The following is a 60948-nucleotide window of genomic DNA, read 5'->3' as shown; positions in this document are numbered from 1 at the left end:
GCATAACAGAATTACTATATCCCGAGCTCGGTAGAGGGCAGAACATTATAAAATGTTATTGAAAATGAATAGTAAAACGCAATGCAATTTAACAATAATATCTACGGTTTATATTTAGGATTGACAATATAAACTACAGATATTGATGTCTAATTGCATTACGTTTTACTATTTATTTTGAATGACATTTCATAATGTTTTGCCCTCTGCCGAGTCATTTTAGAAAACCTGTTTGCAGTTTTTTATTAGTATCACAAGTATGATTATCATTAGATTGACTAATATCAGACGGCTTCTTAAATCTACTTGTTACTAAGTATTTCTCGTAAAAGTACGTAATCGTTATTTGTCTTTAAAATTATAAGATATTGCATAGTTGTATATAAATTAATGCACAGTCGTAATACACTAGTAAATTTTTTCCCATACCTTCCAACCATTTTTGTAAAAGTACAGGACTGCGTAGAGGAAATCTGAAAGCAAACAAAATTTGAAATAATATGTTCTTATTCGATTAGAACTATTACAATATATATCTAGAGTACTGATGACAATAAATCCATATCGTCTGATCTGTATAGTACTTAATGGAATTAATGTAAAATGAGAATTACTTGTGAAAAGAACGATGATCTCCGTGTCTTCTTTTGACGGAACAATAGGCACATGCTGTTTTGTAACTTCCAAAGAGAGTTGGAACACTTCCGTCAACTAATGTTACATTAACTCCCGCTTTTCGTAAGCATTCGTTCGAAAAATGATCAGAGCACAGTTTCATGCTTTTTGTGGGTCTGAAGTTGTAGCCCATATCCATATTTTGCAACCAAGATTGCAGCAATTCTGGTTGATTTATTGGAAATCTATAGTGAAAACTTTATATAAGCAACTATCATAATTTTGTCACGAAGAAGGTGGGCTCTTAACCTGCACATTTAATTTCTGCATCATGTTATACCATAATATGAAAAGATTGAATGCATATATCTTGGTATTTTTAAACAAATCTCGAGCAGTATAATTCGATACAAGCTAGTTTGACATAATCTATTTTTACCAAAAATGACAGAAGCAAGATAATTACACGAATAATATATTATTTCAGTTAAATACTTACACATGAAATGTTCTGTCGGTTGCATCTTCGTTTGCCTGTTTTCCAAAATAGCAACATTTGTTCACCATTTTATTGAAAGATAATCATTATATTCTTCAGTGAACGGTTAAGTCTACTATATGCTCTAAGCTGTTTACGTACCCGTTTAAATTTTGCGCCAGAAGGTGTCACTCAAACCTCAAACAAATGGCTTCTAATGCTCACACGAAATTCGGCCGGGCTACGGCATAGACTTATAAGATAGACCGAGCGCTTCTATAAGAGGCACTGACGCTTACATATGAAGGACAGAGATATCCGGGAGTACTGCTCTCTCTTTTCAATCGGCTTCATGGTGGGAGACAACGGAGCAGTGGAAGTGGAACAGCTTTGCGCCTGTCATATGCGTATTTCTCCTCGTTACTGTATATGCTCCAAGGTCCCCGCCACTAATATCGCCAGACAGAGAGAGAAATCTCCGGACATATCTCTGTCCTTCATATCCTTGCTTCAAGCGACTCATAAGAGCGCTCAGTCTATCTATGGTCTACGGTAGAGAGTGCCGAAGGGGATGTGCCAAAAAGAGATAGCTCGCTGATAGTATCCTTATATTTTTCTTACTGAGTCGCGCATGCGCACTTTAAATACCGTACAGCATCACCAAAAAGTTAAGTCGTGCTACGTATGTATGTACAACGTAACGCCCAGTCAATTCTACCTCTATCACTGCATTCCGTGAATGCAATCACTTATTGTTGAATTAACATATTGGGTGCGGTATTTTTTCTTCCTCAGTCACTGCATTCCGTGAATTCGATCACTTATTGTTGAACTAACATATTGGTCGGGACTGTATCGACAGAGGACGGAGAGTATAGGATAGAGTGGAAGGTCCCATAAGAGCCAATGTATAAAAGCGTACCTCGATTTTCAGCACGCTCTGGTAGCTCTGAGGAAAAGTAAAGTACCCCCACTACGATTTTGGCGCTCCCTTTAAACCGGGGAATACAGTGAAGAATTCTTAAAACTTCTGATAATAAATTTTTTGCAATGAATTCTTCAGTCAACGCTGTTATTACAGAACGATCTCATATTTTTCTCCATATCTGGCAGCCTATAAATATGTTTGCATGGATACAGAACATAACGTAAGCATCGTACATACACATTTCTTCTATGAATGTGATGTGAATTTAGTATAAGACAAAATTAATGAAATAAATGGCAACAAATCAAACACATTGTATCGAAATTATATATTTAAATAGGTAATCTTCAATATATAACATCAAAAAAGTACTTATATTTAAAAAACGTAAACAGTAATGTCAAATTTTAATAAAAAGATATATCCGTACATAATATTGTATCATAAAGAATGGTTACATAAAATATTATATCAACTCAAAAACCTCTTGTATTTTTTATTAGTTTCTACCAAAACAACCACACACGAAAATCATTACATTTATTTTCACAGTATATGAAGATACGTGAGGAGCCACAGCATTCCCGCGAAAGTGAGGTTACATATTCATATTTACTTACAGTTGCTGTTTATTTGGTAACGAGAAAAACGTCACTTGTTTCCCGTTATTTATGCTTTGATTTTTTACATATTTGTTATTGTCACATAATTTGATGTCACAAGAAATTGGCATCTTTGGAAAAAGTTCGTTTGTTACTCAATTCTTACCATGTATTCTTACCACTGATTCTTACTCAAAGAATATGGTGACCGCGTCATCACACCAACAAATAACACGACATCGCATGTTCACTGACGCTACGCATACACGTTATACTTTTCTTCAGAGCTGCTAGGGGCGCTGTAATAGGGCTATACGGGTACCTTCCACTCTATCCCATACTCTTTGGCGAAGTCTAGCTAAACATCAGCGATAATCTCTAGCGGCAGCTTTGGGGAATTTTTGTGGAGTGCCGCTCTGACGTCACAGCCTTGCGATTGAATCTGGTGACTTTCGATATGAAGAGGTGTCTTTTTGAACCTGTGTCTGGTGACCGTTGCTGATCCCTGAGCTGACACACTGGTGCGGCGTAAACCATGCAAACATACACTTTGGTTTTAATAAATGTAGTACGAATCACAAGTTTTGAGAAGGTCAATTCTTTATTCAGTCATACTACAATTAACTGACCTGTCGCATGATTCATATCCACTAAATCTAACACTTCACACTGGATTATAAAATGCTAAATCAGAACAATCAACCTGTTTGGAATTCTGTAGATAAACACATTGAACCATTGTTGAAACGCGTTTTACAAACGCAAAGAATTGGTAAGAATTCGGTTACAACTCAGTTAAAACGTGAAACTATATTCTCATTTGTGCCCGTTAATATTTCAGTTTAAACTTGCAGGTGTATCGTGTGGTAAAGTTGAAGTAAACAATATCACATCTAGTTGTGGAAAGGACCGAGGTGATCGTTTCTACCTTTCTATACCTTATGCTGGAAAGACAATCAGTTGGAATGTGTTGTTCAATTCACTGTGCCCAGAGCTGAGCCCAGATTTTTTATTTGATGATGACAGTTTCCTTGCTGACCCAGACCTGAATTCTATTGTAACCCATGTCCCAAGCCTAGCCAGTTGGGATGTGACAAATGACGATGCCTTGCTCATGGTTATCGTTGAACTTCTCTTATATTACAAGGAACATCAGGTTAATAATTCTTATACATGATATGATAGCAAAGCTCAAGCTACTGGCCAAAGTTAGCTACAAAATGTGGTGACAATAGTTAAAATAAGCCAGGGAAGCCTATCAATCTGAATTCTTGCTATTATCAAGAAAAAGTTATATTTATTACATTTGAGGTGTAAGTCTGTAATGCAGTGTCGTATGTGAAAAAAGTTTTGAACATTCGATAGACAGTTTTGGTTTCTAGCTCACTTTCATGATGCAGATGTAAAGGCCTTTTATCAAAGCATCATATTTTTTGAATTCTAATATATGTACCACAATTTTTTGCGATACATTCTACATTTCGTATAGGAATGTCGGAAACTTTAAACAATTCAAAAACTCCATACTGTACTCCAGCTGAAATCAATGTTTTTTAACCAGTAATTCTCATAATTAGGAGACATCAAAACAAAAATTACTATCATAAATGCAAACTACATGTGTATGAAAATGTTTTAAAAATTGTCTGGAATATTTCACAATAATATTCTTGTTCTGGCAAATATGCTCAGTACCTTCCATTTTGAGTATAATAGTTAGAAACAGCTTCTTATTTTTACACATTTTTTAACCAATATTCCATATATCAAGAAAGCTGATGCGGTCACTACCTTACAAATACCTAACTTCAATCTCAGTTTACTTAGAGAGCAAAATCGCATGAACTCTAACTTGATATCAATAAAGGCCGTTAGAGTCTATTTCCTGTTTTTCATTTGTACTTCTTTGCGCAAAGATATTAATCAACTTATTACTCGACTTTTCTAATGTGAGGATTCATACCTAAAAATTTGCGAAGTATTTAAAAATTATTAGACAATTTTGTTTTATATGCAATTGCTTAAAGTCATAAACCTAAAGAAATACGCTTTTAAAATTTGAAATTTTCCCGAATGTAATAAATATAAATTACAAAACTTATTATGAGATATCTCAGTCTTTGCACAAAAATCTTTGTTATTGAAAAATGTTATTCTATCGACAGATTAACCTTCTTGAAAAACAAGGAGAACGGTTGAAATTTGAGTACAGCACTTTAGTCGGCGAGACCGAAATATGTGCCGAAGACCTAGAAGTAATATCATTGCCAATAGGTGCGAGGCACGTTGAAACTCGATTCCTAATACGTATGGCAATGGATTTTTCAAAATTACCAGAACGCATTTCTCATCCTCAAGACGATGAAGCTATGCTGCTTGTAACCTTCAATGGACCAGATTGTAATCGTATAACACCAGAACTATATCTTTCTAAGAGTTTAGAAGATGCTTTTGGAGGCCCAGCAGCTCTTCATATACCGCCGTTCCAGTCATCAAAATACCTGATGGATTATGTACCAGAAGTGAAAGGATATATAAATGAAAAAGTAAGTTTACATCCTATATAGACATTATCATAAATACGAACACTTCAGCATCTCGTAGTTAACTATCTGGGACTACATCTTGCAAATCTGATAAGTTTCAGAAATTTGAAATTAAGTGGTCTTCAGTTGTACTGTTAAGCTTATCCCACATTGCCTCAGTTTTCAGGCAAATACATGAATATTGATGCATTCAACAAACAGTGCACTTATTATTCGTCTGACCTTTTATACGGATATTTATATTTGCATATATTTTTTAGAATCTTCTCCTGGTTGTGCTTCACGGCTTCTGAATAGAAATATTTATCAAATGTATACGACTGGTGTGAGACCAGCTTTATATTGAATTAAGTTTTGCATCCAAAGAACTAGAAATGTACAAAATTTGCAATTTCCCATTCGGAGTGTTCATCTTTTGATATGACCATTTGAGATAGTCACATTAATTATATACGTCATACATAAATCGCTTCAAAATGGGTATAATTTAACACCAAAACTGTCAAATTTGTAGGGTCAGATAAAAATAATCTACCATTTAATCTTCACCAGATAATAGATTAATGCATTATATAAACACAGATCCCAGTATACCGCATCTGCTGAAATTCGAATGTAAATTTGAGAAACCAAGAGTGATACAGGTCTTAGATGTACAGATTTTCAGTTTTTAGTATGTATCACACAGATAAGGAATACGATCTGATGCTCAATATTTACCAAAGATCGTTGGAAATATCGACATTAATTATATTCCCTACATTTCAGAATAAAGGTGTGTGAATAGCATTTGAATCATCGAATAATTTGGTTATTCATAGAATTATTTCAGTAATTCAAATAATTCAAATGATTTCGGTAATTTAGATAGTTTGACTTACTCAAATTATTCACTTCAAATCTCAAATTCTCCATGTTTTATTTCTTAATTTAAAAATACCTACTTGGTTCAATGAAACTTGTGCCACTGAAATTATTTCTGACAAGAAATAAAATTGAAGATTCTCAGTTCCGCTTGAATAATTCTAGAAATTGGAATTATCCGAACTTGAATCAAGTTATTCCATTTGAATCGCATTACTCGTGATTTCGAATTATTCATATACTCCCATTTTAAAGTTTATAATATAACTATTCACCACTGATAAATAATTTGGTTTCTTCCTACAGATCAATTTACTAGCAATGTGCTTCGAGAAGAGGAAGAGTTTCATAGCAGCACTACTTCTGTTAAAGCGTGGTAGCATCATAGAATACGATGCTGTGGAAGCCAGTAATGCGACGTTGCTGGTTGAACACCGAGACTTTTATTGCATGATTCATTTCAAATTGCCAACAACATTTCCAAAGGAACCTCCACAAGTCACTTTGCGGTCTATATATCACATGACTTCACTAGGGACACTCTTCAGTCAAAATGTAGAAGATCTTCCATACAGCCCCCGATGGGCGCCATTTGAGATGGTTACGAAAGCACTGAATCATATTGCAGAAAAGGAAATTCAAAAATTTCAGACCAACTCTGTAAAGAATAGTCACTTCTGAATTAGTAAATACAAAAGTCTGATACACGAAAACAGTTATTTGGTAACAGCCCAACATCATTGCATACCGTTTACCGAATAGTAACATATTTTTCATGTACTGTAATTAATAAGTCTATTAACAAAAAGTTTATATAAATTGTATAATAACTGCTTTGAAATATTACCTAAATTAGAAAAACATTTCATTAGTCTTACTTTATCATCTGTGATGCGTCGATTGAATCTCTGTGATTCGACAGTAAATGAGGCCAAGTGCCATGTTTATTAAGTTAGGATTGGGAAATCAAAACTAGGATTAAAACTACGGCGAATTCTACGAAAGAATGCATACTGACTTCGAATTTACATATTCGCAAATTACATTAGTTTCATTTCAATTTTCAGTGCTTGTAAAAAGTTGGTTTAGACTAAGAGGTAAACTCGGCGGTGACTTCCAGGAGCAGATTTTAGAGACGAAATCTTTTAGAATTGGTTTTCAAATTTTTTGTTCAATGTATGGAAAAATCTACATCATTTTGTCAAACGGATCAGATGTTTCCACTAGCAGCAATATTTTTTTTTTCAGCTTCCACCTGAAAAACTTGAATTTGCAAAAAAAAAATTGAGAATCCGTTTGGAAAGGTAGCTTTTATATTCAAATTTCAGACAATAATAATATTACAGAATTTACCCACCTACGAATTTGTCAGGCGCTAAAGACTCCTAAGGGTAAATTATTAGACACAATTGACTTTCAAATGAGAGCTCATGCATACGTCTTGAATTGTTTGGGCTACGAGATTTGCTCGCCAACTCTTTTGCTAATGCCCTAAAAAATAATTGCGGCATCAATCCTGTATCATTAAATGCGGCTGAGTGGTGGTAATTTCACAGAAAATAATACTTTCCCCATATCGTTTAAAAAGTAAGCTTTTTTTTACCATCTACAGCAAGTCTTTGTAGCTTGGAGTAAGAAAAAATTTTGAGTCGCACGACTTAATTTTTTGGTGATGCTGTACGGTATTTGATGTGCGCATGCGCATGCGACTCGGTTAGAAAAGGACAAGGATACTACTAGCGAGCTATCTCACTCTATACGGTCTGTCTAGTGCAAGAGAATGGTTGGTGCGCGTTCTAGTTCTATTATACTTCAGCGGCATGGACATGGCCATGATACGGCGTGCCTAGAACCTTAGAAACCCTAAAACTCCTACGACACGCGTTGACTGAGGATATGTAAAGACTGATAGCCTTATGGGACTTTTCGTAACCGAATATGAACGAGAAAAATTCATCGTCAAGCGGCGCCCTCTGCGTCTACCCTGCACCCGCAACTCAAGTCGGCAGGCGGTCGGTACGCAGAGGCGACAAGAACTGATGTTACCATCGCTCACCGCGTGTACCCGGATAATGCAGAGTCGAATATTAATATGCTTATGGAATGACGAACGAGAACGGACTGAAATTTTAATATAACCCCGTATGGACGCCCCATGCTTTTCATCTATGCAAATTCATTTGAGCCAAATTCAGCAATGATAATCCAACTCCATCGGAACGATAAAAATAATATTATCCAAGTAGATGCACAATAAACATACACCTGGTTTAATAGGAATAGAGTTAGAAACCTTTTCTTCATGCAAATAATGGGAGAATTAGTCGATGAAGTTAATCAAAGGATAAATATATATATGGTTGTTCCTTATGTCCCTTATGTAATTTGTGTACATATGTTTATTACGTAATCCATACCGTTGACTGAATATATAGTCTTCAGTCAAGGCTAATAACTTCATTGCGAACGAAGATGCAGCTGACGTATAAAAGTAATTTTTTAACTTACGCTAGATTTACATGGTTTTTCAAAAATATAGATTATTTGCAGCGGAAAACGCAGACCTTTCTACACAAAAAAACTACTGGTAAATATTTTTTCGAATCAGTGAAATTGATAAATTATTATGAATAAAAGTTAATGAAAATCATTCATTGACCAATTCGGTAGACAATTGCTAGTTGCATGTTGAAAGTTTGATTGTGAGAGAAAGAAATTACAGCATCAATCCAATTGCTGGAACATACAATCCAAGTATGCACAGACAAAAGGTGATAATGATAAATAGTATTCAAATATATAAGGTTTTGCCGAAGTAGAGTCAAGCAATTGAACGTAATTTAATGTTCGTCAATCCCTCTTTTCACTCATAAAACTTTTTTGAAACGTCATATAAATTAATTACAATTTTAAATTGGACATGAAAAACTAAAGGACTGATATTACCTAGAGATGGTTTTTCCTGATTATTTATAATCGAATTCTCATCAATTATCGCCAATTACATACGGATGGTTTCATGCTCAACAGTTTATCGCTCGAATGAATGCGTCAAAAGTCGATGCAAAAAGTTTGGACACGTGCAGTCTTTGAATTACGATATCTCTGTCAAAAAAGGATACAGAAAATGTCGTAAGACCTTTTGGAAGCTTCAGGAGTCTTTTACTTTCAACAAATCATTGACCTTGTCTAAGATAGGATTCCGACGTAAGCATATCACCAGCAATAGGTTGAAAATTGTGGTTCTCAATTTTTTCATTTTATTCTGTAGACCGTTACCGTAGGTAGAAATTGTTTCGTCGCCACTCGTTGGAGTATACATGGAAACCCAAATAAGAATCAGAGACTTGACCTTGAAAATACTCATTTTTAAAATGATATTGATACTGAAAGGGTACGATCTTAGGATCGAATGAAGCCATCAGACGAAGCTCAATATTTAAAAGAATAAAACAAAAATCAACACCATTTAGTTCATACCGATTTCACAGAAAAACACTGCGCATGTAAAATACTTATCTCCTTCGGATAATATGTTCATATCGAATAACCGGGGAGCGCTCGAGTGCAAGTATGACGAAAATCTATTCAAAAATAAGGCATTTGGTCTCCGTTCAAAAGAAATTGAATCGGGCTGGTATAATATACCGTATAACTGTTACTTTGTGCACACTCGGCCGCTCTCCCCAATCTGATACGCGTTCGCTCGAGATGCACCTCACAGAAAAGGCGAAGAGACGCGTAGCACCCATCGCTGTGCCGCTCACCCCTTCACTCATAATCAGTCTGGCCCCTGCCGTGTAGTATTTTCGCCCAGTCGCTGCCTCAAACCACTCACTATACTTGGGCCGATAAATGCATCGACTTGCTGCTCGTTACCCACTACCTGTACGTTTTTGACATAACTACATAATAAGACGTAACAGGGACGGGTTATTCTTTAGTTTCAAACTAGAAGTTACGGTCAACACCGTTCATTTTTAATTACTCTAATAAAATCAAAATCTTCGAAAAAAAATTCCTACTTAGAGTTTTTGAAAAAAAATAAGTAGTATCAACGGACAAAACTACTTTAAATTGATATCAAGCACTGTTGAGTGTGGAATTCTCATTCGTAGAAAGTTGATTCGGACGATTGATAAATGTTGGAATCGATACTTCCAGAGTAATTAGAACTTAGAGAATAAAAGGACTAGAACCCGATGAAGAGGAAGTTATAAACTGGATTGTCGGAGTATGGAATAAAAGCATATTTTTGACAGGTGGAATAGATTTACATACTTGTCGAGAACGTTGATGAAGATATATGTATATCTTCATTCAGGAATTTATGCCCATTGTGTAAATACATACATTGTATGTAACGATACCGTGGTGACAGCTGATGCGCCCGCCGGCACGACTTTACTGGGTGCAGGAGCTAATTACATAGTTTCAATTTCATTGCAAATTTTGGGCTATAGTTTTTGTCTTGCTTAACCCGTTTCCAAAATCATGTATTTGCACATCTAAACTCCTGAAAGTTAAGTCTTTCGAGATTTATCAAAATTTTAAACTGCATTAGTTTGAGTTGAGGTTTGAGTAATATCTAGGGTACAGGTTTCTGATGTTTCTCAGATTTTTCGGATAGTTCTACGAACAAAAATACGTCTCCGACATAGCGATGGTAATAGCTAGCATTGATAATTTTTCTCAAAGATGCAGAGCAAGGAATCATTGGACGCAGAAGACTTAAAGCTTTCGGAAGATTTTGCAACCAATCATCAACTTTTTTTGACATGTAAATCAAATTCCAAAGCCACGTATCTGTACTTTTTGGGCTGACACGCTTTTCACTTAACAATAATAAAAACTTATCACGCGCACTTGTAACTCTTAATATTCCAGAAAAAATATTTTCATATGAGAAGGAAGATTATGGTCTGCGACGAAGTGATCTTTATGTTCAATTATGAATACGTACAAACAAATTCTTGGGTTATGCTCTTGCTATACTACTTTTGATTACCGTTTTCGGTATTCTTCTTATTCTAGGCACCTACAAACCTGGTATTTCCTTTTGAACAGCCTCTTCAACTTTTTCAACTTCACCTATCAAACAGGTAACAATATAGTTAGATTTCACTTCTTGAAATCAAATAAATTTGCAACAGTGCAAGGTGTAACTATACTCGCTTCAACTTCCTTTGATGCGGAATAGCAGATCTCAACTATGAGTAACTTTTGGTAACGGTAGTACGTACAGCCGACAGGATAAAATTGACTTTACGGATAATGTTGCGTTGGAAATAGAATTTGATGATTTGAGAGCCATCGGATTACCCCCTTGAAAATCAGTTAATGAAAAACAACCGTTGATATTTCAGTAATGTTATATATGTAATTCTGAACATTTCAAAATTTTCCCTTTGAGGAAAAGATTTTTTCGCGTCTCTTTTTAGTACTTTACGAATTAATCAATATTTAGCATCTCAACAATTGAGAGGAAAAAGATGGTTTGATACGTACTTGAATACTATGCAGAAGGTAAAATAATTTTTTTTAGCTATTCTCCATATTATTCCCAAAAGTTGTATAACTGAAAGACAGTGTTAACATTTTTTTTAAATTTTCAATAAATACACAAGACTTTTGTTCTAGATTTCCGTTAGTTTGCAACGAACCTCATGGTAGATCCATTTTCATTATTGATTTTCATATTTGTTGAAGAACTTGCGTAATTTTTCTCAATTGAAACCTAATGAGCGCTTCTAAATTTTGGGAAAAAACCCACAAACTAGGTTCAGCCTTCGAGATATCTTCGTAAAGCTTCTGGCAAAGAGAGAGAGAGTCTTTCAGAATTTTTTGGATGTTTTCAAATCTTGAAACATTGAATTTGTTCAATTCACAATTTTAGAAGTGCACAACAAAGCCAAAAAATTCTTCGTAAGGACATTCTTGAAACGATTGGAATTAAAAATAACGTAGTGTCAAATATTTCCAAAATGTTTGTATCTCAAAGTTGACTTCCTAAAAAAACTTAGAAAAAGTAAATTGAACATCTTAGAGATGCCACTGTCGCCTATAAAATATTTGATATATTCAGGTACATACATATGAACGATACTCGTTCATGCAAGATTGACTTTTATTTCTCCGTTGCATAATTCCGCCGTACATATTTCTCGTACAGGACTTTCTCAACTTAACAATTTCACGATGACGACGGTATGTTACCAACGTTTTGCACGTGATAGTTGTTGATTATGAAGAACTTCTTTTACCGGCCTGGTCAGTTACTTGGTCGATAATACGTGAAACTGCTAAGATCCCCGGGCCCACCCAGGCCCGCTGAACTGTTACGAAAATTAACCCAGGGTTATAAGTCTTTATATATCCTCAGTCAACGAAATAAGCATGTAAAGCGAGACCGTCAGGTCCGTCAGGTCAACACAACCTCGGGCGTACAGAACAGCTAGCGCCGCAGTGCGGCAAGCACATTTCGCGTGCCACTTTTATCTACCAGTGTCATCCCCCTGGCCCTACAGAATCATCCCGTGAGTTAGTTTACCCAAAGTTTACCTTTCGTGGTTTTGTTATTATGTTACTGATACTCTCCTCAGGTGACGTTCTGTACGGTTCTGCAATAGAGGTCTACGTTACCTCCAAAGTTTGGGCGCGTTGCCTACAATATGGCGTTTCGGAAAGGATTCTATAATTCATGTTGGATAATTTGTATTTACGTTTTTGGAGGTATCGCAGTCCTTGGCCTTTTCAGGTTATTTCTGTAATGTTATGAATTTTATATTATGTTGATTATTATCTTTTGCGTAATAGTCTTATCTATCTCCCGAACTGCAGGGTGTAGCGTAGGTTGCCTATAATGTGGCTCTAAACTCCGTGTTTGCAACTAGGTATTGTATAGTATTTGAATATAGTAGTATTAGTAAACTGTGATAATAAAATAATAATATCATAGTCTCCTGTAATGTGAGGATCGTGTAATACGGTTTCTGGACTCTTGATTAATGATAATTGTTGTTATACTTCATCTAGGGGCATTCGGATGGTTAGGCAGTTTCCTTGAATGATTTTCTTACAGAGTTCTCAAATTTAGAGTTTTGTTTAGTTGGTACTAATGTTAGGGAATAGTCATAAGCAATAAAACACCAATAAAACATATGTCTGGCCCTGCGCAAGGGAGAGAAGCTTTTTTAGAGAAGGAAGCTGCATTCCTAGGCACACCATGTGATGCGCCGGCGTATTTTTACCGCATTATTTAGAAATAAGGTACTTTACTCAAGCTCAACAGACTACGGAAATGTAAATTTCCGAACATGGGCTGGAATAAATTAAATTCGTGAAATCGTTGACAAATGGGCGTTTGCATGTTTGTTTTGCGGAAGCACACAAAAAGTCGCGGAGTCGATTCCATGTCCGTTTTGCTGACACATTTATCACATTATTTTTCAGAGTATGCTTTCATATCAGCGTAATTCATCAAGTAATAAGGGGGATCACATGCGTCCGTAATTATTGGTGAATAGAGTAACAATTGCAAATTTATCGTAAAGGGCCTAGCCGGGGTTGCACATGAAATATGCCCCTGAACCGATGTGGATTTGCTATACGCCACATTTTAGAGCTACCTGAAAAACCTGGTTCGCCCAAGTTTGAAACCTCTATCTATATTATTACGCTGGAAACTTCGAATAACGCGGATTTCCGTTTTTTTAGCGATTTCTAAGCCATTTTTACTTTATACCAAAAATGAATTTGTTCATTCATTCAGTAAATAATGCAGTATTTTTAACTACGTCAAAGAATCATTAGATCACGGAAATGTGTCCCCCCGATGATTGAGTTGACATTGAGTTACTTTGCGCAAAAAAAAAAAAATATTGAAAAATTAGTTTTTGATTTTTTTAACAATGGCGCACCTTTCCGAAAAATTTGAAAAAATTACAGAAAATCAAGAATGACGCAATGAACATACTGTGAAAAAAATAAGCTAGTCACTCTTCAAACTCAATAAGAGATCGACAATTTAAACCTCAAAAGATTTTTCACAGCTCGAATTTGGTCCGAAAAAATTCGAAAAAATTCTCGATCATGTACATCAACATCCGCAATATATCTGATTTTTTCATATTTTTCAAAGTAAAAATGGCTCAGGAATCGCGAAAAAACGGAAATCCGCGTTATTCGAAGTTTCCAGTGTAATACTATAGATAGAGGTTTCAAACATGGGCGAACCAGGTTTTTGAGGTAGCTCTAAAATGTGGCGTATAGCAAATCCACATCGGTTCAGGGGCATATTTCATATGCAACCCCGGCTAGGCCCTTTGAGTGAAAAATTGCAATTACAGCGGCTTCCGGAATATAGATGATTCTGTTATATCCTGTATGCTAATCTCCCTCTAAAAATGGCGCGGCTAAATTTGAATGGCCGAGGACGAGAAAAGCGTTTATTTCACCCCTGCTGTCTATGAGATAAAGCGGCACATTCACGCGGCTGGATTATTTGAATAAGAATTTCTTTAAACGAATTGACAGGTTTTGTGAATACAGTACATTACCTCATCTGGATACTGTGTAGGAGTGCCTTCATGTTCGTTACATTTTTGAAATTTTCCTTGATATGTAAGTGTATTTAAAAATGTGTAGGCATCAAACTGAAAGGTGTATAAACTATGTACGATTCTTGTCAAATTGAATAAGTAGATCAAATTTTGTACTTATGATTGACAGTGTTAAATAACTTGATAACCCGTAGTAGTCTATTGTATGTTACAGCAAAAAGGTTTTTTTCCCAACCATAACTAATCTTACGAATGGATATAAAATGGAATGAGACTTAATTACATAAATAATTTTCAGTACGGTGAAAACTTTTATTACTTACCTACTGTCTTTGAAATAATTGTGAGTAAAATTAAGTTTCTGGGATAAATATTATTCTCTGTTCCACATAAATGGGAGTAAAAAAAGTTGGTATAAACGGGTACGTTTCTAGATTGGGCCAAAATAACTGATTCTAATATGTAAATGTAAGATACTATTATAATTTATAAATTTACATTTACAAGGCTTATAACAGTATAATTTTAATAATAAAATAAACTTACTCGGCATAACACTATTGAATATTTAATCACTCATATCCAACTCTTGCAGTGTAAGTAAAGTTTCGAACGAATGTCGTCTAATTGTTGAACATCTTTTTATAGTTACCATATAGGCATACAATATTATTATTAAGATCATCTCTTGAGCCCGTCTCTCGTAATGGAGAAATGAAAGTACAGCAACAAGAAAAATGTCGAAAAATTAACTCGTCAAATATCAACAAGCCAAAATTCTTTCTCTTAAAAGTCGAAAAAAGAAACGGCAAATAACTATGTTGGATGCAAATGTTGAATATACCTGCTATTTAGGTTGGCTCTGTCAATCGACAACCCATCAGTGCAATTATAACATGGCTCGGACAGTTATTTCTGATTGATTCCCGCCCGGACCCAAACACCAAATGTTTGCTTCTGTGGCCATACATACATTGTGTTATACTGCTATACTGAAGTAATTACTAACTCCAATTATATAGGTATAATAATAACCATTCTGGTGCAATTCAGAACAGAAATAAATTCAGTAATGATGTAAAATACGGTAATAAATATGTCGATGAATAAATATACATATATCAAAATATATGGTCAATATGAAGCAGGTTCGCCTACAGAGTTATAATGATCAACATATTAATGTCTCATTATCAGATAATCGAAGCTTTGGTTCGGTTTCTGCACCTGTGGAACGTGAATGGCTCTTAAGAAGAGGATGTTAGGCTAGTAGATCAAGAAGGGGTCAAATCTAGAAGAATGCTTGAATCTTCCAATGCTGGTAATGGTAATTCGTTTTTCTCTTCCTCCACCCTGGCATCAGACATTTTTAGGAACTTGATCACCTTCTCTGTAGCCGCTATGCCACAGCTACTTACTTCGTTCTGAAATAATTACAAATTCGATATAACATTTCATATCCGACATGAGCATCGGTTCTACCAAACTCAGTGAATCTTGTCTTGTTAATCCCAATGTATGCTGTTATAGAAGTATATTTATGTAAACTTAAGAGCATAATCAAGGTGTTGAGTACCTTTCAAACCTAGCATACACCACTCAAAAATTTGGTGAACTTGTTCGAACTTACTAAAATTTCGTAATGATACTGAAATTTTATTGAATTGAAATACTATTAAATGCTGTGAAATTTCATAAGACCTGAATCTCTGAAATTTCTGAGATTATATGAAATTGCACTATGCTGAAATCTGGTGTGTATACAAACTTAAGATTGGTTAACCCATTAGGTGTAATTAGGTATTTGATAATCATATTATAAATGCGTAATTACCGATGCGGTCAAATTCATGAAATTGAAAAATTTCTGAAGTACTGTCACCATTGTTGAAAAATTGCAGTCTGGAAGCCTGCTGCGTACCAACATTTCATAATCCTGAAAAAAAACTTGTATTATGGACTTGTATCTCTTTTTCGGCCAGATATATATAAATATAATTGAACAAATACAGTAACCAATTGGCGTGGACAAAATCTTTACATATTATTATGTTATCTCTTGACTGTTCTCATAGCTTGAAGCTGTACAGTTTAGTAACCACGGTTGACATTTTTTACTCGAGAAGCAAGGAACGGCATTGAGCACAAAATAATAAAAAATAGAAAAGTTCTCGAACTTGAACCGGTATTTTGCAGCAATATAATCAAGTTTACAGTTACCAAGTTTTTGGGCTTTCATACTTTTTTTTCTGATGTATAAATATCCAATCAATAATGTTCATCAATACTACAAGAGAAAATTGCTTTGACTGACATACCATTAATTGAGAACTTCTTTGAAAAAGCAGAAAAAAAACAAAACAAAATGATTGGTTGTAATGTTACTATTTCTATTTGAAAAAGGTTAATTGGCTGAAAATCGACATTTTTGGTGATTGTATTACATTTCGACAAGAATGAAACATTCGTATGTCAAGGACAAGGGGTATTCCATGAAAGCGATTGAGGTGTCGGTACATTTGAAATCATTTCCCTATCTCTGAAATCACACTGCAATCAATAATACTAAAATAAAATTCTGCATAAATAATAATTCGTAATCATCAGAAATCATTTAGGATTACAAAAATCTGGAAATCATGATGTTATGCCCGATGAAATAAAAAACTACTTTCATGATACTTAGGGTGCGTTCGGAAACTAAATGGTAGTGCTGAAAACTCCCTAGGATAGAGGCAGAACTAGTGACGAACTTGGCAGCGCAAGACAAAAGATTAGTCAGTACTGAAAGCAAGAGTAATATACACTCTGAAAAAAGTTCTACGTTTTACGTTCACTATACAAATATTTAGGCTTAATTGATTTGGTATTTTTTGTTTTTTCTCTCTTGCCAATAACTGGCCTGCTTAAGGATTTATGAGTAAGTAGATTAATTATAGTTTTTTTTCGATTATATCAGAGTTTCATAAACAAAAAGTTGAAATTACTTGTGAACACTACAATAAATTGTGGTCGTAGGGAATCATACAAAATTACGTAATCAAAGTAAAAATTTTTTTGTCAAGTAATCTTTCATAATCTCTCGTAATCTCAAATAACCTACCGTAATCTTTTGCAATCATTCTATAAAAAGTAAATAATCACGAAATTCGTAATCATGGTGTCAATTTTTGCCCCCGTAAAGCACCCCTTGGTTGAGGACTTATTAAATTGTTATATTCTTAAGCTATGGAAATCTGTTTCAAGATACAAAAATAGAAAACATTGGAATTGTAAAAAAAAACAAATAACTTCAATATTGTTGAAAATCTTGGAAATTGTTTGATTTCACTCGAAGATGACTAATTTTTTTCAGTAATCTATTTTTTACAAAGTGTCTCATTTTTTTTTTAGTAGTTGACTCAATATTGCCAATTGTGGAACCTAATGCATATCGCGGCGATGTTGTAAAATGAAATATTCAACGGTACAAACATGATAAAAAAAAAGGTGTTGCAATTAATTTGTAAAAAATAGTCTTCTAGATAAAATCACCTATCGTCAAGTGAAATCAAATGAATATAGTACATTTGAAACCATTTTGAAGCGATTTGATATAAGCAGTAATATTTAAGTTTCTTCTTTTTGCAATTAGGATATTTTCTATTTTATTATTTTTTGAAGGATCTTCATAGCATATGAACATAATTTGATACATTCTCAATATGCAACTACCTCGGTCTAAAATGACTAAGTAAAAATCTATTTTTGGCTAACAAACCTTTTTAGGCAACCAGTTGCTTTGAAATCCTTGCATCCTGATTGTTTGATAAAGAAAACTACGTAATGCTTCTCTAGGATTTATTTGAAAAGCTGGATTGTAATGTTATGTTTAATTATAGAATATGATGGTGAGGATCTTTATCACGTACCTTGTTGTCCATTATCAAATAACCCAGCAAGAGTACTACGTATGCACCTATTAGAGTGTGTTCCATGTGTCGACCTGCCTTTTGTAACACTGAAAAAGAGAGGCAGGAATTAGATTTTTCAGAGCTCTCAGGGTGCAAAATGATGATTTCCATCTTTTTACTAATGATTGCATTCACGTACTTTCATTTCATTATGAAAGTATGAATAATAAATTACTAACACTTTGTAACTGTTTCTTCAATAAATTCTTCCTGTGATTTAGTAGTAGTGGAGACAGTTTCCGTTTGTTCAGAATCTTTCTTCCCGTCAAGAATAGCGTCCGTTTTTTGTTCCTCGGCTCGTGCGAGTTCTTCTTGTTTGTAGAAAAGCTCAATCAGTGCTTCGACCCCACTTTCAATGGCTTCAAGAATAAAAGTATTGAGATGATTAGACAAGGAACAAAAGAAATATTTACAAAATCAACCAATTAATGTGATAACTTCCTATTTTGCACAAGACACATTATATACATACGGTCAAGAATTTCGGCTAATGATGGAGGTGCTTGAGCTTCAATGAGCAACTGCTTGTTGTCATCGCATTGCTCGACCAAATTAATCAACAAAATTAATGCCAACATCATCATGTCAAATCGTTTCTCTTCTGGTAGAGATTCTGGCACACGTAATAAGAGGTATAAACTACAGTTAACGACACCTGGCTGAGATCCAACCACTTTACTCCCAAATGCTGAAAGATGAAAAATATAACTCGTTAGTAAAGTGCTTATAATAAGTTTTTCATAGTTTCATAGTATGAATTACCATGATACAAGTAATTTACTTACATTGCTTGTTGAAACGATGTGTGAGATTAATCAAAACTTTAATAATAGCAAATAGGCACTCTCTAACAACTGCAGCGGTAGAGCTTTTGTCACTAGGATCCATGCTGGGATACACTGGAATTTGGAGTGCGCAGAAGTGGTACAGATTTGCTAATGTATGGACTAAAATACCATCGTCATACTTCAACAAATATACTTGATTCTCCTCGTTCATGTGTGTTACCTGCAACAACGAAATTCATTAGATATTGATCGCTCAGTTGTGTTTTGCTAATTATCAATAGTGTATCACCATTGGACAGATCAAATAATTGAAGGAGAACGTTTTTTATGATATGTTTCGATATTTTTTCAAACATCGAATATTTGTAAAATGTTAGCGGTTTTGTGAATTTTATTTATGCATAAAAAGCTTTTTCCCCCTTCCCTTAAAAATAACTTCGGCTATTTTTTGTTCTGCACAGGTGAAAATACGATTCCCTGGATTTGTATACGAAAAAATGGTTAACAAACATTTTTCAGGTTCCCTTTTCTCTTCATTCCGAGGAAGAAGAAAGTTCTTGTAATTACACCGAAAATAAAAATTTGAATTTTCACAAGATCTCGACGTTTGAAGGTCTAGAGAATCACCTCTGACCATTTTTAGATGGCCGTTGTATGTGTGTGTGTGTGTGTGTGTATTTACGTATGAATTAGGGTGTCCGTTATTTTGATTATTTTCAAGATTTTCCAGTGTACCTCAAAAATACGTTCATATTATAGAAAAAAAATCTGCTGTGAATATAAAAATTTTCAGACAATACCTATTAACACGTGCCAGAGAGCAACTGAAATTTTATATGTAAAACGCATTGAAATTTGACTCGAAAACCTTCATAAAAACGCTCAATAGCATTTAAATGATTCAAGAGTTGGAACTTTATAATCAATAAATGGTTCATAAAAAGTTCCTACACAATTCGGCTTCCCAAAATTATAATGTAAAATTGAAAAATTCTTTGTGTACATTATTCAATGGAGAAAATAAGATGAATTACAAATTTTCAATATTTCACAAAATTATCTTCGCGTTTCAAAATTATTTTCCCAGAAATATACTATCAGAACTATGAAAAAATTATACAACCGTGAATTTAACATGACATATGAAAGTTCGATTTTATTTTCAAGTATTTTGAGATGCCGATTACAAAACTTCAGTTCTAAAGATGAGACTAGAGGTTTGATTCTACTTTTCTTTTTACCTTTTTGACGGAAAAAATTTCGTCTGGTTATTCTGACCAATTTACTTACATTTTCTAATACTCGTAAGCACCTATCAACTTTGCGTAGCTTGTCCAAGAGAGGATCGGACCAGCCTGTTTCTTTGATATTGCTATTACTAATATGGCGATAACAGTCTCGGATTGTTTTGACAATATGCTCCAAGCCCCCCAGCTCTCGAAGTTCTTCCTTGAACCATTCACCGGCACGTCTTGAAGTTAAACTCAGTAACGTCTCCATAGCTAATTGCCCAACCTAGGGTAACCACAAAAAATTTAACTAGATATTTTCATTTTATTTTCAAAATTACACTTGCCAGTAAAATTTGAAAGTATGTTATCAATAGCTTAGTGAAGATTACTCACAGTAATGTTGTCTAAATTCAGATGTTTTGCATGTCCCTGTGCTTGAATGTCGGCACAAAGTTGGCGCACTTTTTCTTTATTTTTCAATAATTCAGCCCTGCTCAAGCCGCAATCGTCAAGTGCGTCTTTGTGGCTTGCATCAGACTCTAACAGACTCAACATTAACTCTAAGCAATCACGATCGAGGTCCATGGCCAACCTATCCTGACTTAATACAAACATTACCGTCGCCGTACACAGACCAAGGCTCTGAAATTCATGTTGACAATTCACAAATTAGTCGAAATAGTAATGCAAGTTGAGAAATTTGATTTCATTCATATTTGCCGTTGCATTTGAGCTTCAAAATTGATTTTTTATTATGGTACCTGATCTTTAGTAGCGTCGTGAAGAGCTTTGAAGAACTTAGCGACAGTACCATGCGCTCTGACATGCATCCTGAATGCTGGGGCCATACATTTACTGGCTAAACGTATTGCTGACAGACACCGTGTGGCATTAGGATTATTTTCTCTCAACGTATCCAAGATATATTCAACGTCATCATTAAATTCCTGGAATTCTCCGCTTTCCTGTATCTGGTGAGCTTTTTTCACATTCTTTACAACTGTATAAAACTGCAAGGCAAAGAAGAAAGTTACCATCAGTGTTTGTTTGGCAGAAAATAATCAACTGCAGCTTATTATTTTACTCAGTCACAGCTTTGATTATTCAATATAATTGTCAATAATATAAGTTGAATTAATATAAATAAGGATTCATTGAAGTTGGCAATACGAATTTGGATGTATCATGCGCCACATGACTCACAATTGAAAGAAACTTCAAATGTACGAGCAAATTGGATCCTGAAAGAATATCACCAGAATGAGAAGAAAGCCAAACTTACTCCTTTTACTTTTTTGCCACATCGAATGCTTGTAATTGCTTCAGTTTCATCGGTAAAGTCCATGTCCGTTTCTGGATATGAGACAACTCTGGTCAATTTCGAAGGTTCAAATTCTTCCTCCTCGTAAGCCACTGGAGCTGAACTGGCATGTGATCCAGAAGCTTCGTTCGGCGCTGTTCCTGTGCTAGTTGGGTCCGTCGCAGAGGATTCCTTCTCATTATCGGACCACTTGTGTTTGTACAATGCCAGTCTTTTATTTCCACTCGCTGCTCCAGTCGAACGACTTTTAAATATACTTCCTTTTTTCATGACAGGTTTTGTCGTAATACTGGCCAACGGAGCGACAGGCTGTGACTCAGAATCCAAACTAATCATAGTCACAGGATCATTTTCAGGATTTCCGACGACACCCTCGCTGTCGTCACTTCCAGAGAACCAATCCTGGTCCACCATAGCTTTGGCAGCTCGCGGCTCATTCTCAACAACCGGGGCGGGAATGTCGGATTCCCCTTCCGGTTCAAAAGTGTTATCTTCCATCTGTAAATCTATCGAGCAGTGCTGCACATCGTCCGATACATTCTCTGGACTCTCCTCTATCTCTACAGTCGTTGACATAGGTTCTGGTCTGGAAAGCAGCGGATCCGCATCGCTTGAGAGTATATCAATCAGCTCCTGAGTTGTCGTTGGTAAAGGTTGGTCGTGCCCAATCAGAGGCTCGATTGTGCTCTTGACGGGGTAGGTTGGGTTACAATCAGTCTTAACGATGTCGTAATGTGATATGAGTGTGTTGTTAGAATCTGTCACTGATTTCCTAAGGGTTAACGAAAGCCCGGAGCTGTGAGAGTTCGGGGTTGTCGGTATTGGAGTTGGAATAGCCGTGGAAGCGCTTGATAAATCCAACTGCAGGTTCTTAGCACGACTTCGAGTTGTTCGACGCATTTCAGAATTTTCCAAAGGTATGGAGACGGTAGTGACGATGGGCTGATGGGTCAACCTCGTCTCCCTTGGTCGGAGATCCAGTGATTTGTCAGAGATCTCAAGATTGGAATCTCTGAGATTTTCTTCTTCATTGACTGGGCTCGGAACAGGCGTTGAAATTCTATAGGTATCGAGTTCGGGAGGTGACGTCGTCTCTTGTGCATCCCCACAAACTAGTCTTGCCGTGCCTTTGCATATTCTCAGGACAATCGGAGGTTTGCTTTCCTCTCTAGTGGTTGCCTCGCCAATGCTGCTACACTCCGAACTTTCGCTGAGCTTTTTCTGTGCTGCGTGGGACGATTTGGACAAAGGCGACTTGGGCATGGATTGTTTCGGTGTCCGAACGCGCCCGTATTGAGAATCAGGTACTTGTCGATACACAGCTGCGTCTGGCCTGATATCATCTGTTATCGGCTGGACGTTACGGCTTTTGAAAAATTTTTTTGGCTTTACAATCGGCTGTGTATTCTCAGCCTTTGCATCAGGATCCACATCAAAGGAAAATGGATCTTTGCTCGCATTTAGTCGCGCGTTTTGATTCCCATAGTCCATTTTCATTTTCTTTGCTGAAATAGCACTATGTATATCATCTCTCCGTCCTATGGAATGAATATTACTTTGATTATTACACTTAATGATAATTACGAAATAGTCAAGTGATTTTGTACACATGGATAGAAAAATATAATCATTTTCAACAAATCATTGTTTGAGGGATATAAAGAATTGGTAAAACAAAACTGATTGCTAATCTGCTGCGAATGCTACTTCCGCTTATTGTTTACAATTGTTGATATTGTAAATACAACAACTATTAGATCAAGTTACGGACTTACCATTGATGCTTGTACTTCTTATAGATGTGAACGAAGTAATGCCCCATTTTCCAACAGTACCAGCTGACTTTGCAGCAGAGGGCCGATTGCTATGTTCTTTGAACAATTTGTCGAATTGAATGCTGGCTGGAGGTACACTGCTGACCTTGCGACTATAAGATTTGGTGTAGCTACGAGACGTCATTATGTATTTCTTGCAATTTCACAAACAACGTAAAGCATACCAATAAGAGTCACGAGTTGTAACTATCTCTGTTTTACTCATTGTTCTAAATTGTATATAATCAATAGATGTTTTACATAACGAAATTAAATTTGTTTTAACACAAGCTCACATAATCCGGGAATTTAGTCGAGGGGTGCTTACGAATGTTATCGCTGTTCACTGAAATCCGATGAAGCAAACCAAAAGTAAAATAAAATGTTAAAAACAAAAAAAAAAAATGGAAATATCCCCGTACTATCGTATAGAATATTTGGAACAAATGAAAGAAACAAACGCCATGTTTTACTCGCTCTCTTTGCCCCCCCCGACCGCGATGCACAGCGATGCAGTACGGACTATTTTATAGACTTAATTATACTGATGTTGGTATTATTTTCATTTTACTCCGTTAGTTAGTATCTCCACTTCTTGTTAACTATGGTATTTTGAACAAGGCTGCATGACTTTTAATAGAAATATTAATCATAACATGGTTTTTGCCATCTGTCGATGTTTATTAGTTCAGACTTGTGATATATGAACACAAGATATACGCTCTGTGGCGATCTTACGAAATCTTTGGAATTGAGCATTGATATATATACTAACTGGATAGCCGATCGACGCAAAATTCAGCTCCCTATTGAGGCCCGAAAGCCGCCATGTTATTTGGAGCCCTCTTGTGTCGCTACCTGTTGGCAAGTCTTTTACCTTTCTTTCGTCAGTGTCCGTGATCAGTGTTTACTCTGTTTATTTATAAACCAAATGCAACTCACTCGTCCCTAATTAAAATTGTAAAATTTAAATATATACCCAGCTTGCGGCCATCAGGTACAGATGGCGCCATAAGAGGCTCCAATAATAATGGCGATCACGCTGCGCTTATGCTAGCCCATAGACATATAAGAAGTAATAATACTGGAATTGAGGCTTCTGAATACATAACAATAGAGACACACCATAATGATACATCTCTTCACTTTGACTCTACTCTTAACGTGTTAGGGACGGTTTACAATGTCCGTAACCGTAAGGCTAAAGGTAAGATCTCATGTGCAGTAAACAGAGGGTGCGTTCCGAAATTAGCTGGAAGCGCAAAAAATTCCCTAGGACAGAGACAGAGCTAGTCACAAAGTCGGCAGCGCAAAAGAGATAAAAGATTATTGACAGCTCTGGGAGCTAATTTCGGAATGCACCCAGAAGCAGCTGCAGCAGCAATTCACTGAAAGTTACTAGCGCTTCTGGCGCAAGTTTTTGTTGCTTGAAGTTCTTTCGGGGGTGTATTCCGCCAGGGATCTGTAGCTTAGAGCATTGTGGCAGTCCAGTAACAGTAAATTTTGAATCTTGTAACTAGCGGCTGGTAATATTTACTGGTCATTAACTGCCAAGGTGTTCCACCGTGCTGGACAGTAAACGAGTGTTATTGTTGTTAGAGCGACTCAATATGAAATCCTCTTCAATAATCAGGTTATACGAAGAATACCTCGAATAAAAAATTTAATTGAAACGGTTATTATTCGATACACAAATGTAAAATTTCAGTAACATTGCCGGTACGTAATCAAAGTACAAGATGTATCATTATTTTGATATGAAGCAATTTAATCTAAAGATATTTTAGTTCTTTATAGCATGAGCCGCACAACTTTGAGTTTTTTTCGTTTTAGAGTCAGTGATTGTTAATTTCTATGTGAAATCCATTTCAATTTCAATTTTGATTTCTACCCGAAATTGAAGATCAAAAGTATCACTCTTACTGTCCAGCACGGTGGAACACTTTGGCAGTAAATGATCAGTAAATAGTACGCCGCTAGTTACAAGATTCAAAATTTACCGTTACTGGACTGCCACAGTTCCCTGGCGGAATACACCCTAATTCCATACTCGTTAGACACCATAAGTTAAGGCTAAGTTGTTAAAACATATTCGATTCCAAGTATTATAAGCTTACGCTGCTGGTAAAACTAGTTCATGCCATGTCGCACGAAATATGAACGAAGGCAACGAAAAAAACAATTGGTTCAATCATTCTAGAATGCCTTCCAACACACCTTATTATACATATTATAACGATTTCGCATAAGAAATATGAAATCATTTCTTAGAATGTTTGTTCAATTGTTACTCGTAAACTGCATTATCATACACCTACAAACGAACAATATACGATTCCTGACGGAAAATTCAATTCCGATACAATTTACAGTCAAAGAGGAGCTGTCATCATTTTGATGCGCTAGGTCTGGACAGACTCCGGGGATTGATACCTTTTTACTATTCATTTAATTTTTACGAATCAACAATCCACTATCAAATGTCTGGATTGCGTTATTCAACACCTATGAACGACAAACAAACGACTACCCGATGCGAAATAGAATTTTGTTGTGCTTGGTTGTGCAGTTGTGGTTGGATACGCTGAGATTGGACAAACTCCCGAAACTAGTGTCTGGCTACAGTCGTTTTAGTTTATTTTATTTTTTTCGCCATGGGGGGGAGGGGGGGTCGTTCTAAGTTTTACAGATAATCGGGAGGTTAAAGTGTGCTTATTATAAACACCTACGATCCACCTACAAATGATTCCGCACAAGCTGAACTCATTTCGATCACGAATTGCAGGTATTGTCATGGGTGACGTCACGCGAACTCCCTAGATGAATTTATTTTCATAATATCGACTGAACCATTGACTTGCAAAAGACGCGAAATCACTTACAATCGCCTACAAACAACCTACAAACGATAAAAAAAAGAATTAACTCATTCGGTTGTTAATTAAGGGCTACGTATAGGTATGGAGCTCTGGCACGGACGTAACTGCTGGCGCTGCTGGACAATATGGCTGGACTTCTCGTACTCCCCCCCAAGGCTTGCGATGCTTGGCGATAAACATAACTTGCGATGAATCTGTGTAGACAGCTTATACGTAAAATCGACTCTTGCGCTTGCGCACGAAAGTGCAAGCATTGTCGAAAATGTCAATACTTGTAAAGAAAAAGAATTTCAAAAATATGTAATGCGTTAATAAAAAGAGTGAAGAAAGTTTCGTGTCAAAGTTGGACGCTGTTAAAAATACTAATACGTCGGCACGCTGCCACTGCAAAATGAAAAAGTCGAATAAACACCGATCGGGCGTGAGTAACATTTCCTCGGTTTGTTTGGCAGAAGGAAAAAGTGACGTTGCTGATATACAAGAGCATTTAACAACCTCTTATATGAAGGAACAAGATATTCCTGAATATTTAGAGGGCTGTGGTTTGAATACATGCTCGGCAGGTGACACGCCAGATACTGCCGAGCCATTGTCTCGGGATACCAAAGAACATTCTAAGGAGAAGAAGCTTTCAACAGCCTCTATATCTGGTACAGATACAAAGAAAACCGTTACAGTGAAACACCCGGAGTCGAATAAACCAAAGCCAACAGCCAAGAAAGGTAAACCCATACAAGCTGATCTGGATGTTTCCAAGGAGTTCATCAGATGCAGAGACGAGTGCGTCACTCGTTTGGATCTGAGCAAATCGAGCATCACAAATCTTCCAAACACTGTGCGCGACCTCACGCATCTCGTCGAGTTTTATCTCTACGGCAATAAGTTAGTCACTTTGCCGCCAGAGATTGGTTGCCTTACCAACATCAAGACATTGGCGCTGAGCGAGAACTCGCTGACAAGCTTACCAGACACTTTGGAGAATCTAAAGTCTCTCAAAGTTTTAGATTTGAGGCATAACAAGCTCAGCGAAATACCAGACGTTGTATACGAGTTAACGTCGCTGACTACCTTATTTCTGCGCTTCAATCGTGTCAGGTACGTCAGTGAAAGCATAAGGAACCTGACCAATTTAACGATGCTTAGTTTGCGAGAGAACAAAATCCGGGAACTCCCAGCTGGTATTGGTAAATTGGTTCATTTGATCACTTTTGATGTATCACACAATCATTTGGAGCATTTGCCTGAAGAAATAGGTAATTGCGTTCAGTTATCCACACTGGATTTGCAGCACAACGAGCTGCTCGACATACCCGAAACCATTGGGAATCTTACTGCTGTTACTAGACTCGGGTTGAGGTACAACAGATTGTCTAGCATACCAAAGTCACTTGCCAACTGCAAACTGATGGACGAATTCAGCGTCGAAGGTAACCAAGTATCACAACTGCCCGAAGGCCTGCTGTCAAGCCTGTCAGACTTGACTACGATCACACTTTCTCGGAATGCGTTCACTGCTTATCCCTCTGGAGGTCCTTCCCAGTTCACAAACGTTCATTCGATCAACTTGGAGCACAACCAGATTGACAAAATACCGTACGGTATTTTCTCCAGGGCTAAGAATCTTACCAAACTAAACATGAAGGAAAATCAGTTGACAGCTTTACCCTTGGATATCGGTACTTGGACTAATATGGTCGAGTTGAACCTGGGGACGAATCAGCTTACTAAAATTCCGGATGACATTCAGTGCTTGCAGAGTTTGGAAATTCTTATCCTCTCGAATAATTTACTGAAGCGAATACCTGCGAGTATCGCCAACCTCCGGAAACTTCGTGTACTGGATCTCGAGGAGAATAAAATAGAATCTCTTCCTAATGAAATTGGGTTTCTTCGAGATCTTCAGAAATTAATATTACAATCTAATCAGGTAACTTGCCTGCCTAGAGCTATCGGACACCTAACTAATCTGACTCATTTGAGTGTAGGGGAAAATAATTTAAATTATCTTCCGGAGGAAATTGGAACCTTGGAGAATTTGGATTCCTTGTATGTTAACGACAATGCCAATTTACACAATTTACCATTCGAACTGGCACTGTGCACAAACCTCAGTATTATGTCGATTGAGAATTGTCCGCTTTCACAAATTCCAGCCGAAATCGTTGCCGGAGGTCCATCGCTGGTTATACAATTCCTAAAAATGCAAGGACCCTACAGATCAATGTAACAAGACTTTGGTATGCATAGTGATGATTGTATTGTCTGATGTATCACATTTTGTTCCAATGGGTCAAATTAATTTTGTCCATCTTGGAAAAAGTTACTCTGTATGACTTTGTGTTGGTTGTCCTGCGTAACGTGCTGGTTAAATTGAACAATTACTTTGCACATTAGTTTCTATCGCCAGCTACAATATAAATCTGTGGATACAAAGATAATTTATTATTTATTTCTAATTATGATGTAAAGACACGCTTGCAGCATGTCTAGTATAATTCACTTCCCATAACTTGTAATTTTTTTCTCGTAAAATCATAATTCATTCACGTTTTCCAAGGGTGTCTACCAACTGAAGCTCGGGAAAGTTAGGGAATTTAAACATTGTTAAAAGTTGTGCAGTTTTTTCAAAAGAAAGGCTAAACAGTTCTATCTGTAGTGGAGTGTTCTGGTTATTTTTCCAGAACATATTTTGTAACTGTTTTGGTTAATTAAAAATGATAATAAAATTGAACGTAGAACTTAATTAATACAAAGTCTAAATTTCACGTCAATTTATTTTTGGCGATTAAGACGCACTTTATTTTATCCCGAAACAAGGATGGAGGTTAATAAGAAATTATTATATTGAAGTTAGTAATGTTATCGTAAGGGTTCCTGCTGTAGAAAAACTGTTATTTCTCGACTTTGGAATTGTCTGATATTGAGTTAACCTTAATAAGACAAAACACACTCAAGTCTCTAAATCATAGTTCCTTCAAAATCATTGTAATATTTATAAGATAGTGATTTTTTCTCTAATGTGTAATGTTCGTTACAATAACTTTATTAACTTCAACCTCATAAGAAATTTAAGTGAATATATTGATAGGCCTCTCACTTACGCCAAAGATTTGACGAAATTTTGTAACAAATATTTCTTGCAAATTCGTATACAGTTTTATTAAAAAAAATTCATGTACAAATGAGCATGGATATTTGAATCTGTTTGACAACACTTTTCCTGCCATAAATATGTACATAGGTATACATGTAGATTTTCCAGAATGTGCCAACATTATTATTGCTAAACTTCACCATCTTTCTATATTGTAACGACTAAGCTGTAATAAAAAACGAAAAAATGTGCGGAAGAATTCAGTAAAGATGCATGTATGAAACTACCAATGAAATAGCCAAAAATCGAAATAATTTAAGATAAATTTTTCCACTTTTGGAAAAATGAAAAATGACAAGTGAGAGGATGCAAATCAAACAAACAGTAGTAATTTTAAAAATTTCATGCATGTACCTGAAATTTGGATTAATGGAGTTTGATCGAAAATTCATGTTGCCTGTAATTTTGAGATATAGTAAAACAGATTTCGGGCGTAAATGAACTTTAATATTGAATTAGATTGAAGTTAAATATTTTATTGACCTTTATTATAGTTTTACATTGGAACTTGATATTACTGGTTCTCTGCGTTCGTGATCAAACTGAAATAATCAATTAAAATCTTACATATTATTCTCATGCACAGCTGTTTCCCTATTTTCCAATTTCAATGCCTTGCCTTGAAAGACAATAAATAGAACATTCATATGAATGAAAACTGTCGTTTAATTATCATCTGCATACTAGGCACAGTGGTATGTTAAACATTGTATAATAATGATAACGTAAGTTGATAAAAAGACCTGAAAGGCCCTATACAGAATAGAGACGACATCCTTTTTCCATGAATACAGTAGAAATTGTGTTTCATTGTAAGGCGAGTGTCCAAATCAGTCGTATTCCATAGCATAATCTTTTAACTATCAAGGCGAACGTTACAAAATTAAATTTTTCGTTATTATACAATTAGAAATTCTTGAACGGTTGTCCACGATTTATAATATTGTAAACATAAAGTCAGGTCATTGGGACTACTATTTAATGACTTATTATTGAAGGTACGTTACGTAGGATTTCCCATTTTCTCTGTATACAAGCATGTGATTGCGCACAAGAATAGTCTAATTCTTCAATCTGTGACTATCCAATGAGACTTGACACGTTCAGTTATTAATTTTCCTTATACTGAAGTTGTTTGCCTTGTAAATCGATTTTTCATATGATTACAAAATCGCAATACTTATCTATTTATCACGCAAAATGCTATTATCCAATGACTTTTACAATCAGTTTCAGTTATTATGCGTGGGGCATTTTTTGTGAAATCAAACTAGATTTTAAGGTTAAATGTTTGGTTTTTTTTTTCTTTACTTTGCATTTCTAAAGGAGCATTCATGACCACGTCGAAATTTTTTGCTTAGTTTCTTATTCAGTAATCAATTTTAAAAAATTTACCTATCTCAATTCTTCAAATGAATAAAGCTTAAAAACAAAGAGACATTGAAAAAAGTCACGATATTCTATTTTCTTCTTAACCGTAAGTTGACACGCTTCCCCACTATTACATACCCGGCATACGTGATATTACTGATTATTTTAATTTGCCAAAATTAGCAAAGAGTCTTCAAACTGTTTATCTTCAAATAGTTTTTGGGACAAAAAATATTTAACTTGGAATAAAAATTGAATTCAGTCGACTCTACAAAAAATTGAAGGGTGGCAACCCATTTTTGTCCGCTAAAAAAATGGAACTGCAATCAATTACTTCCAAATTTTCAGCGTATATTTATTGATATCTTAGGTGTTCAAAGAAAAAAAAAATGGTTGGCAATGTTTTTTTGGATACCACAAATATATAAATGAACATACGATGAAGATTTGGAAATGATTGATTGCACAGTTTCTTTTTTCAACCCAAAAAAACTTTCTCAAACTCGACAATATTTGTATTTAAATAAGTAATAAAATGAGAACAAGTGATCGATCCATAACGACGGTTGCCTTGATATTCATAAAAAACATAAAGTTTTAGAAAATTTTTTGCCAAAAGATTAAACGAGAGCATCACAATGTAAAACACATTTTTTTTGTTTACAATTCGAAAGTTGTTGATTTTGGAGAGATATTACTTTTTCACATTTTTTTTCGTAAATTTGTGGTTGCAGACAAAAAAGAATGCTTTGACTGCTCTAGAATCCCTTTTCGTTTTCAAGTTATGTTCATCTAAAAATTTGCAGCAAGTCATTTTTTGAAAATTTGTAATTGCGGAATAAACTGAGATAAAAATTTCTACAAAATCGTAAGTACTCTTTTCGACGAGAAGAATGAACTAAGCAAAATAAAACATGTCAAAAAATTTGACTATAAAGTCTTTTTCGATTTCACAAAAAATGTCTCATGTATTATATTTATAGATATAGATAAATATATAGCTGTATATATGTTATCTATAATATCAAATATAAATATAAAATTGTATATTACTATTCTTGACCGGTACACCATAAGTACACGTCTGGTTCGTATTTTATATGACCTATAAATATGTTGACATTGTTTTTCATTTTTTGCAGATTTTTCATTTTCGTATTGAAAAATCATAGTTATAAACAACTTTTCTCTGTGACAATGCTCTCCATTACTGGGATTTTTACGTTATTTAAATTACTCTCACCTTTAAATAGCTGGAGTCAGTTCATTATGTTTCTTTTTGTCACGCTTTGTAATACCCTGTAACAGGCACGTAATACCCAAGAAAAAATAAAGACCTCATTTTTTATTCATCCGTCTTTCTAATTATACTGATTATTGAACAACGAAATAGTATATTATGCAACAAGTGCGAAATGTGCAATTTTACGCACGTGTTTCATAGGATATTTTTTTACCTATAGTATGCGTAAAATAATTTGATTTTAAGCACTGTTATTAGTGCGTAAAATTCAATTTCACCCACTGAATCGAAAAATACTATTTTGCGCACTAACAATAGTGCGTAGAATCGAATTTTACGCATACTATGTCAAAAAATACATTAATCGTCATGGGGATAAGAATACAAATGAAGAAAAAACCGAAAAAATATAACGTGCCGTTCAAAAGACTAAGTCAAGTATCACCCTTAGTTGAGTACTTTATTGTACATGATTTATGTGTCATTTGTACCGTTGAACATGATAATAGAAAAAATGAGGATGAAGTTGGTAACGTTGCTGTAACGATCCATGTTTAGGAAAAATCGTTACTTGGTACCTTTAGGAATGTCTGAAATTTAGTAATCCATGAATAAAGAAAACATACTCTTATTTTGAAAAGCCAACTCCTTCAAAATCATCCTAAAATTACGTAATAATTATTTTTCCTGACGTTCCGTCACGAAAACGTTACTAACTTTAGCCTCATTAAAAAAAGAATTGTGTGTGTTGAATGTTACCAAATTTGCTATATTGAGTATGTATTAAATCCTTCGTATTGACTGAACCCTCTCTCGCGTTAACTGTAGCGAGCAAGTCGACATAAATACGAGTGTAGATTATGAAATTATATCAAATTTGCGAGTATTAAGGTATATTAATACTCTTCGGAAGATGGTATAAAAATATTGAGAAATGTTTACTATTAATGTTTGGTCTGAACTTATGTTTAATACTGTATATTAGCCAGCTGGCCTAGATGTTGCGACCAGCTTATATAAATAATATATACGGGTATAATAAAATATGAAATCAAGACGGAAATATTAAATGTTTACTACCGAAGTGTTCCACATTTGTACTTGCATTTGCATTATGAACGTATCTGTACGATGTACGCATGATACGATATACTGTTAAATTTTATTCCATGTTATACTGTTAGGAGTATTATATATCATACGGCTATGTAGCGAATGTCATGTATTAGCTTTATTATTATCTTCAACTGGATTCTTAATTGGAATAATGAGTTGAAAATTACGGCTCGAAATTTGTTGAAAAACCGTCACTGCAATTGTCTGCATGTGTAAAAATCAGAGAATTATTGAAGATATTCATGTACGGAATAATGTATATTATAACGTCCAATCGTAAGATGTATGAGAATTTTACGTGATTTATATATATTCAAATTTTAATGTTACATCCCATCATTTGAGTTGATGTTTTCCCCCCTGTTAAAACAATTGATTCATATATGTAATCAATTTTAGGGAATAATACTATTCATGTGTAGTTATTTTCAATATCGTCATATGCCAGTATTTATCAAGAATACAAGGGGTGTTTCACCTAAGCGATTGAAGTATCAATATCATTCGAAATCATATCGTAATTTCCGAAATCATTTTGTAATCTCTGAAATCACGTTGAAATCAGTTATATTAAAATAAAATTCAGCATTAGCAATGATCGTCAAGGTGATCATTGGTAGTCATAAGAAATCACTTAGGATTACAACAATTACTTTTTAACCGTTAATCATATAAATCTTAGAAATCATCAGAAATCACGTAATTGAAGTAAAATTTATTTATTGAGTAATCTCTCGTAATCACTCTGTAAAGTATAAGTAATCGCGAAATACGTAATCATGTTATCGTGTTTGCTCCGGTGAAACATCCCTTGTAAGAATATGTATGTACAGTCGAACCTCGCTAACTCGAATCTCAGAGGCAGAGCTAATTTCTTCGAGTAAGAGAGGTTTCGTATTATTGAAGTTTTCGAATTATAGAGGGTGATCAAAACAATATTCGACTTATAGAGTCTTGTAAAATTTCGTTAAATATGTCTTTTTTCTTTTTTGAACCAATCTTCTGCTTCAACACTCTAATCTTTTCTCCGATACTTAAAGATTTGAGTTTCCGTTTGAAAACCATTTCGAGACAAACTGTGATCCGGAATCACTCATCCATGCATAGTGTAAGAAGTAGTGACTAACAAGTATTAGCTCATGGGATGCAGGTATGACATGGGTTCTTCATGCCATTGCATGAAGCGCTTCGAGTTATAATGGTAGCCTTTGACTTATAGAGGTTGGGTTTCTTTGAACTTGAGTTACAGAAGCAAAATAATGGACCTTGATACGTTCGGAAAACTTCGAGTTATTCTGTTTTTTCTCTGAATTACAGAGATTTTCGCAAAGGAACAGACTAAATCTCAGACATACGGGTGTTTTCGAGTTAGCGACGTTCAACTGTACATCGTTTCAGCCTCTTTGTTGTCTTTATCTGTACCTCTGTAATATGTTTTAGCTATTCTTATTTTTTTACGACACTCCAAACTCTGTAATATATCCTGTATGAGAAGTTGGCACACGTACAAAAATATTTCAGATTACTTTTTGCCATCGTTTTACTGCTTGTTTGCAATGATAAGCTGTATAAGGATCATATTTTCGTAAACAAATTGCGAACGATTACGGAAAGAACAAATCCCGAAATTCATTGCTTGAGTGCCAACTTCACGTACAAAAAAAATCAGAATGAAATGCCCCGGAAAAATTTTGAATGACAAGTAATGAAGCCCATTTAATAAAAAATAGAACTCTTTAAATTAAGTACACCCTTACGTCCTATTTTTATCCACTAAACATTGTAGGCACAACTACTCTTAATATTGATTTGGTTTTATTTAGATTTTCTTTCCATCTAAAGCCAAAGATTCAAAATTAAGCGATCAAACGAACTTCTTTGAAGTGAAGTTCGGTCGAAATTATATTAACCATGAAAAACCCCGTTCGAAGAGATTACATCGGTAGTTCCTTCCGTGCCCGACTAGATGTCACAGCGCTCTAGAGTAAAGTAAGCTTTTCAGCCGGCTTACGCACATGCCTGCGCCACACTGGCCGAATCCTCATTTTTCAGGGTATTAATTAAAATTGCTGTAAGGTTTTTGGGAAGGAAAAAGAAGAAAAAAATTTTCTCCGGGTAGGATGTAATCTCTTCGAACGAGGTTTTTCATATAATTACGATCGAACTTCCTTCAAAGAAGTTCATTTGACGGCTCAATTATACTGCAAACCTCGTTCTAGAGATAACATAGGTAGTTTTTTAGAGTCGACAGCAATTTTTTCATCATTTTTATTCAATAATTACTTGGAGTACAACGTAACAAATACAATCTATATTTCTTTTTTAACTAAACATATTTTCAAACGATAATTATTCTTTATTTATCATTGTAATATCACCGTAGACGAATCTTTGTCATTGATTCTGATTGGTTGATTGTAGAATCTTGCAAATACTTGCGAATTGCTAGACCAACCTGCAGATTTTCTAATGGTCTCTAAATCGGGTCGACACCGTTTCTACAGAATCGTTTCGGAGCAGAATCGTTTCTACAGAAATCGTTTCTACAGAGTTCGCTTCGGCACAAGATATTTTGCCACAAAGTTCGTTTCTCCAGAATTCCAGTCTGCAAGTTCGTTTCCACAGAATTCAGGTCTGGAAGTTGGTTTCTACAGAATTCGGTTCTGGAAGTTCGTTTCTCATTCATTTAACTGTCAATTTTGTACATTTTGATTTAATTTAATCTAATTTAATTCAATTTAAATCAGTTGCCCGCCCCTTGTAGAAACGAACTTGTAGAAATGAACTTCCCGGACCGAATTCTGTAGTATTGACCTTCCGGACCTCAATTCTATAGAAACGGACTTCCAGACAGGAATTTTGTAGAAACGAACTGCAGGTCGCAATTCTGTAGAAACTAATACTTGGAAATAATATCTCTGTAGAAACGGACCTGTAGTTATTGGAGGACAAAAATGATTATGTAGAAACGAACTTTGTGGCAAAATATCTTCTGTAGAAGCGAACTCTGTCGAAATGATTTCTATAGAAACTATTCTGCCTCCCTAATTCTAAACCTTTTGCTTTTGCAGTGGAATTAGAAGCATGTCGAGTCGAATGAGCAGTGAATATCGAAGTACGTATACCGCTTATTGAAGTACAGATTTATTAATCCAACTACTTATAGTTTGTGGTGATACAGCTTTTTTGTTGATAAAAACAAAGTATTTTCTTTGTTTCTCAGTCTCCTCGTAACTTCAATATATTAATATATTTTTTCAGAACTGTAGCTACACATATTCTAGTATCCTCAAGTCTTAATTCTATTTGAAATTTCTATTTCTAATCTATTGAACTTTCGTTTTATTTTCTCAACTTTTATACTCGCTAAGGTTTGAGTCCTACGGGCAGTACATAGAGCTAACAATCTAACAGTCTTTTCTGTTAATGACATTAGATCAAGTGAATCTGACAGCTCCTTTTTCTTAAGGGGGGAGACTCAGTAAGAATTTTCAAAAAATTGATTTTTTGTAAAAGTGCAATATTTAAAGAGTATTTTCCAACATGAGGATCAAGTTGGGACCACATGCCCACGTGTTTTCTAAAGAAGAAGATTCCATTTGAGTTGACAAAGCTAAGTGCTCCCTCGAAAATACTCGAGAGGCAAGCTTGTCGTCAACTAAAAATTGCTGCAAGTGCAGCTAACGAAGCGGAGGAAGGCGCAGTATATGGCCCAGGATTGAACGATCCAATGTAAGTTAGAAAATAAATTTTTTATCAGCATGCAAATCGTACTCAAAACTTTCAACGCGTTTTTCGCGAAACCATGTTTTCGAAGTCGGTGATCACTGTAACTCGAGAACGGCTTTACCAATCGGTTTGAAATTTGTCTCACTTATTCTATACATAGTTGTTTTTTGCGAAACAATGCTTTAGAAGTCGGTGATCACTGTAACTCGAGAACGGCTTTACCGATCGGTTTAAAATTTGTCTCACTTATTCTATACATATTTGTTTTTTGCGAAACCATGCTTTCGAAGTCGGTGATAACTGTAACTCGAGAACGGCTTTACCGATCGGTTTGAAATTTGTCTCACTTATTCTATACATAGTTGTCCTCCAGATGAACGAAGCATTTTTATTTGTATAGTTATTTTTTTTTATAGCCAAAAATGTGAGTAAAATTTTGGTCAAAACAACACTCTTGACTTTCAACCAGCGTCCGCCATTTTGTGAAAAATTGAAATTTTTCAAAACCCTTCGTTCATCCGGAGCATTTTATCATTACCTAAAGATGCCCTCCTCTTTTGTTTTTCAGATGATCTATTGCACCGCGAGAGTGATTGAAGTTGAATCTGATAGTCCCGCTAATAAAATGTCAGTAGCCCAAATGGAGTCTGTTTTTTCATGAAAGTCTTCCAAATACTTTCCCTACAATTAAATACAGATGTTTTGCTCTCGGGCGTCTCTTTTTCCTACCAAATGAAAGTACGAGATCAATGTCAGGACCAAATACTAATGGTTCTTCTACTAATAAGTTTATGAATAAAGAAAATTATGTTTGATTTTTCCGATCAGGTACTATTAAAATACCCGTGGCTCTTCCATTTTTTATCTTCGATAAAATCTTTAGTGTTATACTAAATGGAGGAAAAGCATAAAATATTAGCGAAGCCCTGTATACTCGGCAACCAAGAAAAGTATCTTTCACATTTTGAACTGATTTTGCTAGCGAACAAATCGATGTGTGGTTTTCCAAAACGATATTCAATAACTTTATATACTGCATTATTTAATTCCCATTCCGTATCAGTACTTATTCTCGATAATTTATCATCTTTCGCATTGTCGACTAACGAAATATATGAAGCCAACAAAAATATATTTCTCCTTTCTGTCCATTGCCAAATTTTCCTTGCTAATTTATTATATTTATTGAATCTTATACCACCCATTTTATGTATGTATGAAATAGCCAGTGTGTTACCAATTCTCATCAAGATTTGGCAGTTAGACGAATCAGATAAATTACTTGCTAAATTCAACCCTATTCTGCGGCCAAAAGATCTCTATAATTTATAGAACTCGATTTCTGTTCATCATTCCAAACCCCACATAGATTTTTAATCGAATTTGTTGCTCCATAGCCAGTATCGGATGCATCTGAGTGTATTTTCATTTCAAATACACCTGTTCTTAAAGGATTAACAAGATGATCTAAAGCTTCTTTCCACCAATTTAAATTTTTAATTATATTTCTTGAAATTTTCATTATTCCATTACAGTCACCTTTGGTTAATCTTTAGAGCAGCGAATTCTATGCTTTCAAACATTTTTGTATACATCATCGCATATTCAAAACCAGCACATGCTGCAACTAATTTTCCAATAACCTTTGCAAATTCCTTTGTAGTACATGTTTTCTTAGATAGTATGCCTGCTATTAGGTTTTCTAACTGTTCTCTTTTTTTAGCTGTTATTTCTATAGTAAATTTTTTCATACGTATGAGAAAGCCTGGGTATCTACATTCAATATCAGGGATTAATCGGCTCTTTGGAATATTCAAAATAAATCTTAATTTAATTTTTCTAACGTGCATACCAAAATATCTATGTTTTCCTCACATTTTTCAAAACTGTTTTCATGAACTGGTAATAAGAAATATGCATCTTTCAAGTCAATATTACCCACATCAAAATTAAAAAAAAATGATATTTGATGCAGTAGTTATACTCCCCATTTTAAAATGTTCCGTCAATGTGAATTCATTCAATTTCTTCAAATTGCGAATGAACTTACGTGTTTCATCACATTTTGGAATTAAACTCGATACAAATTGTTTCTTCGATACCTTACATGACTCAATCACTCCCTTATCCATTATTAGTGACTTTATAACTTCTTTACATATTTTAGTTTCTAACACTGTACGACACCTTTCTCTTGGCTTATTTGACTGATTAACAGTCTTAAAAAATCTTATTTTATACCCAGTAACGCACCCCAATATAAATTTGTGAGTGGTGATTTTCTCCCATTCACTAACATAATATTTTAATATACCTACAATATTATAAATACCCGTTGTACACCTCGAAAACGCGGGGATGCAAAACTCCTATACCGCTTAAGCAATCAGAGTGAAACTTGGGCAGTTAATGCCTTATTTTGGCAAAAAGTGGAGCGTTTTTTTACTGTTTCAAAATTTTGAAAAAAATTTTACAGATTGGTAACCACGCACAGAAATTGGACAAATTTTTGCAGTTGCACTGATTGGATCAAACTATCCGGTATAATGCCACTCGGCGGTGATACAACACACATTTTGAGCTCAGTTCCATGAGATTTGATAGTGAAGTGACGAAATGGCAGCTGATCTGGTTTTCGATTACGAAGAACACGGAAATCTCATTTTGGTGACATTTGTCGGTAATTTCTTACGGACATTACACGCATACATTACCGGCATGCGCGTAATGTCGGTAACAAATGTCGCCAAAATGAGATTTCGGTGTACTTCGTAAGCGAAAACCAGATCAGCTGCCATTTCGTCATTTCACCATCAAATCTCAAGTCAAAACCCGTAGATACAAGGCTCTAATTGGATTCGTGTGCAATAAGAGACCTCCCGCATAAACCCAAAGGCTAAATATTAAATTAAATTAAAATAAGACAAGTATCGTAGACCGAAATCGCAACTATATCGATTCAGTCAAATCGGAGCAAACAAGTCGAAAAAATAGTAGCTGTAACACATCTCTGGCAAAATTTAGATTTCCGGCAGAAAGGGGGGAGCCTCTGGAAAGAGTATGTCAAATGCTCTCACACTTTTCCGCACCCTCCTTTCGAGCTGAGCTGCTCAGCTGGTCAACGTCAGCTGATTCGGTCACACATTAAATTCTTTTCTTTTCGTCAAAGACTTATGAATATTTGGACTGCTTTTCGTGCAAATATCAATCTACAATTCGTTAATTACCGAGTACCTGATTACGCTTATTAAGCAAATATGTAATTTCTATAATCCTTGTGTTAAGTCTCTGCCGGTAACTACGGCGACGCCCTCCCTGCACCCGATCTTTATCGACGCGTAGTTACCAGAAGAGCCTTACGCGCTCTTACCATATGTCGTAGCTAATACCTAGTCAGACAATTACCATCATAATAAGCGTTACCCCTAGATTAATAATTCTCATATTCACCATTATTTCATTAATAAGGCTCAAACATATATGGTACATATACCTATTTTCACATTTTGACCGTTATGTTTTTCAATACTAGCTTTCACATTAAACTATAATATACGATTCTCAGCTGAAACATCTCAACCAATAAACACTTGCACTAAAATTTCAAAACTTAACACTCAATAAAGATAATCTAGTAGACTAAACATTGGAAACGTGGGAGAGAGATCATATATAAATCAGAAACAGATAAAAACTCATTTTCAGAATTAGGGATAGCGCCCTTATTTTAATGATCATGCGGCCAATTAGTGCATCGCCGCTTGCTTTCTAAACCAACCACCTCACGCTAATTCCCCGCCAAGATCCTATGTACTAATCACAAACCTTACCCCCCCCCCCCCCCCCCCCCCCCCCGCCCATATGAATTAACATCCTCATCCAATCATCCTAGACCTGCGAGAACCCGCGACTTTTTTCAGCTCCATCTACTTTTTCCACCCCTTTTTTTCAACCCTGATTCAAATTAGATCAGAATTGATCCAGACATCATAGAGAAGCGTTTCAAACATTAAAGAGAAGAGTTTCAGACATCACAGAGAATAACTTTAGACATCATAGAGAGCAGATTAAATTCTGACATCATAGAGAATAAATTCAGATATCATAGAGATGTTTAGACTCAGTGAGAATCAATTAAACTTTTGATCAAATCAGAACTTGACCGAAAATCGCAGAACCAAGTTGTCGAAGAATTAATTCAAACATCAGTAGCTCAAAACAGTTTATCATTGTTATAACTGAATATCATCAGTTATTAACCACTGTAAACTTTACTATTGAAACCTGTGAAGTTTGTGTAAATAAATGTGTATAAAAACCAAGTGTTGTCGTCAGTAATTAATTATTCCAATCACGCATAGGGAACTTGTTTTAAATGAACGCTGAATTTAGATTCGGAATTGGTTTAAAATGGAATATATTTTAATTAAACACACAGAATAAGAATGAACAATTTTAATAATATAAAATTGGATAACGAATCGGGTAGAGATTCGTCGTTGGAATGCAAGTGCTAGAGGATTTCACCGCGAGGATCTACTGAGTACTAGTAGTTACTGGAGATAAAAACCAAGAGAGCGACTGATCGCTAGGTGCTCGTATATATTCAGATCGGTAGCGGTGTGAAATCCTCTCCTCAAGCATTGCCCCACAACAACGCATTTCTTCCCCTTATTCTAAGAATTAGAACTAGGTTGGTATGCTATGCTATAGGATTTATTGGTGCTGGGTGCAAAGTTGGACTTTGGACTGTCCCCCCAACTCTTTACTCCATACCACCTTTCCTTATAATTAATCTAAGATTGAAAACTAGAGTGGTGTTCATTTTTTGGGATTTGAATTAGTGTATGTTGTGGGTATGAGTTTCATGTATATGTGTGTTGGTGCAACGCGCTAGTGTATTCAGCGCCGTGCCTAAATCATATGGCGCCTGGTGCGATCTGTTTAAGTGGCGCCCCCCCCCCCCCCCCCCCCTTCAGGACTCAAAGCTGAACTTTTCGTGCCTTTATTCTTGCGAATTCAGCGATAAGTTTGTTATAGTCTAACGACTCACATAGATCGGATTCTATAGAAATCGTCGATAGCCCAACCAAACGCTCTTGGCTCATGGTAGAACGTAAATAGTTTTTTATTATTTTCAATTTGCTGAAACTGCGCTCCCCGGAAGCGACTGAAACTGGAAGAGTTAGAAGAATTCGTAGCGCTACCACAGTATTTGGGTACATAGATTTCATATCCTACTTGTGCAGGTGATTTAGTACCTCTAAAGGTGTGCTATTTTTTGGCAAAAAGATCGACAAGTCTTTTAGTTCTTGGCAAAAATCAATGGCATCATCAATATCTGTACTGTCTCCATCAGTTAGAAATTTAGACAACTTTTGACAAGCTTTGAGAACATCTGAATCGCTTGCAGCTCTCAAGTTGGTGATATTGTAGAGAAATTGAAAATGATCATTGTGAGACCGGAGCAGTTTGAAACGCTCTTCGATGGAAGACATCGCCGTATCAATTATGAAATGGAAAAAATCGACTCTAAATTTTGCTGTCGGATCTGATAGTGTCTCATCTTGTGATTCGTAATCGAAGTGCCTCTTCTTGCGTCGCATACGAACAGCGCTGATCCGCTGAAAACCAGGCTCAACTTCTACCTCGGTAGCTACTTCCTTGGCACGCTCAATTAAATTAGCAAAACTTTCATCGGATCTGTACTCTTGGAGAAATTTTGACACTTCAGAAAGGAGCTGGCTGCAGTCCGAAATGTGTAATTCTGGACTTTGTAGCATTTTTGAAACGATATTCACTTTTGACAATACATCATACCAAATTAAAATGCTACATATGAACTTGAAGTCAGAAATGCGTGCAGCCAAACTTTTTGCTTCGTGTTGCGTCAGCTTATCTCTGCCTTCATCCATAGGAATTTCAATCAGAGCGTCATAGCCCTCTCCGAGCTGAAAGCGCAAAGCTTTTAAAGCATTGATACGACTCTCCCATCTTGTTGTGCTAACTGCTTTTACGGTCAATGATGTTATATTCCTTTTCAGTACATCCCATCGCATTGTCGATCCCGAGAAAAATACATACAGCTGCTGAATTATATCGAAAAGCCCAACAGTTTCACCAGAAGCAGCAGCCGCGTCATTAACGACAAGATTCAACGAATGACAAGAGCACGGGACGAATGTAGCTCGTGGATTGATTTGTAAGATTCTGTTTTGAACTCCTGATCGCTTACCTTTCATATTTGCGCCATTATCATAGCCTTGGCCCCGCATGTTACCTATTGGTAACCGAGGTTATTCAATTCATCTAAAATGATGTTAGTGAGTTCTTCTCCTGTGGTAATGACAACCGGTAGAAAACCAAGAAAGTGCTCTCGTATTTGATGGGTGTTCTGTCTGTCATCAAATGTCACGAATCTTATAATAATTGAGAGTTGTTCCTGGCGACTTTTATCGGGCGTGCAATCCAAAATTATTGAGTAATATTTGGCAGCTGAGATTAACTGTACCAAATGATCTCTGATTTTATTTGATATTAACAATATCAATTCATTTTGTATTTTGATACAAAAGAAATGGTAATTTGCAAAGAGTATAGGATAGAGTGGAAGGTCCCATAAGAGCCAATGTATAAAAGCGTACCTCGATTTTCAGTACGCTCTGGTGGCTCTGAGGAAAAGTAAAGTACCCCCCCCACTACGATTTTGGCGCTCCCTTTAAACCGGGGAATACAGTGAAGAATATATATCCTCAGTCAACGGTTCTGATAATAAATTTTTTGCAATGAATTCTTCAGTCAACGCTGTTATTACAGAACGATCTCATATTTTTCTCCATATCTGGCAGCCTATAAATATGTTTGCATGGATACAGAACATAAAGTAAGCATCGTACATACACATTTCTTCTATGAATGTGATGTGAATTTAGTATAAGACAAAATTAATGAAATAAATGGCAACAAATCAATCACATTGTATCGACATTATATATTTAAATAGGTAATCTTCAATATATAACATCAAAAAAGTACTTATATTTAAAAAACGTAAACAGTAATGTCAAATCTTAATAAAAATATATATCCGTACATAATACTGTATCATAAAGAATGGTTACATAAAATATTGAATCAACTCAAAAACCTCTTGTATTTTTTATTAGTTTCTACCAAAACAACCATACACGAAAATCATTACATTTATTTTCACAATATATGAAGATACGTGAGGAGCCACAACATTCCCGCGAAAGTGAGGTTATATATTCATATTTACTTACAGTTGCTGTTTATTTGGTAACGAGAAAAACGTCACTTGTTTCCCGTTATTTATGCTTTGATTTTTTACATATTTGTTATTGTCACATAATTTGATGTCACAAGAAATTGGCATCTTTGGAAAAAGTTCGTTTGTTACTAAATTCTTACCATGTATAATATGGCCGTGTGAGTCTATTCATCATTATTTTCCTGGGTTGCCTTTTGATTGCTTCGCCCTACAGAATCATCCCGTGAGTTGGCTTACCTTCGGTGGTTTTGTTATTATGTTACTGATACACTCTTCAGGTGGCGTTCTGTACGGTTCTGCAATAGAGGTCTACGTTACCTCCAGAGTTTGGGCGCGTTGCCTACAATACTACACTTCGGAAGGGATTCTATAATTCATGTTGGATAACTTGTATTTACGTTTTTGGAGGTATCGCAGTCCCTGGCCTTTGTAGTTTATTTCTGTAATGTTAATAATTTTATATTATATTGATTATATATCTTTTGCGATATAGTTTTATGTATCTCTCAAGCTGTAGGGCGTAGCGTAGGTTGCCTATAATGTAGCTCTAAACTCTGTGTTTGCAACTAGGTATTGTATAGTATTTGGATATAATGATATTAGTAAATTGTATTAATAAAATAATAATATCATAGTCTCCTGTAATGTGAGGATCCTGTAATACGCTTTCTGGACTCTTGATTAATGATAATTGTTGTTATACCTCATCTAGGCATTCAGATGGCGAGGCAGATTCCTTGAATGACTTTCTTACAGAGTTCTCACATTTAGAGTTTTGGTTAGTTGGTACTAATGTTAGGGAATAGTCATAAGCAATAAAACATACGGACGTTCCGGTCGGATGTTACAGTGGAAACCCGAAAGTAGATAGGATATAAGAGTTCTGGCGCACAATGGCGGCGTTTTGAGGGGGGGTTCCCCCCATTGCTACGGGCCGGCCGGGCCGGCTGCAGCGGCGCGCGGCGGGGGGGGGGGGGGGGGCCACGAGGGTGCGCGAGGAGCCCGCGGCGGGGGGGGGGGGGGGGGGGGGGGGGCATTAGGCGCGCGGTAAGTCCCCGGCGGCGTGGGGGGGGGGGGGGGGTCCTGTCGGGTCCTGTTCGACGGCGGGAAGCTCGAAGTTAGATAACGCTAGACCTCTTGAGAAAAATTCCTGGAAATGCAGCCTTTCAGCTTATGCCGATAATGAATGCAGTGGGTGGTAATGTAAATAAATCTGTACATACTAAATTTTATCATAAATGCCGGATGCAGCTGTTGAAATAAATCTGTCACATAACAGATTCATACACATAAAAGATTCTTCAAAAATTATTAAAAAATACCAGATGTCGGTTACGGGAGGATGGTGGGAGGAGCAAGTCAATTTCAAAATAACAATTAGATACACTGAACAGATGTTTTTATTTATCCTCAATTACATTTAGCTTTGCAGCTTCTATATAATAATTGATCATATTATTAATAATTTCAACAATTAACCTTATACATATTATTTTCTACATTCTTACATTTAACATATTACTCTAAAAATTTGCTTATACTAATTTCTTCACCGTGCCACTAATCGGACTGTACTCAACGACCCGATCGTGCAAGATCATACAGTAGGCTGCGCTGTTTCGAGGAAATTCTACGCTTGCTTCAAATTCCAGCCGGATGTCCACCGGTCCGGTTTTCAACGATTCATTTTGTTTTGAGCAATCGATGACGATCAGGGGCGCGCGTTTTATAAATTCACTTCTCGAGAGCAGAGGTTCGGCTTCTTTGTTGTAGTAGGATGTTTGAAACTGGACATACATATCGTACAGAATGGCGTATTGATTATTGGAAATATCTAGATTTAAATTCCCATAGGGGTAACACTGTGAGTTGAGAAAGAGTTTCACATCTCTTATTCTACAATGATCGAATTCGCTAGCATTTTTCAATGCCTCGTTTTTCCTTGCAGTTTGGAATCCCATTATGACGTATCTAGGCTTCTCCAGCTGTGTCGATGTCTTGACCGCCCAGACATGCCGCGTCGTTGACGGCAGCATCGGATACACGTACGTTTCCCAAGAACGAAAACTCATGGGAATGGCCGAGTCCTTGGCGATGTAGTTGAGTAGCTGGATTTTCGGCTTGTCGGCTAGTTTGATGTAGGGCAGCAGCCACTCGACTTTTTTGAGGGTAATTTTAAACTTCTCGGTAGTGTTTGTCTGAAGTACAGCATTTAAATCGGTGTTAGTGCGTGTGAGAATCAACTCATGTTTGGCATTAACGACGACTCGGCAATAATCCTCGGCGAATCCCAGCAGATAACGCAGCGGTATAACGACATCAAAATTTCCAGCATCATCGGCCAGGTTGATATCGGCAACGCTCAGCCAACCGGTGTTCTCCAAGCCGCGCTGTTGCCCTGGGGTGAGGGATAAGTATCCCTTCATGATGCTGGTGATGCCCACATTTTTATTTCGATCAATTTCCACACCGTTCAACTCGTATCGAATTTCCTCAAACATATGGCAAACAGCCATGTTGACCAATTTTGTAGCGGCCACCATGGAATAATCTTCTTTTGTAACTTTCCCGTGAATGTGCAGGGAGCTTTTTTCCGGTAGCACGCACTCGTTCTGATTTTGAACGGAAATTCGAATTTCATCGTTATTCCCAAAGGTCGATGATGCAAATGGCTGGTGAGCGTGAACCTCAGAGTGTGCGATCGATTCGTCGAATGTCACGGGTTTCTGTATTCTTATTATTTCCTCCATGGTAACACGCACAGGATGCAGCGAACACGAATTTTTATTTTCCAAAATTTCCACGTAATCGAAGACCTAGACTCTGGAGAAACCGAGCGTTCAGAGGTGTCAGCTTCAGCGGAGATGTCAGCTTCGTCAATGGTGCTGGACGACTGATGATATTTGGCCATGACGTCTCGCTTTTATAACTTTTGCCTGACTTTTTCGTCTCAAATACAATCCCCATTATTTCACCGATTTTACATGTAAGCGTACCGTTATCGTTTCTCCGCGAAAATTAATCAACTCGTCGTCTTGATCGACTATCCGCAGCTGTATATTCTGTATCGACTGTACGGCGATTGGGAGGTAAATGATGTTGGCGGGAACTTCAACAATCTTATATCCAGATGGGACGGTGGGGAAAAATTCGTGAATCGTGTGAGCCTGACGTCCGTTTATGTACGCCCCGGTGGTTATGTTGCACTCAACGCGTATGGTATTAACTTTCAGTATGGCTACCGGTAATTCGGACTTATGCGTAACGTTCCGTGCTAGCTCAACCCCTTTAAACCCCAATAATCGGCCAATGGAATCCTCGGGTTTGAAGTCTACTACTTGATTGCACGTAACTTCACTGTTTAGCTCGTTGTTGTTGGCCTGCAGACTAAGGGAGATGTCGGAAGGTAGTTCCTTGTGCAGAAAACTTTGAATATCTTCAATTTCGTAGCTGCCTGTGGGTATCGTAATGACTGCCCGGCTGTTGTCCGCTCGCTCCAGGTAAAATTTATTACACTTCTCTTGAATATTGGGTATTGAATTGAATGTCATGAACTCGACGAGTCCGAGAACATAGTTTTTCGTCGACGATAACTCGATTGGGGGAAAATATTGAGCCTCCAGCAGGGATGAGGTGCCCGACAGTGTTAACGACAATGATTCCGTCATGACTGATGCTCGCCAATGTGACACCGCTCTTTTTATAGCTGCCCGCTGAGAAATTTGAGGCACAAGTGACCACAAATCACAGTATCGTATTCCTGATACCTCTTATGATTGTATTTTACGCTACCAACACCGAGATAGTTCATCAAATCCCTAGGTGGTTGCAAATCACCAAAACTATCGAAATACACAACGTGATCACCGTTTTTCTTATATGCAACCCAATGTGTCCCGGGGCCGTTCTTATCATCAAGATTAATAATTGCGGATTCTCGCTTCTTCGGTCCTGATGATGGTAGACCATTCCGCATGAAAACGCCGCGAAAATGTGGAATTCTCATATCTTGAGCATATTTGTGTAAATCAACGTTGGTGAGTGCTCGGCGTGGTAGCTTTATTAGTTTTTTGCCGGTTGTAAGTACAGACCCATGCCACTGCGGTACGGTCTTAGGTATAATCCCTTGCCCAACGCAATCGCCTCCATTGTTGCATTGTGTCGTTTGGTCTCACTCAACTGATGTTTGTTGGCGCTAGCCTCGTTGACTGCTTTAGCTATGCCTGCAGCACCACCTGCTAGAGCTCCCGTTGCGCTTAGACCAGCCAAAATTGGAATGAGGAGGGGTAGGATGCCGCCAATTTTTTCGGGCACGGGTATAACACGGGGCACACGAACATTCTTCCCTGCCTCACGCGCAGCCGCACGGGCACCGGCCAACGCCGACTCGACAGCTTTATGACCTGGTCGCATGGAGGCCTTTGCCGCCCTAATGATAGATTTAAGATTTATTGTCCTCTTCTGCTGTTTAGTCTTCCCACCCGTTGAGGGTTTTTTCTGTGACTTCGCACCGGCTCCAAGTTTCGACAGCTTCCTTGCTAAACCCATACCGAGTTTAGATTTAGCTTTCATGGTGTTGGTGACTCCCCACGCGACAGCTTTTTCACCCACACTAGCGTCCTTGGCTAAAACACGATTCCACGCCTTCTCGGCAAGCACTTTGTCGGCCAGATTTCTCGCAGCGATATCTCGATTCCTTGCATATGCAATGTCGTGATCTTTACATGCAGCGTCCAATGGATTGATACCCGGATCACCGCGTGCCAACCTCTTGACCAATTTTGTTCCGGGTCCGCAGTACTGATACCCAGGCACGTGCAATTCAACTGGGAGATGATTGATGATTTTGTTTAGCAAACCACCACCGCGTCTCTTACGTGTGCACGTCTTCATAGTCGAACAGCAACTAACGCGAGTTCTATAAAAGGATGAATTTATATGCGGTCATCTTAGTTCTCGTTGTCGCGTTAACCGAGCATCATGAGATTTCAAGATCAGACTGAGAAACTACCTGTTGCAAATTTCGACAAAATGGTTCGTCGGGGGAGGAAGAGGAAAGAGAAACGTCATGGAAAATTACTACCAAATACCGTGAGGGCAATTTTTTGCGGCCCATCGAATTGTGGTAAAACGAACGCTCTCCTCTCTCTAATCACCCATGGCAACGGATTGAGATTCGAAAATGTCTACGTTTATTCAAAATCCCTCATCCAGCCAAAATATCAATTTTTGGAAAAGTTACTAGAATCCGTGCAGGGTGTGGGCTATTTTCCGTCTGGTGAGAACGATCAGGTTGTCAAACCAGAAGAGGCCCACCCTAACTCTGTTATGATTTTTGACGATGTGGCGTGTGAGAAGCAAGATAATATCAGAGCTTACTTCAGCATGGGCAGGCATCGCGACGTCGATAGCTTTTATCTTAGTCAAACGTATGCACGTATTCCGAAACACCTGGTGCGTGACAATGCAAACTTATTGGTGCTATTTCGACAAGATGAAATGAATCTGAAACATATCTACAACGATCACGTGAACACCGACATGACATATCAACAATTTAAGGACTTATGCTCGGCATGCTGGAATGACGGTAAATATAGTTTTGTCGTAATTGACAAGGATAGTGAAATCAACGAGGGAAGATACAGGAAGGGGTTTGACTGCTTTATAAGCATAAACTAACGCAAACTCACACAGTTCAATTGTGACGATCAAGTCGGCAACATGGAGAGTGTCAAGATTCGTAAGCATAGCGATACGCTGAGTGAAATATCGAAAGCAAGCGATGTCATACGTCGGAAGCACAAGATGATCAAGTTGGACAAAGACACGACCGACCAGGTTATGGGAGAGGTGTTCAAGCCCCTCGTAACACCGTTGCAAGAATTGGTGGATACTTCGAAGCAGCAGCAGCAGCATATTAAAGAAGAAATTAAAACAGAATCGTCTGATATAGCGATGAAAAAAGAAGAAAAAGATGATGCAAGTACCGAGGATGGCGAGGATGAGGATGAGGATATGGATGATGAGGAGGATTTCAAGGATGCACACGATGAAACACTGAAATTTGGTGAAATTTCCACTACAAGCACACCAGTGAGGAAAACAGTGAATCCCGTGGCACGATATTTGAAAATGTTCAGCACAAGTAAAAAGAAGGATTTAGATACAGCATATGGCGTTCGAAAGTTGATAAACAGTATGATGATTGGTGATTCACAAATTAGTTTCGTCGATAATCTGATCAACGTGGAAGATGCAAGTTACCAGAGTACGCCAGGGTTACTCGAATTATTGTTTAAAAAATCACCCGATGCCACGGTTGTGAATGATACGGACAAGAATAATTACATAAAAATTGTAAGGATGACAAATGCACATCGGAAACGATACCAAGCCGATGGAAGTCTTCGCGATGATGCAAAAAGTGCAAAGTATAGAAATTTCATTGCACAACATCTTGGCTCGCCGAAAAAGTCCGGTAAAGGCTTACCCGAATATAAGATTGCGCGAAAGGAGAGGCAAGAAGTGGATTACGTCTACTGGGATGATCCAAATGAAATTGTAGATCGTCTTCGGCTACTTATGGCGTCGCAGGCTGCGGGAAATACCAGCCATTCCAATGAAATAGTCGCCATTATTGAAGAGCTCCGGGAAGCTGGAATCATTTATTAGCGGCAGATCGACATAGATTCGTCATTCCTTCGGTGACCACCTAGCGATGAGCATAGATATATTTGGACGACAGTTGGGCCGTGGTGGGGGTAAAAAATTTATTCGTGGACCTCCAGGCGTCGGATTTAAAATCACTCTCGACAATCAGTACGATTTGGACGGTAAACGATTGTGTAACATAGCCGATCCTCAGCAACCTAACGATGCTGTTCCCCTGAAAGTTCTAAATAGTTTAAGAGAATCGTACGAAGAGCGCATAAAGAGAATCGATGAGATCCTTAAACCGGTGCGCGCGCGTAACAGGAGTAATCACGATTACGTAATTGGATTATCGGAGATCGTTCAGAAGCTTCATGCACGAGTAACGTTACTGGAGGAAACCAGCGCGGTATCAGTTTCGGTCGAGGAACAAAAGCGGTTGGAAGAAGAGTTGAAAAATCGAGCGGCAAAGAGCAAGGAACAATGAAGGTGACAATAGCTGCTGAACTTCACAGACCGGCTCGACGCAATTATCCGCGCCGATTCGTAGATGTACGCGGACTCGATGAGACCTGGCAAGCAGATCTCGTTGACATGACCGCATATAGCTCGCACAACAAGGGCTACAAATACCTGCTTACAATCATCGACATATTTTCCAAGTACGCGTGGGCGGTACCGATAAAGTCCAAGAGTGGAAAAGATGTGACTACCGCCATGAAATCCGTACTAATACAGAACCGCATACCAAAGCATCTACACGTCGATCAGGGCAGAGAATTTTACAACAGCGAATTCAAGACACTCATGAAGCGGCACAATATCAACATGTATTCGACATTCAGCAATTTAAAGGCGTCTATATGCGAGCGATTCAATCGAACATTGAAAAATAAAATGTGGAAGCGGTTTACTCTCCGAGGATCTCACAAGTGGATTGACATTTTGAGCGATCTAATAAAATCATACAACAACACCAAGCATCGCACGATTCGAATGAAGCCGGTGGATGTCAGCACAGTCAACGAAAAACAACTATATCGAAGCGTTTACAAGCCCCGCCAAATCAAGCGGAGTGATCGGAAGCGGAAATTTAAAGTTGGCGATCGAGTCCGGATCAGCAAGTACAAAAATGTATTCGAAAAAGGCTATACGCCCAACTGGACGACTGAAATATTCACCGTGAGCGAGGTGAAAAATACCAACCCCCCGACGTACAAACTTACCGATTATCAAGATCATTCCATCGAGGGAGGCTTCTACGAGGAAGAACTCAGCAAAGTAAAATATCCCGATGGCTACCTGGTGGAGAAAGTATTACGCAAACGTGGGAATCAGCTCTATGTGAAGTGGTTGGGATTTGACAATTCACACAACAGTTGGATAAATGAAACAGACATGTAACATAATTTCTATGTATTTTTCAAAATAACAATAAAACATACAGTTATACAAAATATCTCTACAATTCTTTTCCATATGCACTTATATATATCATATCCGTAGCAAAAATAATGATACAAGATATTTTTTCCTTACGGTTAATACACATTTTTATTTTTGGAAACTTTTTTTCATTTCTGGAAAACTCTTTTTCATTTTCGGGAAACTTTTTTTACGTGTTAATCAAATGGGGATTTTGTTTTTGGAAAACTTTTTATCATTTCCGGAAAACTTTTTTTCGTTTCTGGAAAACTTTCTTTCATTTTTGAATAAATAATTTGACATAGGATCTTCATTTCTGAATAAATGATTTGACAAAGGATCGTCCAAGGTGTCGAACGTAAGTATTCGTGGCAGTTTTATACATACAGCTAATCCTATAATTAGTTTTTATGGGGCAGCAGCAAACCCCCAAGGTAAGGTGTCGGTCTGTCCAGGTATCAATTGTCGCTTGTCATCTTGCCAACTCAGAGCCAATTTCTTCTGTACGATAGTGCTTACTTGATGTTTTTTGCTACGAATTAGACATTGAGATCGAGCCAATTCCTTGTAAGCCAACAGACAGCGCTTATAATCGTCAAACGTGATGGTGTTCAGCGTTGAATTTTTGACACCCTTTGCGCGTTTGCTTACTCTCGTACCATCGGCGTCATCCTCGCCCATCGTTGTAAAGGTGTACAGCTTCGCGCGCAACCCAATGAACTCTGTCATAATTTTCCCGTTGTTCTCGTCCTTCATTATGCCCAGACGTTTCTTGTTCTTGAGCGGAATACCGTACACATTGTCGGGAGGGTAGTCCGAGGTGTCAAACATTGAGTCAACATCACGTTTGACGATATCGTAGATGTTGGGTACATTAAATTGGTAAATAAGGCTGTCAGTGTCGGTGTACAACAATTTAGCTTTTTTGTCGGGAAAATTCGGCTTTATATATTTGTAATGAAAATCGTACAGAATAATTTTCGAAAGGTCTAAGATCGCCGCACCGATATAAATTGGTTTATTAAAGTAAACTTTGACACGATTCATTCCTATAATAACCATATCAGTCTCGAATACGGTGCAACTATGAAAGTTTGCCCTAGCGATAAGCGCTCTCGCACCACCTCTTCCCTCCCATTTTGTAACTAATCTGACATCCGTGTGATTTCGCACATTCTCCATAGTCTTACCAAACACAGCGTTATTCATCAATTTGTAAAAGTTTTTCTCAAATTCGTTTCTGGACTGTTTGCGCATGTTGGTGTTGAGCGTGATGTAAGGCTCGAGCCATGGAGATTGTGCGAACTTTAAAACTCTATACACTTTAACTAATTTCAAACCTAAACTCAGACATTGCTTTAAATTTCTATAGTGTAGTATATACTTCGTTTTGGGGAGAAGGGTGGTGGCGAGTTTAGGGATTTTACTACCTGGCGGCGTGAAATGCTCAGGACAGAGAGGTAGGTCTTTGTGTTCCTCGTGGAGCTCTGTAGGATAGTCCAAGTCCACCTCCAGGATGTAACCGATCGGCGAATCGTCCGGATGGGTTGTTATATCGATAGGATCATGCTCCCACTCGAACGAGTCGATTGGTAAATGTGCACTCATAGCCGCACCGTAAAGATTATTCACATCGTAATACATAAGATACGATTCCACCTTGTTCGGATCAAAATCTTTGCCCATGAATCTGTTATTGGCGCGAGCGTGTCGATTAGAGCATTGCGCTACGCCACCTCGAATGCCTCTTTCAATAAATAAAACCATTTCGGGATCATCGAAAAGTTGTAAATTCACGTTTGTGTGTTTAAGCATCGCGTCAAAAGCAAGCCCCGGCGCCGTGTAGTAGTGCAACGGATCTAAATCGTATGTTTTAAAACAGCTAGCCCGGAAATTTTGGAAAATATCAGCAAGTAACAAAACATCAGTCTTTAAATATAAATCGGAATAGGCCCCCAAAGACTCTAAACGGAATTCTTCCCAAACATTTTTAGCGTGCTCATAATCGGCGTCTGTGATATTCGAATTGCAGAGGTGCGAGTAGAAATGATTCTTAGCAGGTAATTGAGTTTCGTCGAGTTTCTTCCAACAATCGACGTATTCGTAAGGAAATACGCCTTTGCGGGTCATCAAGCTGAACTGCGCGGGATTATTGTAAAATTTACGTGTTATACGTTTATCGACATCGCCTAAATACGAAGAAAGTTTATCAATACTGCTAGCCATAAATCGAAACGAATCGATGAATCTCAAATACATCATCGTCCCATCAACCTGCTTCGTGAAGGATATATATTTTTCCTTATTTATGGGTAATAGTGTAACCGCTCCGGGAAAAGTTAAAGCTAGGGATTTAATCAAAAAATGTGCATCGTAACCGGACAAATTGTGGAAAACTATTGGAATTGTACGCGACTCGTTGAAATTCAAATTACACCGATTATGCGCAGGACCGCGATATTTACCCGTGAAGTGACAATGATCGTGGCACTTTTTCTTCTCCGGAGTAAACGGCTTTTCACAGATATGACAATTTTTCGCGCGCATGTGACGATCGCGTTGCACTTGGGTCAGAGACTCCATCGGAATTATATTTTTGATTCGTGACTCTACTTTAACCGATAAATCTTTGAGCTGCTGCATGAACCAATCTATGCAATCGGTGCCGCGTTTACTGTGAAACTCCGATAAAGTCTCATCGTACGCGCAATGTACGTAGTATGCTACGCTGTGCGGGATATGCTTTTGAATTTCATATGTTTTACGGTTTTGAAATTCATCTACAGGTTCGGATTCTAATATACATTCGAGATCGGCGTAAACGACAAACGGGACAGTGCCTTTGTTTTTGAAATTTTTAAACTTTAAATTTAAATCTTCAGATCTTGGAAATTCCATGCGCACTTTATTCAACATAATACAGTCCTGCCGATGGCGGTCGTAGGCGTGTTCCACGGCAAAGTGGCACAGGCATCTGTCGCATATAAACAGCTGACCATTATAATTAGACAATTGTTTGCTAACCAATCGCGAGAGATCTTTGATCCAAGCAAAGTGGAATCTTGGTGTGAATTCGCGGTTCATATCATGCTCGGCACAATTACTACTTTCAAGCATTAGAAGATGAATCGTGTCAACGTTTGCGCTATGCAAATTTTTACTCAAATAAATTGGCACAATGACGCTTTTTGCGGATTTTGCATGGTGTGAAAAGGTTTCGGATTCTATTCCATATACATTGATTTGCAAATTATTTAATTTCTCAAACTTTTCCACGTCATGCAGTGTAGCGGGAAATTTGATACCTGTGCAGTCGAACTCTAAAATATGCCTACGATAATGATGCACCCTCTGAGCGTCTTTGTTAACCGGGTGGAGGGCTGCAGCTGTGGCCCAGAGAAGACATCTTTCGTCTTCGTTTTTCACGTTGACCACCGCCTTCTTGCGCTGAATGTCCTCCGGTAGCGTGACGAATGTTGAAGTCCCCGCGGCGAGAGGCTGGTACCGGTTGACGTTTACAGCAATATTGAGAATCTCAATCATACTCCAGCCGGAATCACGCTGTTCGAAATCTTCAACCTTAACGAGCAGTTTGTTCTTTGTCTCCGCGAACCAACCGTCTATATCACTGGAGGGGAGGATCGTCACGTTGGTTGTATTGAAGCTTTTGACTTCCGCGGTGACCCCCTCGTGCTTCACGTTTTCAAATTTACACGTCAGTATGACGTTGACCTTCACATTTCCCTCATCACGCTGCACCAGCTTCAATTTTTCGACGGTAATCCGCTGCGCGTCACTCAGAAAGGCATCCAATTCCTTATGGCCAAGATTGGTCACAATGCCGGTGCGAATTCGGTTAGCAAAAGCACTATCAACATCATCCCACTGTACACTCGCAGAACTGCCAATATTGCCGCCTATCACCAAACCGTGCTGCCGCTGTTCCTGCTGGATCTTTGCCACCCAGGATTGTATGAGGGAGATCTTATGTTGAATTTGCTGTTTCGCCCCCACACTCATTCTCGGCTGTTGTAGAATATCTTGCAAAACTTTTATATTTGCCACTCCAATACCGATCCAATGATTAAAGACATCGTGATTTCCTTCTCCGGGAGTTTGCTCGCGCAACAAATTGTACGCCTCCCCCATCTGCTCGACGAGTCCCATGTATGCTTCGGCAGCCATGACTTTGACGTTGGTGACGATAATATTCTGAACTTTTAACTTTCACGGGTTGTGTAAGACTGACGAGTCTGCAATGGATGTGTTATCCTTATGCCGAAGGATCGTGAGGGGGGGGGGGGGGGGGGTGTCTCCGCGTTCTGCAGCAGCTGCAGCCTCCAAGATAAAAATTGTAGTCAACCACGTCTGAGCCTGCACACGCCCATCCCTCCTCTATCAGTGAAAAAAGATAAAACGTTGAAGATACCCTGTGGGAGAATCGGCTGACGAAAAGCGGCATCGAGCGGCATAGAGATGAATTCTGATCCCTAGACTCTTGACCGGGTGATTTATGTTTATGGGATCTGACGAAAAGGACTGGAGAAAAGTCACATGTGCAACCTATCTAGTAGGGAAAAATCACTTGAGGAAAGGTGGGCAGTGCAGATCCATGTTACAAAGTTTTACGATGTTTGATGGGAAAACCTTCCGAGAAGAGTTTTTTTCGGGTAAAGTGTTTTGAGAAAATTTTTCCGCCCACACATCTCGTGATTATGAAGATGATTTTATGGATTACTTCGGGGAGTAAAATCATGTATCACAAAAATTATACAATTATTGATCATATATTTTCACACAAATGAAATTCATAATATTTACATTTATTTCACAAAAACGGATAAAAGTTATGAAGATATGTGTATAATTGTAATGAATCCAATAATAATCTTATTACATATAACATTTTAATTCTATGTATGCGCTAGGAATGAATTCAATAATAATCTTGTTACATATAACATTTTAATTCTATGTATGCGCTAGGATGTAATCACAATCAGTTCTATTTTTTCTAAATATGTAAATAATTTTATTGAATACTGCATTCTTATTATATGTATCAGCGGGGATGTAATTGTTGTAAATTCTATTGATATTTTCAAACATATTGCCTACATTTTTTAGGCAGACGATTGCATTCCAAACAGTCTTTAACCAGAGGGTTTGGGCCGTCCACTATATCGCCATCGGGTCCGGGTATATAATGCAGGGTACATCTACGGCAACTGTAGATGCTGGCGTCCATTTTCATATTCTCAGGCAGCTTATCCCACACATCATTGATGGAATTTGATGCGAACATGTAGACGAATTCTTTCGGCAAAAAAGCGATATCCTCAGACCTCATTGCTCTTAAGCCAGTCAATTCCTTGTACAAGCGGAGTGATTTCTCGAGAGAGCCGGCACACTCCTTCAAATACCAACTTCTCAGCCGCTGCACGTTCTCAAAGGCACAGTTGTATTCCGGGATGTATTCAGGGTTGTCATCATACCAAATCGATCCTTCTTCCACGTATTTACAAATATCGCCCGATGGAAAGTATCCGTGGTTTAGGTCGTGCATAGGTGCCACTTCCATATATTTCAATTTTACCAGTGTAGGGGGCTCGATGTGTAAATCTTCCATATTAATAACTGGCGTGGTGCCACCGAGGATCTCCGTCAACCATGCTTTATTCTCTGCTCCTTTGACGTATACGTAACACGCATTTCTTACAATTTTTCTCAGAATCTTCGGTACTTCATCGTGAGATTCGTTGCCGGCATTCCATGGTATCCCGTGATGATTGCGCGTTAACCAGGCGTTAGTAGCTCTATATTCGATTGGTAGGCTGGTTAAATCACAGGGTGGTTTAATGAGAATGTGTTCCAAACCCGAACCGTTTATGTAGATGGCTGCGACTTCTTTGGGCACAAGCTGGTTGCCTTGACCGATGAAACATTGCACGTCCAGGATCATTTCCATGTTGCAGAGGGATGCCAAGCTCGTATTTTCTCAAATATCCGTGGAAGACTGATTATTCGTTCCCGCACACCAGCTTTTATCCCCTCGCATTTGATGGAAGTGGAGGGGATGATGTAAATTATCTATGGCACGTAACTGCACGAAAATTCAAACTTGTTGAACTCTCCGCCGAAGTATTTCAACTGTAGACGATTTGCCCCAGCCATATCACACATTTCGGTCAGCTGATTCGAATCTTCCTGCAGAACTTTCGCGATTCTTGGTGGTAGGAAGACGTTGTATTCCCCCTCAATCTCGGCCAGAACACGTAACCCGAATTTCGTTTTGACCAGTCGTAGTCCGGTGACGTTATACACCTCTCCAATTTCGAATTCTGACATCTTCTTGGTCGGCAGATTCTCCAGGCGGCTGGCGTGGTTGATTTTTCCCAAATCCATTGCGTTTTCGATGAGAGTTTCTTTTTTCACAAGTACGAACAGTTCACGAGGAGAAGACGATGAGAACAGAGTGACTATCGAAATGAATCCGTATTTTATATACAATCCATCCCCACCACGATTCTTCCATCAAACAAGACTCGACCTGCATATCGTGGGGAAATTTTTTATGCACCGCCCCCGCTCTCCATCCTCCCGTAACCGACATCTGGCATTTTTTAATAATTTTTGAAGAATCTTTTATGTGTGACAGATTTATTTCAACAGCTGCATCCGGCATTTCTGATAAAATTTAGTATGTACAGATTTATTTACATTACCACCCACTGCATTCATTATCGGCATAAGCTGAAAGGCTGCATTTCCAGGAATTTTTCTCAAGTGGTCTAGCGTTATCTAACTTCGAGCTTCCCGCCGTCGAACAGGACCCGACAGGACCCCCCCCCCCCCCCCCCCACGCCGCTGGGGACTTACCGCGCGCCTAATGCCCCCCCCCCCCCCCCCCGCCGCGGGCTCCTCGCGCGCCCTTCGCGGACCCCCCCCCCCCCGCGGGCTCCTCGCGCACCCTCGCGGACCCCCCCCCCCCCCCCCCCCCCCGCCGCGCGCCGCTGCAGCCGGCCCGGCCGGCCCGTAGCAATGGGGGGAACCCCCCCTCAAAACGCCGCCATTGTGCGCCAGAACTCTTATATCCTATCTACTCCCGAAACGCTGATCAGAAGATTTCCCAGACTCATGATTAACAACTACGAAAATTAAGACTATTAAGAGCTCAACTTAAATCACGCAACGAATCAAAACCTCCTCACGACGTCCCTCCCAGGACGTAACACTTGTGACAATTCTTCTCGGTAGTTGGTGCCGATATTAGGCCTAATTTATTTTTAATTACAATCTATAACTTTATTATTTTTTTAATGATTATTCTACTATTATTTTGTTATTTCTTTGATTTACACTTATATATATATTGTTTATCTACCGCCACAATGCGGGCAATAAAAGCCATCCATTATAGTTTCTAAATCTATGAGAGCAGTCATTAGAAACAGACTCACATACACTCACACATACCTATACTCGGCTGTATTGCTATTGAAGCTGTTGAAGCACCCAACACATTGCTCACATTGCAGAAACACACATACACCAGTGACGACTGCGCCTATTGCAGTGCACAGGTGAACTGCTATCACACGCACCCAAATAGCGACGACTGCGCACTATTGCAGTATGCACAGGAGGCTTGCCACACGCACACATTCACACAGCGACGACTGCGCATTATTGCAGTGCACAGGGGTGCGTGCTGAAACTCTTACCCGAGTAGAGTAGAGTAGGAGTTACCTCTGAGTAGGGTCTGAGTTATCATTGATTATAAACGACCAAAATCGTTCGGATTGAAATGGTGGCACGTTAAGTGCGGGCAAACGAGCTGTTAGCTTTGCATCCGCAGCAATCACTGCACAAGCTACTAACTATCGATCCATTTGCAAGGAAAACAGAAAACTGTTTTTTTCATATTTTTATGGCTTGAATATCATAAACATAGAACATAGAAGGTAGAACGATGTTTCCAAAAATTTAGTATTACGCTAATGCGCATGACGAGTAACTTCTACTCACCTCCTCGACGTGGGTAGAAAAAGATAACTCGAGAGTCGACTCGAGGGAGTTTGTAAACGCCGTAACTCAAGTCAACTCGGTGTTGCTGACAATGAATGCCGCGAGTTGACTATAGTTGACTATAGTTAACTCGAGTAAGGTTTCAGAACGCACTCCAGAAGGCCTGCCACACGCACCAGCGACGACTGCGCACTAGTACAGTGTACAGCCGGGTTGCTGAAACTCATACACTCACCACCGACTAATACGCTACTACGACTGAACATCTCAGCATCGGAATTGGATGAATTTGGAGTTCATTGAAGAGATTGTCTTTACATGGTGAAATTAAAAACCTCCCATACTTTAACCTGGAT

General features: G+C 37.7%; 5 protein-coding genes and 1 long non-coding RNA gene across 8 annotated transcripts; 2 read left to right on the top strand and 4 right to left on the bottom strand.

Moving 5' to 3' along the window:
* Positions 1-2256: 2256 nt before the first annotated feature.
* LOC124416367 lies at positions 2257-25130 on the bottom strand. The gene is made up of 3 exons (XR_006930762.1): positions 25065-25130; positions 2940-2945; positions 2257-2267 (listed from the first exon to the last, which is right to left on the bottom strand). It is a non-coding gene; the product is annotated as an uncharacterized LOC124416367 (long non-coding RNA).
* On the top strand, positions 3178-7195 carry LOC124416364 (BRISC and BRCA1-A complex member 2-like). Of its 2 annotated transcripts, none has more exons than XM_046897341.1 (4): positions 3178-3395; positions 3478-3740; positions 4789-5169; positions 6340-7195. In XM_046897341.1, the coding sequence occupies exons 1-4, from the start codon at positions 3305-3307 to the stop codon at positions 6712-6714; spliced, it is 1110 nt and encodes a 369-aa protein (XP_046753297.1). In that variant the 5' UTR covers positions 3178-3304; the 3' UTR covers positions 6715-7195. The 2 variants fall into 2 exon arrangements, with proteins under 2 accessions (XP_046753297.1, XP_046753296.1); XM_046897340.1 differs by having other exon boundaries at positions 3478-3779.
* Positions 15817-24452, bottom strand: LOC124416362 (protein wings apart-like). 2 transcript variants are annotated; one of them, XM_046897337.1, is made up of 11 exons: positions 23664-24452; positions 21850-23426; positions 21329-21577; positions 20961-21209; positions 20626-20850; positions 19333-19555; positions 19020-19235; positions 18727-18906; positions 18506-18594; positions 16429-16530; positions 15817-16018 (listed from the first exon to the last, which is right to left on the bottom strand). In XM_046897337.1, the coding sequence occupies exons 1-11, from the start codon at positions 23845-23847 to the stop codon at positions 15869-15871; spliced, it is 3444 nt and encodes a 1147-aa protein (XP_046753293.1). In that variant the 5' UTR covers positions 23848-24452; the 3' UTR covers positions 15817-15868. The 2 variants fall into 2 exon arrangements, with proteins under 2 accessions (XP_046753293.1, XP_046753294.1); XM_046897338.1 differs by having other exon boundaries at positions 21850-23393.
* Positions 25131-26783: 1653 nt separating the features above from the next.
* On the top strand, positions 26784-30427 carry LOC124416363 (leucine-rich repeat protein soc-2 homolog). Its single transcript, XM_046897339.1, has one exon. It carries the CDS (start codon positions 26973-26975, stop codon positions 28806-28808), a length of 1836 nt encoding a protein of 611 aa, XP_046753295.1. The 5' UTR covers positions 26784-26972; the 3' UTR covers positions 28809-30427.
* A 12004-nt stretch (positions 30428-42431) lies between these two features.
* Positions 42432-43469, bottom strand: LOC124416200 (zinc finger MYM-type protein 1-like). The gene has a single exon (XM_046897124.1). It carries the CDS (start codon positions 43467-43469, stop codon positions 42432-42434), a length of 1038 nt encoding a protein of 345 aa, XP_046753080.1.
* Positions 43470-43474: 5 nt separating this feature from the next.
* LOC124416198 lies at positions 43475-47235 on the bottom strand. The gene is made up of 7 exons (XM_046897123.1): positions 46044-47235; positions 44884-44925; positions 44723-44781; positions 44478-44590; positions 44009-44043; positions 43839-43910; positions 43475-43530 (listed from the first exon to the last, which is right to left on the bottom strand). The coding sequence occupies exons 1-7, from the start codon at positions 47233-47235 to the stop codon at positions 43475-43477; spliced, it is 1569 nt and encodes a 522-aa protein (XP_046753079.1).
* Positions 47236-60948: the final 13713 nt, after the last annotated feature.

Source organism: Diprion similis, chromosome 2 (genome assembly GCF_021155765.1).
Source record: "Diprion similis isolate iyDipSimi1 chromosome 2, iyDipSimi1.1, whole genome shotgun sequence".
Classification (NCBI taxonomy): domain Eukaryota; kingdom Metazoa; phylum Arthropoda; class Insecta; order Hymenoptera; family Diprionidae; genus Diprion; species Diprion similis.
This window is presented reverse-complemented; position numbering and strand designations above follow the sequence as displayed.

Coding starts and splice junctions, on each gene's coding strand:
- LOC124416364 (XM_046897340.1), top strand. CDS start 3,305: ATGCTAAATCAGAACAATCAACCTGTTTGGAATTCTGTAGATAAACAC. Junction 3,396..3,477: donor TTTACAAACGCAAAGAATTG/GTAAGAATTCGG, acceptor TTAAACTTGCAG/GTGTATCGTGTGGTAAAGTT. Junction 5,170..6,339: donor AAGGATATATAAATGAAAAA/GTAAGTTTACAT, acceptor TTCTTCCTACAG/ATCAATTTACTAGCAATGTG.
- LOC124416362 (XM_046897337.1), bottom strand. CDS start 23,847: ATGACGTCTCGTAGCTACACCAAATCTTATAGTCGCAAGGTCAGCAGT. Junction 21,578..21,849: donor GTGGCAAAAAAGTAAAAGGA/GTAAGTTTGGCT, acceptor TTTGCCTTGCAG/TTTTATACAGTTGTAAAGAA. Junction 20,851..20,960: donor TGAATTTAGACAACATTACT/GTGAGTAATCTT, acceptor TGGTTACCCTAG/GTTGGGCAATTAGCTATGGA.
- LOC124416363 (XM_046897339.1), top strand. CDS start 26,973: ATGAAAAAGTCGAATAAACACCGATCGGGCGTGAGTAACATTTCCTCG.
- LOC124416200 (XM_046897124.1), bottom strand. CDS start 43,469: ATGCGGGGCCAAGGCTATGATAATGGCGCAAATATGAAAGGTAAGCGA.
- LOC124416198 (XM_046897123.1), bottom strand. CDS start 47,235: ATGGAGGAAATAATAAGAATACAGAAACCCGTGACATTCGACGAATCG. Junction 44,782..44,883: donor ACTGCGATACCTCCAAAAAC/GTAAATACAAGT, acceptor CCTCTATTGCAG/AACCGTACAGAACGCCACCT. Junction 43,531..43,838: donor AGAGCGTACTGAAAATCGAG/GTACGCTTTTAT, acceptor TCATTACCACAG/GAGAAGAACTCACTAACATC.